This window comes from Kogia breviceps, chromosome 4 (assembly GCF_026419965.1).
Source record: "Kogia breviceps isolate mKogBre1 chromosome 4, mKogBre1 haplotype 1, whole genome shotgun sequence".
In the NCBI taxonomy this organism is placed as follows: domain Eukaryota; kingdom Metazoa; phylum Chordata; class Mammalia; order Artiodactyla; family Physeteridae; genus Kogia; species Kogia breviceps.
Genome location: NC_081313.1, coordinates 16,796,207 through 16,868,295, shown reverse-complemented (window position 1 = coordinate 16,868,295; position 72,089 = coordinate 16,796,207). Strand labels below are relative to the sequence as shown.

The following is a 72,089-nucleotide window of genomic DNA, read 5'->3' as shown; positions in this document are numbered from 1 at the left end:
ATGATTTTGCTTACATTCCCTCAGAAACGTGTATATTGTTTTCAGGAAACTATCTCACTGTATTTTCCACTTGATTTTTAGCTCTGTTTTATGTGTTCCTTATAAGATTATAAAACCTTTTCCCAACTACTTTCTCAACACTTCAGAGTTTCTTGAAGCCTGTTGCACTTCTGTGCATATAGAAGGTCATTAAGAAATGAAATAATGTATTAATGAAAAGTTGCCAACAGTGAATTTCTCCACAGCTAATCCTACATTTCATTAATGTTCTCTGAAATGCAAGAATTTCAAATTATAACACAGCCACCATTATGATTATTGCAAACCTCTTAAAATTATCATTCGCTGTTAAATACGTAATTTTATGGTGATATTAATAATGATATCTCATATGTCAAAATTTTTGATAGTAATAACTTTGGGTTCTGTTGAGCCCCTTATGTTAAAGGCCTAATGACAAATTAACTGAATCGAGCATGCTAATAGTTAAAGTCACTCAGTGGCTATCAATCTGGATCCTAATATGTTTAATTATGTTAATGTCAGTCAATTAGTCAAGCAGCTTAGCTTCATCTGTTTCCTGGCTCTGCTGATGATACAACTGTAAACGTTTATACGAGGAAGTGAGACGTCTGCCAACACCCATCAAAGGAAAATATGGAATTATCATTAGTTTCTAAGACAGAATTCCCATGTGCTTTGGGGAAATAGCAAACTTTGGTGTTAAGTAAGTCAATTAGTTAGTTGTTGTTTCTAAACTACATGTGAAAAGATGTTCCAAGGTGAATATTCTGTAATACACTGTCAGCCAACATTTAAGATGGGTTTCATTAGCTACATAACTCTAGTGTAAGGGATTGAATTTGTTTTGATTGAAAAAGCTGCCAAATGAGAATTGTTGGATCTCGTTCAGCAGAATGGAACATATCAGTAGCCGACAAAAATGGGTGTCTAGGTGGAATTTAAATTGTATGTGTCTAATGGAAAGACAAAGGGAAATGAAATCTTGGGCAACAGCACTTAGTGGACAGATGACCAATCGACGTGATAAGCATACTTCCTTGGCACGAGACTAATAAACGACTTGAACATTCATTCTCAGTAGCACATAGGAAGAAGTGGTCATGACTTTAGTTTACTTTTCTTTTTTTTTTTAAACTTGTCACTCTCACTCTCTTTCCCCTTCATCCCCTATCAAACATTGCCACTGTTAAGATTTAGATTCTAGTTCATACTGAATACTATTGCACATTTGACTCATTCATTCATTCCCCTTTTCACACAAGTATCTATTCAGTTCACCATTGTGTCATATTAATATTCAGTCAAAAAAGTATATATTGGACACATACATATGCCACAAGATATGTTAGACTCAGAGATTACCTTTCCAATGCTGTCTCTTTCATCTTTTATGTTGGTATTTTCTTAGTGTTTTTGGGTTTTTTTTGGGAATTTTTCACTCCCCACAATTAATATTATTACTTCACTGGCATGTAGTCACCTTTAAGAAGATGGTTTAGGAGGAAGTATCCATGAAGTATGAGCTAGTGCAGGAGGACAATGTTCAGTTAATCCCAAATTGCCAGTGAAAAACTTTACAGGATAGCCAAAGAATTTTAGTGAAGAGACACCTGAAAACACAATTTACATAACCAAAATATTTTATTCTTTTCACTTGTCACTTTCAAGTTACTTAATGTTTATTAATTCCTTGCTTTATTGAGCAGTGTATCATCATACTGGCTCAGCATGAATCCAGTGATGTCATGTGGTGGGGCCTAAGAGGTAGTACAATAAACTTGTGTTCATTATACATAGACACACACGCAAAGAGCTTGTGCTCATGCAGTCAGCTCACAGATATGTCATTTGCCACCAAAATCACCCTAGTCAACTATCATCAAAACAAAGGCCTGAAGTCCTGCTCTCTAAACGTCTTCTTACTGAAGACGGGGTGAGATTTTGACGTTAAAAAAAAAAAATCTTGATGACTGTGCTTGATATTGGTATGATAACAACGAAAGGGTATAAACTAGCAACCTGATGCAAGACACTAGTACTTTCTCTATGCTGAGTCATCATAACAAAGGTTCTGATACTCACTTGTCATATGATTCCAGGTGTACCATTCCCTCTGTCAGACTCAGTTTGCTAATGTAAGTCAGCCTGTCAAGAAATATTTATGGAAAGGAATACCTTGGTCAAACATTTTGGAAATGAAAAGGATGAGATATATAGGAAAGTAGCTAGAAAATACAGTGGGGTAAGGGAAGAAATTTAACATTGGAGAGGTTTGGACATGTATAAAGGAGAATAATGTTAACTGCAAAGTGAATATAATAGCCATTCTACCTACCTTATGGTATTGAAAGAAGTTTTACATTAACATTTGTGAAAGTGAATCCTGAAGGGTGAAGCAGTGTAATAAATGCTATGTAAATTTAATCATCATCAGCATGAATGCCTCCTATATATAATTGTATACTGACTTTAATTAGAGACTGGATAGATTTTTAAAAATTTCTTTCTTTGCTGCAGAAATTTTTTTTAGAAGATTTAATTGGTCAGGCCAATTTGCTGTACAATTTTTAGAAGAGATATATAACATCCAAATTAACTCTGCAAATTCTTCTAAATATCTTTTTTTTTTTTTTTTTCCTGTACACGGGCCTCTCACTGTTGTGGCCTCTCCCGTTGCGGAGCACAGGCTCCGGACGCGCAGGCTCAGCGGTCATGGCTCACGGGGCCAGCCGCTCCGCGGCATGTGGGATCCTCCCGGACCGGGGCACGAACCCATGTCCCCTGCGTCGACAGGCGATTCTTAACCACTGCGCCACCAGGGAAGCCCCTCTAGATATCTTAAAGGAAAAAAAAAAAAGAGGACATTTGTGTGCTGAGCTAATGGATGTTTGTAATGATATCTCTATGAGCATTAGGACAGAAAAGTTATAAGGAAGCATTTTATATATCTGTATATACATTCCTAGTATTTTTGAGACCTTTATTTGATCAGTGTGGACATTTCTGCCTTCTCATAAGATTTGAAACATGCATTTACATTGTAATATTAAAACAGTTACTTGAATATCTGTGCTTATGATGCATTGTTTATCATTCCTACAATTGATTTGATGCAAAACTTTGGCCACTGGTCAAAACTCCAAGCTACAGTTTTCCTCATGGGAAAATATAAATGGGTTTAGGAGAGAATTTTCATGGTGATTCTTAGAAGAGCATTTCTACAGAAAGTGGAACTCCCTTGCATCATAATTATGAAACTAACTGTTCCTCTTAAGATTTTATTTATTTTTTTGCCCTCTCCATTTTATTAGCATTTACAGAGAGAAGATTTATTTCTGAGCTTACTTCTTAATGACAATATGTGTAGTTTTTGCTGTCTGTGATATTCATTTATTTACTAACTCTATCAAACATTTGAGAAAATCTACATGGAATTATTGTGCCCAGTTAAAGAAAGAAAATAAAGAATCCAATAAAGTTTCAACAGCTCTGGGACTTTTTAGAAGGAGAAATCATTTTTGACTGAAGAGCAGATGCAGAAAAAATCTAGACCGAGACTCCTTAGAGGAGAAACATCTACGTTAGGTTGCTTTTTAAGCTTTTAGAACACCTTAGTTTGCAAGTTATATGAGGATGGAAGGAGAAAATACAAAGATGAATAGAAATATAACACCATGGGTTTTACTTTCAAATAACTTACAGTCATATGGAATATGTCACGTTAATACATGATTATAACATCAATTATCCATTTTTTAACATGCAAAATTAAAGAACAGTCAAATCCAATCATGAATATAGATACAAAAATATTTTTAAAATGTAAACAAATGTAAATCAACAACAAATTGCATGAAAATTATTTTAAGAAATTTAATACAAATCATCAAAAAATTAGAGATTAAAGTAGGCTGACAAAATAATTGATAATTTCTTTAATATATAAACATTCTTAACCATCAAGAGATGATAATTGGTATCCACTAATCAAAATAAACTCATCAACAAACAAAATAAAAAGTTTAAAACAAAACACCTTATAGAAATGAGCACATTTAATAGTGAAATGGTAAATGTATGCTCATTAAATCACAAATGAGACAAGAAGTCCACAATCATCAGTTCTATTCAATGTTGTATGAGAAATCCTCAGTGGATAGACTGCACGTATGAAGCTTAAGTGTGAGAAAATTAAAAAAAAAAACCTTATTTGCAAGTGGTGTGATTATATTAAATTTAATAAGAAATTTTAGCAAGCTTGGCAAATATGAATATAATTTTATTCACCACTCATAGGGCTGATACCATTTTTAAACTACATCAAATGTAAATGTGCGTGTGCCTCCTATAGTTTAGATAATGGACTATATTGTTAACTTTTTTTTTCCAGTGTTGTAGGTTAAAAAAAAAAAAAAAAGCCTTAGCTGGTAGCTTTTATTAACATTGCCTTTATTATGAGAAAAGCGAACTCTCTTATATGTAAGGACAGTTTGCATTTATTTCCTCGAAACAATCTGGCCATATATTTGTCCCGTTATGGATTGTTAGTATTGTCTCTACTTTTGGAAGCTTTATCTAATTCATGTTGATCCTTTGCTGTAATTTAATATAAAATGAAAGTATTCTTTTTCTTTTTGTCATTTATTACAACTTGATTATGGTATTTTCCTTGCATACTTCCTATAATACAACTACATAGTCTTATCTTTTCTTCTGGATTGTGAGTCATACCTGGAATTCACCACAGTCTGCCCCACCTCCCCTTTAAATTTAGATTGGATTCATTTAGAATTTATACTGACATAAGGATATTCGCTATATCTTCGTTCATGTGGCTATCCAATTATCCCATTACAACTTATTAAATAATTTTAGTGCTACTAATTTGAGATACCATTTTTAAATCTCATATTAAATTTCACCATGTACTTGTGTATATTTTTAGGTTTTCTATTTTGTTTCATTGGATTATCTGTCTATTCTAACGACATACTACACAGTTTTAACATCTTCAGTTACTAGCCATCACCTTTACATGCCTTTTTTTTTTTTTCTCAAGTTTCTTAGCTATTCTTGCTTGTCTAACCTTCTAGAGGAGAGGAAGTTTTTAGTCAACATGTATAGCTCCAATAAATAAATCCTGGTGGTGCTTTTATTAAAATTGCATTCAGTTTATAAATTAACTTAGGGAGAAATGCCACTGTTATAATTTTGAGTCTATCTGAGAACATGGTATAACCCAGCAGTTGTTCAAGACAAAACTTTTGTGCAGCAGCTAGAATTAGCTAAGTAAATATTATGGGAATTAGAATTTCCATCACTGTGAAGAAGAGAGTCAAACAATTAGAATCACTTCGTGGGAATGTGTGACATTTTTTTTTTTTAACATATTTATTAGAGTATAATTGCTTTACAATGTTGTGTTAGTTTCTGCTGTACAACAAGGCAAATCAGCTATATGTATACATATATCCCCATAACTCCTCCATCTTGAGCCTCCCTTCCATCCTCCCTATCCCACCTCTCTAGGTCATCACAAAGCATCGAGCTGATCTCCCTGTGCTATGCAGCAGCTTCCCACTAGCTACCTATTTTACCTTTGGTAGTGTATACTTGGCAGTGCTACTCTTTCACTTTGTCCCACCTTCCCCTTCCCTCTGTGTCCTCAAGTCTGTTCTCTATGTCTGTGTCTTTATTCTTACCCTGCTGCTAGGTTCATCAGTACCATTTTTTTTAGATTCCATTTATATGAGTTAGCATACAGTATTTGTTTTTCCTCTTTGTAACTTACTTGACTCTGTATGATAGACTCTAGGTCCATCCACCTCACTACAAATAACTCAATTTTGTTCCTTTCTATAGCTGAATAATATTCCATTGTATATATGTGCCACACCTTCTTTATCCATTCATCTGTTGATAAACACCTAGGTTGCTACCATGTCCTGGCTACTGTAAATGGGGTTACAATGAACATTGTGGTACATGACTATTTTTGAATTATGGTTTTCTCAGGGCATATGCCCAGTAGTGGGATTGCTGGATCATATGGTAGTTCTATTTTTAGTTTTTTAAGGAACCTCCAAACTGTTCTCCATAGTGGCTGTATCAGTTTACATTCCCACCAACAGTGCAAGAGCGTTCCCTTTTCTCCACAACCTCTCCAGCATTTACTGTTTGTAGATATTTTTCATGATGACCATTCTGACCATTGTGAGGTAATACCTCATTGTGGTTTTGATTTGCATTTCTCTAATGTTGAGCATGTGTTTTTTGGCAATCTGTATATCTACTTTGGAGAAATGTCTATTTAGGTCTTCCGCCCATTTTTTGATTGGGTTGTTTGTTTTTTTATTTTGAGCTACATGAGCTGCTTGTATATTTTGGAGATTAATCCTTCATCAGTTGCTTTGTTGGCAAATATTTTCTCCCATTCTGAGGGTTGTCTTTTGTCTTGTTTATGGTTTCCATTGCTGCACAAAAGCTTTTAAGTTTCATTAGGTCCCATTTGTTTATTTTTGTTTTTATTTCCATTTCTCTAGAAGGTGGGTCAAAAAGGATCTTGCTGTTATTTGTGTCATAAAGTGTTCTGCCTATGTTTTCCTCTAAGAGTTTTATAGTGTCTGGCCTTACATTTAGGTCTTTAATCCATTTCGAGTTTATTTTTGTGTATGGTTGTTAGGAAGTATTCTAATTTCATTCTTTAATATGTAGCTGTCCAGTTTTCCCAGCATCACTTATTGAAGAGGCTGTCTTTTCTCCATTGTATATCCTTGACTCCTTTGTCAAAGATAAGGTGGCCATATGTATGTGGGTTTATCTCTGGGCTTTCTATCCTGTTCCAGTGATCTGTTTCTGTTTTTGTGCCAGTACCATAATGTCTTGATTACTATAGCTTTGTAGTATAGCCTGAAGTCAGGGAGCCTGATTCCTCCAGCTCCATTTTTCTATCTCAAGATTGCTTTGGCAATGTGGGGTCTTCTGTGTTTCCATACAAATTGTGAAATTCTTTGCTCTAGTTCTGTGAAAAATGCCATTGGTAGTTTGATAGGGATTGCATTGAATCTGTAGATTGCTTTCGGTAATATAATCATTTTCACAGTGTTGATTCCTCCAATCAAAGAACATGGTATATCTCTGCATCTGATTGTATCATCTTTAATTTCTTGCATTAGTGTCCTATAGTTTTCTGCATACAGGTTTTTTGCCTACTTAGGTAGGTTTATTCCAAGGTATATTATTCTTTTTGTTGCAATGATAAATGGGAGTGTTTCCTAAATTTCTCTTTCAGATTTTTCATTTTTAGTGTATAGGAAGGCAAGAGATGTCTGTGCATTAACTTTGTATCCTGCTACTTTACCAAATTCATTGATTAGTTCTAGTAGTTTTCTGGTGGCATCTTTAGGATTTTCTATGTATAGTATCATGTCATCTTCAAACAGTGTCAGTTTTACTTCTTCATCTCTGATTTGGATTCTTTTATTTCTTTTTCTTCTCTGATTGCTGTGGCTAAAACTTCCAAAACTAAGTTGAATAACAGTAGTGAGAGTGGGCACCCTTGTCTTATTCCTGATCTTAGAGGAAATACTTCCAGTTTTTCACCATTGAGAATGATGTTGGCTGTAGATTTGTCATATATGGCCTTTATTAGGTTGAGGTAGGTTCCCCCTATGCCTACTTTCTGGAGAGTTTTTATCATAAATGGGTTTTGAATTTTGTTGAAAGCTTTTCCTGCATCTATTGAGACTATCATATTTATGGTTTTCATCTTTCAGTTTGTTAATATGGCATATCACATTGATTGATTTGCATATATTGAAGAATCCTTGCATTCCTGGGATAAACCCCACTTGATCATGGTGTATGATCCTTTAAATATGCTGTTGCATTCTGTTTGCTAGTATTTTCTTGAGGATTTTTGCATCTATGTACATCAGTGATATTGTCCTGTAGTTTTCTTTTTTTGTGACATCTTTGTCTGGTTTTGGAATCAGGGTGATGGTGGCCTCATAGAATGAGTTTGGGAGTGTTCCTTCCTCTGCAATTTTTTGGAAGAGTTTGAGAAGGATTGGTGTTAGCTCTTCTCTAAATGTTTGATAGAATTCACCTGTGAAGCCATCTGGTCCTCGACTTCTGTTTGTTGGAATTTTTAAAATCACAGTTTCAATTTTGGTGCTTGTTATAGGTCTGTTCATGTTTTGTATTTCTTCCTAGTTCAGTCCTGGAAGGTTGTACTTTTCTAAGAATTTGTCCTTTTCTTCCAGGTTGTCCATTTTATCAGCATATAGTTGCTCTTAGCTTTTGCTTGTCTGTAAAGTTTTTAATTTCTCCATCGAATCTGAATGAGATCCTTGCTGGGTAGAGTAATCTTGGTTGTAGGCTTTTCCCTTTCATCACTTTAAATATATCCTGCCACTCCCTTCTCGCCTGCAGAGTTTCTGCTGAAAGTTCAGCTGTTAACCTTATGGGGATTCCCTTGTATGTTATTTGTTGCTTTTCCTTGCTGCTTTTAATCTTTTTTCTTTGTATTTAAATTTTGTTAATTTGATTAATATATATGTCTTGGAGTGTTTCTCCTTGGGTTTAGCCTGTATGGGACTCTCTGCACTTCCTGGACTTGACTATTTCCTTTCCCATGCTGGGAAAGTTTTTGACTATAATCTCTTCAAATATTTTTTCAGACCCTTTCTTTTTTTCTTCTTCTCCTGGGACACCTATAGTTCAAATGTTGGTGCACTTAATGTTGCTGCAGAGGTCTCTGAGACTGTCCTCATTTCTTTTCATTCTTTTTTCTTTATTCTACTCTGCAGCTGTTATTTCCACCATTCTGTCTTCCAGCTCACTTATCTCTTCTTCTGCCTCAGTTATTCTGCTATTAATCCTTATAGATTATTTTTAATTTCAGTTATCATGTTGTACATTACTGTTTGTTTGCTCTTTAGTTCTTCAAGGTCCTTGTTAAACGTTTCATATATTTTCTCCATTCTATTTCTGAGATTTTGGATCATCTTTACTATCATTACTCTGAATTCTTCTTCAGGTAGTTTGCTAGTTTTCTCTTCATTTATTTGGTCTTGTGAGTTTTTATCTTGCTCCTTTGTGTGCAAGATACTTCTCTGTGTTCTCATTTTGTCTAATTTACAGTATTTGAGGTCTCCTTTCCCTAGACTGCAGGATCTTAGTTCCTCTTGCTTCTGTTCTCTGCCTCTAGTGGTGAGTTTGGTCCAATGGCTTTTGTAGGCTTCCTGAAGGGAGGGACTGGTGCTTGCATTCTGTTGGGTGGAGCTGAGTCTTTTCCCTCTGATGAGCAGACCAGTGCCAGGGGGTGTGTTTTGGGGTGTCTGTGATCTTAGTATGACTTTAAGCAGTCTGTGTGCTGATGGGTGGTTTTGTGTTCCTGTCTTGCTTGTTCTGCTTTTCTTAACAGTGCTCAACTTCCTTTAAAAACCTAGTGAGGCACCACCAACTTGGTGCCCATATGAACTGCTACCTCTTATCTATTAGGGCGGCAGAAAGAGCCAGCCAGAGTTTCTGCATCCGACCCTTAGATAAGGCAGGAAATTGCTTCACCTCAGCTGACTATTTTTACATAGTTATGTTTCTGTTATTCAGGCAGAGATTGTATAATGTGATAACTGAGATGATACTTATGAAAATTCATATACTGTGTTTTAGTTCATAAAAAAATTTCTTTAGGATGATCTTTGTGAATTTCCAAAGTAATATGATCTTACTAACAAAAGATCTGGAGCTTCTAGAATCTAACAATTTCCCCTAGGATCACAATAGATGAGTTTTATATAAAACTAGCTTTTTTATACAGTCATCCCTCAGTATACATGGAGGATTGGTTCCAGGACCTCCATGGACACCAAAATCCTCCTATGCTCAAATCCCTTGGATAAAATGGCTTAGTATTTTCATACCACCTATGTGCATCCTCCCATATAGTCTGAATCATCTCCAAGTTACGTATTTTTAAAATTTATTTTATTGAAGTATAGTTGATTTACAATGTTGTGTTAATTTCTGCTGCACAGCAAAGTGATTCAGTTATATATATATATATATATATATATATATATATATATACACACACACACACATTCTTTTTATGCTACGTAAAGAATTACAGTTTTGCTTTTTGAAACGTTCTGAATTTTTTTTTGTTGTTGTTATTTCTGATCAGTGGTTGGTTGAATGTGTGGATGTAGGAGTCTGAGACCATGGAGGGCCAGCTGTACCTACAAACCTCACCTTCCCAGAGGATCATGCCAATCAATTCATTTTTGAATTTTGAAGTCCCTCTTACCTAAAATATTATTTCCCAAAGTGGTATCATAGATCATTATTTCCTTGTGTGATTAATATGCCCTTCCATTAAAATAAAGTCAACTGTAGTGAAATATATTTGAGACATGCTGGATTAAACCAGTTTTATTACCACAGGACTTCTCCAAAGATATACTAATACAATTTAATAGCAAAACTTCCCCAGATAAAGTAAATATAATCATATTCCTAAAATTATATAAGGTTTAGATACCAAATTTAGAGAAAGACCCCATGTATCAAGCTAACGAGCATGTGTTGAATTTCTGAGCCTTGGATTCTAAAGTGGTAGAATGTTTTGGAACAGTTTTATTATCTTCACAGAGATGGAGATATATGTAAGTGGACTACATAACCATTTTTGCAGAGGAATTTTACAAAATATTGTGATACCCTGTATTTCTCTCCAATCTCCCCACTATTCACTAAACCTAAGGATACTCATCATAGTAACATTATTTCATTTAATGCTTTATTCTTTGATAAATCAAAAGCATTTAAACATTAAGACACACGGCAAGAGGAAGTTTCCTAGTACAGTAAGTCCCCTACATATGAATGAGTTCCATTCCAAGAGTGCATTCGTTAAGTCCAATTTGTTTATAAGCCCAACAAAGTTAGCCTAGGTACCCAGCTAACACAATTGGCTATATAGTACTGTGCTGTAATAGGTTTATAATACTTTTCACACAAATAATACATTAAAAACAAATAAAACATTTTAAATCTTATAGTACAGTACCTTGAAAAGTACCGTAGTACAGTACAATAGCTGGCATACAGGAGCTGGCATCGAGTGAACAGGCAAGAAGGGTTACTGACTGGAGGAGAGAAAGGAGGTGGGAGATGGTAGAGCTGAAGGATCGTCAGCAACAGGAGATGGAGGGCAAGCTGCAGTTTCGCTCACGCCTGACGTTGATGGCACAGCTTCTGGTTCCTTGCTGGATTCAATTCTGTCTACCCTCTTGAAAAAAGGATCCAGTGATGTCTGTACTGTACTCTATACAGAACTATACAGTAAAGTACACAAAAGCCTAACCACTTGTAGAGGATGCATGCATGTGACAATGTACACCAGACACGTGAACTGACTTACATGATTGGACATGTGAATGCACGTTAGCTTCTTTGAAAGTTCACAACTCGAAGGTTTGTACGTAGGGAACTTACTATAAATAATGAGGCTGTATACTATTGTCAAATGTGAGTAACAAAAATACCTACATGTCTAGGTATTGTCTAAAGACAGAAATAAAATGTTTAGGTTTACTAATAATTTAAAATTATTTGAGGATAGTTATGTAAATGAGTATGCTCAAATGCCTTTATAAAGAAATAACATTAATGTACTAGGTGAGTAATATGTTTTTCCTTTCCAAATAATGTTATATCTTTCTCAGAGACTGAAAGTACAGTAATAAAAACATGTCCTTTAAAAATAAAGATAAACCTAAGATATAGAATTATCTTTGCCTTTCTGCCAACACCAGTTATCTTGTTCAGTCTCTTTTTTTTTGCTATTTTCTTTTACTTTGGTGATATCTAAGCTTCCCACAATTTAAATTTTTTCCGATTTGCAGATCTGCATCTCCAAATCCAGATATTTTCTCATGAAAATCTTTGTCTAAAAATACATCTCCATTCCAAAGTGTTTTTAATAAATTTCAGATCCTCATATTAAATTGCTTTTTGTAAATATCCTTTAAGAGACTTAATATAACATTAATCCCTGCCAAAAAGATAGAGCTTCTGTATGCCAATTACACTTTAAGCACTGAGAATGTACACATGGTTCCTGATATTTTGATTGTCTTTTGTTGTGTAATCAACAACCACAAGATGTAAAGGCTTAACTCAGCAAAGGTATATTTGTTTATGATTTTCCTATCTGGTTGTAGCTGTTTAGATAGCTTATCTCTATTCTATGCATTGTCATCTATCTCAACACTGGGTTGGAGGAGCCATTCCCAAGATTTCTCTTTTTACTTGGCTGGCGAAACTCTTGCTGGCTCAGCTAAAGCTGTTGTCGTGGTTCACATTTTTCCTTATAAGAGACACTTCACAAAGCTGTCTGGGCTTCCTTACAGCAAGACAGAGGGACTACCAAAGGGAGGAATCAAAAGATAGCAATCTGTTTAGAGCTGGGTCTGTCTTCGTACTGTATCACTTCAGTCCTATTCTATTAGTTTAAGCAGTCTCAGGCCCAGCCAGATTCCAGGCAATGGGAAAACAAAAAACAAACAAACAAAAATCCAAAACAAAACTTAACTTTTGGTGGCAGAAGTAACAAAAATTTTGTGATATCTTTAATCCATCATTCCTGGTATGTGGAAGAGGTAGGGATCTGGCCAATAATTACAAGAAGATTCAAGTAAATAATTATAAATAGTGATAAACAGATCCTCACAGGTTTGCAGATTTCTGTAAATGAGGAACATTGGTATCTTTGTAAATATTTACTAGGGGGACCCTAACAGTTTTAGAGATATGGGAAGGCATCTCTGAGAAAGTATTTTTTAAAGTAAGAAATGAAAATTTGTATTGCATTAGATATTGATCGCTGTGTAAGAATATTACCACAAACTTAGCAGCTTACGGCAATATACATTTAGTAGCTCATGGCTTTCATAGGTCCAGAGTTTGGGCATGGCTTTCCTAGGTCCTTTTTGTTAGGGTCTCACAAGGTAACCATGCAGTTGTCGGTCAGGATTGGGTTCTCATCTGGTAGATTTGCATCCCCACTCATGGGCTGTTGGCAGGATTCAATTTCTTGTGGTTGTAGGACTGAGGGCTCCAGTTCCTTGCTGTCTGTCAGTTACAAGTTTGTCTTCAGCTTCTACAGGCCACCTGCAGTTCTTAGCCAGGCAGGGTTCCACAGCATAGCTATTTGCATTCTCAGACCAGGAAGGCAAGTGGGCCCTAAGCTCTTATGTAACTTAACCACATAATTATGGACACATGATCACATATATCCCACCACCTTTTTTGTATCCTGTAGCTTAAAGTCAAGTCAGAGTTCTCACACACACTCAGCATGAGAGTTCCCACAAGGGAATGAGTACCACATACAGGGATCATGAGGGTCGCTTTAAGAGTATGTCCACAGCAAGTAGGATTTAGGTGAGAATCCCAGTGCCTCAATAAGCTCTTTAATTTGGTGACCCTATTTGTGCCAAACTAAATTAAAATCATATTTTTTGGACTCCTTTATCACCTTTTCACTCTCCTTGTGTAGTCAGTTGTGATGTCCTGATGATTATTTCTCTAAATCATAGGTTGCAATTCAAAGGCCAACAGGGGACATATGTCAGGCAGGGGACATACGTGAGTGCAGTGACCTACATGTTAGGTCTCTAGGAACGGTGGGGACATGTCAATGGAAGAGTGTATTCCCAGTGTGGAGAGAGAGTACAGCCTATCTGCAGATTCGCTGACTGCCTCCTTTCAGAAGTAGGGGCTTGGTGTTCCAGATAACCTGTTGTTTTTATTTTTTTATTTTTTTTATTTTTTATTTTTTGCGGTGTGCGGGCCTCTCACTGTTGTGGCCTCTCCCGTTGCAGAGCACAGGCTCCGGACGCACAGGCTCAGCGGCCATGGCTCACGGGCTTAGTTGCTCCGCGGCATGTGGGATCTTCCCGGACCAGGGCACGAACCCGTGTCTCCTGCATCGGCAGGCGGATTCTCAACCACTGCGCCACCAGGGAAGCCCAACCTGTTGTTTTTAAAGAGAAGCTGAACTTGTTTCGTTTCATGGGAAATTTTGAAATGTTACTGCAACACTGTACAGAAAATGCATCTCTAAGTCAGATCTGTGTTACAGTTTACCGGTTTTTGACCTCAAATCAAAAATATCTCGCAGACTTATGCCTTTGTCTACCTTTATATGGTGTCTTAGTAAAAAATATATATGAAAGAAAATTATTAATTTTAAATAAGTTGTGAATAGAACATATAAGATGGTGGGTGCTACACCAAATGGATGAAAATGTGTTAGTAGTTCTGTATGTGAAAATTTGAAATTATTAAATATTTGTAATTCAGTATGCCATTATACTATCTTAGAAAAATAATGCCACAGAATGAATGAGATTACTTTCTCACCTTTACTGAAATATGTATCATCTTCGTCTGATGTATAGAAAATGTTAAATTGGACAATATAGTGATCTCTAACTCTCTCATGAATATTCTTCATATAAATCTCTCTAGTATTTCTTCAGTCTATCCCAAAGGGCACTTTCAAAAACAAGTCTAATCATGTCACTTTTCTGTTTAGAATCTTCATATTATATTCTCTATGTTTCTCTTATTCTACTTTTCTTTACCTACGTGTACCTTTTCCTTAGGCAGTCTGATAGTCCTCCCATATTCTGGATTTATATTTTTACTGGTATCTTTGCTTAAAATCCCCTTTCCTGTCCATTTTCCCTAAGTCTCTGTCTTTCTAATTTAATTTACCTGTTCATCTTTTTCATTAAAGTTTCTTGCTTTCCTTAAAATCATTTTGATCTCTACTTCTGGTAGAACTTCCTTTCACTGTAAAATATTAGTCTCATAATAATTACATCAATCTTTCTTGTATTATGTTGTGTATTATCTGATATCATTTCTATATTTCTAGATCATAAGCTGCTTGTGAGAGAAAAAAATTGATTTCAATGTAGCATTTTGCAAAACTCTTATTCTAGTAAATACTCAAAATGTTTGTATAATTTTATTTATTTATCACAAAGTTTTTTGTTAACTGTTATTCAGTATTATTTTATATGCACACACACGACTTTATGAAATGTGACTTAAACATTATAGTATCTCTATGGTTTCATATGACAGGCCTTTAGCTGTCAAAAAAAATCACAGAAATGAACAAGAAATAAAAAGCTGAAATTATTTTGTGGAAATTCCAGGAAATAAATTTAATCTGGTTTTTGCTTCATGTTATCTGAGTGAACCAGTATATTGACTAAGTACATCTCCTGTATATAAAATGAAATAATCGTATTACACATCCAGTAGTATTGCTGTAAGGATTTAAAGTTTATTACATAGTTGGAGCTCAATAAATGTTAGCCTTTATTATTTTGAAGGTCAATGAATAATGGAGTAAACATTGAAATAAACATGTAAGAGCCTCAGTCACTTAGTTCTGGGCTTGGTTTTCACTTATATATAATTTCAAAGTTTTAAATATTTCATTGTGCCATTCGTGGGGAATATGTGCAAAAAACTATATGAAGAGAAGGTTATTACATGTTTAGAATCCTGAAGTTCCTTGGAGTTCCTTGTGGCTTGTCTATGAGATTACAGATATTATTAAACTGTACTTTCTCATAACTCAAATTTGAATTAATATGAAAGTAATAGTTGAGAAAGCTGATAAAAACCTCTCTCTTTGCAGCACTGTATTAACTTTAGGTCTCTAATTGGCTTTCTTCATGTGTGTGTGAACTCCTTTTTCTTTTTTGTCCAAGATCAGGCTAGCATTGACCTTTTCTCTCATAAAAGGAGAATTTATTCTCATTAAGTTTAATTGTATAGTTAATGTTTTCTTTGAGGTGTCTATTAAGCTCCTCTCTGACATTTCTAAGATCACTTAAGGTTCTGAACTTGTCAAGGAAAAATGTCAACCCATCAAAATGCCCAGTTGCAGTTTATAGATATACTAGACCTGACTGTTTCTCCTATTTCTTTTAGGTAGTTGTGAAACCTGTTTCACAGATCTGCTTTGGTCATTTCCCAAGACTGTTTGTTCTAAGGACCTCCTCACCTTATCATATCCCTTGTCTGTCCCCAGGTCAAACTCAGGACCATATGTATCATTGAAATTCAAACACATCACAGTTATTTGTTTTTTAAGCCAGTACCTGAATGAATACATTTACGAAGCAGGTTCATCTACACTTAAAAAAAAAAAAAGCTGTCCATAGGAGGCAAACATTGCTACCGGTACCCCAGCTGGTTATTCCTTACCACTTCATTAATCTGCCCATTAGCACTAACTGCTTGAAGAAACAGGGACAATGAGTGCAGCGATATCATCCTTGACAGCACAGGGTTTCTTTAGGCATTTACTAAGGGATGAATAAGTAAAACTCTGAGGTGGTTTTGAGTGGCCGCTAATACACCTTGACCTCTGCCAGTGTGTTACACTTTCCCTTACTCGTGTTTTTACAGTTTGAGTGTGTCATGCACATTCATCTAAAGCATCCATCTTCCTGATTTAGAAAAAAGTAGTCCACGGACAATGAAACTAGTCATCCTTGGAATAGTGCTAAGAAGGATGGCGTGAAATATAGAAAGCAAAACTTCATTGTTTAAACATTCTGTTTTTGCCAGATAAGAGGTCTACTCTAAAACTACATTTAGTAATATTTGGGATAGCCCGACAAGTTCATTTCTGAACAAGAGTGTCAACAAGGCTTTTCCTTTTGGGGATATACCTTCTGTTTTCTTTTTTTCCAATAAGTTTGTATGACTTTCTAACGGCAAACTATTATTTCTTATTTAACATTATGATTTAATCCAGTCTTTTTGTTATTAAAAATAATAAGACATGATATCTGTACGTTTAGAGATGCATTTTTTTTTAAAGAAGTTCAACTTCATAATGGACTAACAAGAAATATTCAACTTGTGTTTGTACTCTTTTGTAAATAGGCACAAGTGCTTCTAGCTTCTTATTTAATCTCTAAGGAGTTATATATATGCATATAAATTGTTAAATTTTAAGGTTGTGGTAACACTTCAGGATAAGTTATAGAAATAACAGATTGTTTAGTGATATAGATCAAAAGCTTCAGAGCGCTGTTTGTACAGCATCACAGTTTTCCATTGATCTATCAGGCAATATAAATACATGTGAATATTTGCTTTCAACAGTCTCTCGATTATTTACATTTAAGAATTATACTTGGGGCTTCCCTGGTGGCACAGTGGTTGAGAGTCTGCCTGCCAATGCAGGGGACACGGGTTCGAGCCCTGGTCTGGGAGGATCCTACATGCCGCGGAGCAACTGGTCCCGTGAGCCACAACTACTGAGCTTGCGTGTCTGGATCCTGTGCTCCGCAACAAGAGAGGCCACGATAGTGAGAGGCCCGCGCACCGCGATGAAGGGTGGCCCCCGCTTGCCACAACTGGAGAAAGCCCTCGCACAGAAACGAAGACCCAACTCAGTCATAAATAAATAAAATTAAAAAAAAAAAAAAAAAAGGATTATACTTGTCTGTAATGCTGGACAGTATTTTGAGATCGTATTTAATTCTATATTTAAGATATAAAGAAACATATTAGGGGAATGACTCAAGGTCACTTAGCTAGGTATTGGCAGAGTTGACATTCCAGTTTCCTCTGTAATGTCATACTCACATTTGAGAAAGAATGACTAAAACTGCCCAAAGCCTTTAGAATTTCTATGTCCTTGCAGTTGAGTTATTACTCCAGGGCCAATTTGAATTTAGTGATATTAGATTTGGACTGTAGAATCATTCTTCTTAAGTTAAAACAAAAAGATTAAAAATATAAACTATATCTTAGCCTAGATCTAACTGATTAAATATCAAATATTCCTTTGTAATATCAGCATTGATATTTAAATTGTACTCAGTGAAACTCCATAATGATAACTTGGGTTTATGTTTCAGGCACTTGTCTTATGAATGCCATTGGAATTATGTGTCCACATGTCATCTTTAACCTCACCCATGCCCATATTTTGACACTGCACAGCAGCGGGCTCTCCCAACTCATGGCAGTTGTTGCTGTGTAGTCAATTTTCCTAACTGTGCTAAAATATTTGCCTAATGATGCTTTAAATCCATTTACATTGTGCCTTCTGAAGGGGCAGCACATGTTCAAAACATATGTAAACCTCTCAGTTCCTTTGAGAATGAATCACAGGTTTCCTCTACAGACCAGCTGCCGGCCATTATATTTTTTCCCAGGTGTTCAAGGTAATTTAGAGGCGAGATGAGTTGCCCAATTCCCCAGGTGCCCCTAGCCCATTCACTCCAATAATTACTCTTGGAGTCCAGGAGTGTTGGTATATTGACATTTAGAATTTGTTTCCTGGAAACACGGCATTTGTTAGGAGAACGAGCAAGTAGAAGAGCTGGGCCCTTGTTAGCCACCCATTTGCACGTGAGCATCAAAAATCTATTTCTATTTTCTGAAAACTCATATCATAATCTACTTAATGGAGGCTACCACATTTCTAAGATTCCAAAGCAGTTCAATAGGAATAATGATACCTGAACTGTACTTTAAAAAACAGTTATTTAAATGTATTTTTAAAATATCGTCTGAAATTTAATTGTTTAAGAGTGAATATAACACTGTATAAAAATATTTATAGGCATTTTCTAGTCTTTGATATTAAGATGTTTATTTTCTGCATAACAAAGTCACAGGAATTATTTTTTAAATTTTTTATAAAAAGTATATGATGACATATGGGCATAAGGCAGGTATAAGTCTCAAAACATACATATCAATTTATATCTATAACCGTGTGTGACAACTTGAAAATCTACAATATCCTCACAGGAATGACAGGTGAAATAATTTATGATATTATTTTTGGTGAGCACAAAGGGAATAGGCATGCTCTTATATTATTAGAATTAGGCATGGCTCATATTAAGTATAAATTTATATACTCTGAGATGGCAATTTGTTAAAGTACAGAAAATTTAAATTATTCATTTGCTACATGCGTAAGATACCTCATGCATTCATTTACCAAACTGTCTTCACATTTGGTGGCCATTGACATCTACAAGCCCACTATAAAACCTGTTGATCAGGCAAAGCTAATTTCTTAGATTTACACTGTAAGAAAGAATGTCAGACAGTGTGAGAGTCTGAGTACTGCTTCAAATGAGGCATTAAGGCAGTAAAGTTTTTTTTTTAATTAATTAATTTTTTAGTTAATTAATTTTTTTTTGGCTGCATTGGGTCTTCGTTGCTGCTCGGGGTCTTTCTCTGGCTGCGGTGAGCGGGGGCTACTCCTTTTTTCGGTGTGCGGACTTCTCATTGCGGTGGCTTCTCTTGTTGCGGAGCATGGGCTCTAGGCGCGTGGGCTTCAGTAGTTGTGGTGCACGAGCTTAGTTGCTCCGCGGCATGTGGGATCTTCCCGGACGGGGGCACGAACCCGCGTCCCCTGCATCGGCAGGTGGACTCTCAATCACTGCTGCCACCAGGGAAGCCCTAGGAGCTATTATTTCTTGAAGCAAGCAGAATAAGGGGATTATGAGGAGTTTGAAATGCAGTTCTAAACCAGGAACCTACAATATGCAATTAAACCCAGAAACTCATGCTCAGTACAAAAGCCCGCAGAGCCAGACATTTAAAAACATGTATAAGTCCCACTAAGCTATAGACATTTTATATATAACAATGAGAAACAGAGAATTTAATTTAAAACTATGTTCAATGACCATTGTTTTTATCATTTTACTTTGAAAGTGTCCAGTTATATGAATTATTTATTAATTAACTTGAGTTAATATTGGTCTAAAGTCTTAATTGACTAAAGATCTAAATATTCAATTTCAGTATAGCATTTATAATATTCACAATATTAAACATTTCAAAAAGTTATCCATTATTTTAAATTTAGTCAGCTAAACCTAATTTGATGTTTTTGTAATAATCTCTGGAAATAATGTTAACACCATAGAACTGGAATAGTTTAAAAATATAAATTACGAGAAGTTAAACTGAAGTCTTCTATTAACTAACTAAAATATTGTGATAATATTACATTAGCATGGTGATAAAATTAGTGAAATATCATAGAGTTAATTTAAAACTAATATCACCCATATCTTCCCAGAGTCATCTATTTGTCAAAGATAAAACATGAAAAGTTTTAAAATAAGTAAACATTTCTATTCATATATGAGAAATTATGATCAGGTAATCTCAAAATTTTCCCAGGAGTAGGGGAAATTGGAATGGGATGAATGACAATAGATGTGAGATGGATTTCAGACAGATAGGAAATTATCACTATAATTTAATTATCTTTCTTATATAAGAAAGAGCTTAGATGCAGAAAAACACATTTCAACACGCATATATGTGAGAGGGAGAGAGTCGTGATAGTTGGTACAAAATATAATTTATTCTCTTGACAATTCCATCAAGTCATATGAGTATAAAGCAAGTGTTCTTTAATCCACAAAATATGGAAATAAGATTTTCCCACATTTAAAAGAATGATCTCTCAGGTAATATAGAGTATTTCCTCATGAGGGTTTTTTCTTTCATTTTTAAAGCATTATTTCTTAAAACATCCACCTTCATTGGGTGGTGGTTAATAAAAAACAATATGGGTTTTTCTCATTTTGTACTCTTATTCTAAATTTGCTCAGTACTAGTTGATTCCCCATCAAGAAAAATGAGAGAAAGTGAAAGCTCTCACGTTGGCTTGCTTATAAGGGTCAAAATATCCTGAGCCCTCTCTTACTTATTCCCTCTTGGCTCTCTCCAACTCAGCCTCATGAGTTTTATTTATGCCATGAATTCAGTGAGTACCTGTTTTTGTTTTGCTTTTCCTTCAGATTTCTCAATGGCTTACTGTCTTCCTTCTTAAAGTCTTTGCTCAATCAGCACCTTCTCTGTGAGGCTACCCAGAACAGTCTCTCATCCCCACCCATCCATCACTACCTGCAATTAGTCCTTTTGTGCCTTTTCTCCTTTATTTCACTCTGGGGAACTTGTCATTTCTAACATACCATAAAATGTACTTATTTGTTAATGTTCATTGTCTTTATCTGCTCTCCCAGCCCCCAAACACAAGAATGAAAGCTACCTAAAGTCAATGATCTCAATTGTATTCCCTGTAAAACAGGGTCCTCTGCATAGCAGGTGCTAATTAACCTTTATTAAGTTAATGAATTGAAGAGCACACTTAATTTTCCCCATACCACACAAGTATAAAGGGTGAGGAGCGTGCTTATAATTCATCCCCGTCACTGTAAGCTTTTGCTCTGAAATAATAATTCCCACAATTTTTCTTTACTTGTATATTTGAGAACATTTACTATTTATAACAATTTTCATCAATCATTTATTTTAAATAATTAAATATTCTGGATTCTAGAGTTCTTTATTATTTGGTTAGCAGAATTTAGTCCACTAGTTTTTCTCCTAAAAAAAATTACTGTATTTTATCTACTTATTTTTTCATGTTTTAGAAAGACAGTATGGTCAGATATAAAATTTTGGAGTCATGCCCTTTATAAGAAAACATTGTGGGGAGTTCCCTGGTGGTCTAGTGGTTGGGATTCAGTGCTTTCATTGCCATGGCCCAGGTGGGAACTGAAATCCCACAAGCCGCAGGGTACAGCCAAAAAACAAACAAACGAAACCAGTTGTGGTTATGTCAATTATACCTCAATAAAAAATAAATAAATAAAAAGAAAAGAACATGAATAGTGCAGCACTGTCTTTTAGCTTAGCTCTCTTTGTTTTTCATTGTAAAAATCTGAAGACAAAGTGTTTCTCCTTTTCTTTTTTTGATATCTGATCTTACTTATTTGTTACATGTATAATATCTCATTTTTCACTGGACTCCATTTCTCCTATTTTTTAAAAAATTAATTTGCTTTTCTTTCCCAGAAGCTATGCATTGCTTCTTTAAGATAACTAATATCATAAGGAAAATTCTTGGTGTTAATGTTTCTACATTAATTTGTCTTTGTATAAGGTGTGCTCTTACAGTCTTCAGATTCATATCTATTTTAGAATAATTATCTTTCATGTTTTCACTTCATGTTTTTCTGTCTCATTTTTTTCTCTCATCTCATCATGATTATGCACATTTGGATCTTCTTTTGGCATGTTTCTCATTTTCTCTAATATTGAGTTTACTTCTCTGTCCTTTCCAATTTATATATTTATATTTTGCAACTTACTCAATTTCTACTCCATGCTCACTAAATTTTGGGGTGCATTGCTGATTATACTAGACTATTGTTTCTAATATGCCTTATTTTTATTGTATTTTCCCATAATTTTATTTTATTTTCTAAGTTCTGCAAGCTCAATTTTTAAATTGCATCTGTCTCATAATCTTTCTTTTAGACACTTCAGTATATTTCTTCTGCAATCTCCTTTATTAAATGGAAATTATATCACTCGTGCTTTGTGACCACTCTGGTGCACTATTAGTGTAAATATTTTCTTTGTTTCCTGGATAATTTTTTCTGCATTATTACTTCTTCCTGTTTCTGTGGGTAGGCGTTATGAGCAGAAGATCCTCCCAGTTAAACATTGTACAATCAAAGAGAAATGGGGGGCTTCGCTGGTGGCGCAGTGGTTGAGAATCTGCCTGCCGATGCAGGGGACGCGGGTTCGTGCCCCGGTCCGGGAAGATCCCACGTGCCGCGGAGCGGCTGGGCCCGTGAGCCGTGGCCGCTGAGCCTGCGCGTCCGGAGCCTGTGCTCCGCAACGGGAAAGGCCACAACAGTGAGAGGCCTGCATACCGAAAAAAAAAAAAAAAAAAAAAAAAGAGAAATGGGGAAAGTGAGCAGCTAGTCATGATCCACAGTTGGATTGAATAGTGTGACTTCATCAATATTATCCTTTTATTTTTGTGGCAGACGTTAGGATAATCCTGACCCAGGTATTCCTTTAAGCAATCTTTTTGGTTTTCACTCCTTCCTCCTACTCCTTTGGACCATCAACATTTGTTGCCTCAGAAAATGTTTGAAACAGTCAGAAGGAGTTTAAAATTTACCCAGTATAACTGAATATCAAGTAATCTCCTGAGTATAAGAGAGAAGAGGAGGAGAGTGGGAGAGAACCCTGATCTGAATATTTACCCAAAAGAGATTTCTGAACTGGAAAAGACTGAGTTACTAGAGTTTTTGAATGGCCAGATAGGCACACGATGGAGAAAACATGGTGAATCTGGTGGTCAAGTTATGTTAAGTTCTAGAGAAGTGAAGAAGATTACAGTTGTATATTCATGAGGCGTTTGACCTGTAATGTTTACAACTTTGCCCTGTTTTCACATTTTCTCTTATTTATCTGCACTCAGCAGTTGGGTGGCACCTAACAAAAACTAAATGACATGTGGAAATGCGTTCCCCTTCCCTGCCCCTCACTGCGTCCCTGTGGGCTCCTTTGGGCAGGATTCAGGGCTATGGATTTATTGACATAGCCAGTCATCCTGCTTCCCCTTCTGCTTCTTGCATTGGTCATTCCTTGGTGATGATTTGGTTTTCTGTAGGAACATTCTCCTTCTCCAGACCCACCCAGCCTCCTGGACTTCATTACTCTAACCAAAGAGGTCATGGAAAGGCCGTCTAGAGCTGAAACTGTAGTTTAAATGCGGGGAGATCTAAGAGTTTAGGATTCCTCCCCAGGTTTGACAAAGACTAGATCGTATTTGACTGGCATGCTTCAATGGTGTGCTTTGGTATTACAACCAGTTTCCTTTTTCTTTGAAATTGATCTGTAGTTTTCAATGTGATTATATTTTCTCAGACAATTTTGAGAAAAAAGAATAAGGGGGAAAAATGTATACTGACATCTTGAAACTGAATTCTTGTAAAAGTATATAAGGTCTCCTTCCCAATTCTTTCATCTTACCTCTTAGGACTACCCTTTTTTTTTTTTTTTTTTTTTTTTTTTTTTTTTTTTTTTTTTTTTTGCGGTATGTGGGCCTCTCACTGTTGTGGCCTCTCCCGTTGCGGAGCACAGGCTCCGGACGCACAGGCTCAGCGGCCATGGCTCACGGGCTTAGTTGCTCCGCGGCACGTGGGATCTTCCCGGACCAGGGCACGAACCCGTGTCTCCTGCATCGGCAGGCGGATTCTCAACCACTGCGCCACCAGGGAAGCCCAGGACTACCCTTTTTAATTTTAAATTTGATTGACACTGAGTACTCTCTGTGATAATTGCCACTTTTGCCACTTCTTATTCCTCTTCCACTTTCACCCTCTTCCATCATACTTCTAATACCTGTACTCAGTTTGCAGTATTTCATATTTTGTGTCATGATAGTGTTTTGTTTGTTTTCATCTTATGATCTATTTCATTCACTTCAAGTTGGAAATTATTTAGAATAATTTATTTAGCTCTGAGGAAACTATTGTATTTGGGAAAAATAGTAGTATCTATAGCTCGTCTCCAGTCAGGTGTAATACGAGAGACTGAAAATGCAGACAGCTAATGGCTGGGCCAGATATGACAATAGAACTCTGACCTACAATGTCTGCAGCACCAGCCAACAAGCCAACCCACAATCTTCGCAGCAGTTCACCCAGAAGAGTCAGATCCTGATCAGTGACTGCCAGATTCCCAATTTTTACCTTTGCTTATAACTCAGGACCAACCAGAAAGGGTCAAATCTGCTTCCAGACATATCATGTAAGTTACCTCACTTCCATTTACCCTGCCTCCAGCTTCTCCCTCCCAACCCCTTCCATTCAGAGCATATCAAAGCCTTTTCCTATCCTCACTGTAAAGTTCTCAAACCCTCCTGCCAGCCAAAAGCAGGTGATGGTTGCTGACTCTCTTTCTATTGCAAGCTCTGAATAAAGAGCCTTTGCTTGTTCTCATGGGGGTAGTCTTTGTTTATTTCCACAAATAGAAAACAGGGAGAATGAAAAACAAAACAAACCTATGTTTTGCACAGTTTCTTGACACCGAAGAACGTGACACAAATAGTTGTTTAATTCTTTATTAACTACTTAAGTATGTTTCAACTTTCTTTGATCATATGCTGATTTATCTTCTTAGAGGCTGTCAGTATACATCTATCCTTTTCAAATTTTAGTCTTCTAAATAAATTGTACTCAGCAATGAGCACAAAAAGACTCATTGAGGCATGTCTGAGCTACCAAAATATTACTGCAAAACCGTTTAACAATATTTCTAAGAAAAATGAGAAATTAAGGTATTTAATGTATTTTATAATTTAATTTAACATTATTTTACATATTCTAATATTATTCATGTGTGATTATTTGTACAACTACAAGCACTTGAAGCATCTTACATAAATACAACTTATAAATTTTTTCTGTGGTTGTACCGTTTACTTATTTACATAGAACTTTGCCAAGAGCAACCTTTCTTGTCAAATTTAAAGACAAAGTTATTCCCACATAAACCTAAAAATGAAAATTTACAAATGATATTGTACATGTATAACATTTACGATGTCGTGAAGCAAAAAACTATATTTTTTCTTGTACACAGTTGATTTCTGTTTTTCTTGTAACCTTTCCACAATTTTTCTAGGAGAAATTCAAGAAATACAAAATATGTGGTAAAGTGTGTTAATTTACAATAGTTAGACAATTAAAATTGCTACTACTTTTGAATGCTAAAGTTGTCTGTATTCAGTCAATTTTCAATTATCTTTCCTAAGAAAGGTCAGGGTGACACTGCAAACCAAAGCAACCTGTAATCAGATAATCACTTATAATGCACTTTTGGAGAGTATATTATTGTGTAATATATATCACTACATTTTATTACAGTTTTATTTAGGCACATATTAAGGCTACTGTTTACTATGACTGATGAGACTAAGTCCCCAAAGGGGGGTGCTGTATGTCTCTCAGAATATACAAATGATCTGTTTATCAAAAATATTTGCTAAATATGCTCAGGTTTTTCTGCGAAGCAGGAAGAAATCCAACCTGCAATAATATGAAAATAAGACACTATTGTATTATATTAAAGAATAAAATAAAATGAAATAAATACATGATTAACTAGGCAGAAATTAAGTTAGGAAGAATAAGGAGATTAGACATTATGATAACTGGAGTCCAAAATTTAAGTAAAAACCCATCTTTAGTTCTTACAAAGATGAATCCCCTTACCTAAAATTTTCCTGTGTGAAAGTTAGAAGTACTAAACTTATCACGTGCATATTTCAGTTTCCTGGTGCTCAGGAAATCGATACATGAAAAATGGTGAAAATTTTAAATAATACTCAGTTTACCAAAACCTTTTTAGACTAAAAATAAAGCACAGAGTATACCTAAGTATTATAAGAAAAAATTAGACAGGTTTTATACTGTTAATTCTCTGTAGAACCCAAGCCAGCAGGAAGTATTGAAAAAATTTAAAATACTGTATATACCTTCGGTCTACATTAAACCTCCATATATACTTAAATTTACAAAGAGTTGTGCCATGTAAATAAAATAAATATTACTTTGAAGTCCTTTGATAATTTCATGAAAGGATCTACTTGCTTTCCATTAAATAGCTTAAAACGTTAAGGGTACCTCATAACCTTAGCATTTTGTGGTCCCCAAAGGAGTCTTATTTTGAGAAGAGCTGAAATGTATTGAGTGCTCAGTACGTACAAGGTGTTGAGCTGTGCCTTTTTCATGCTCTCGTTCCTCACTTACAGGAATTCTATGAAGTTAGAAATGTTAAATGATTTTATGAATATGGAAAAGCCCAGCATAGACAGTAAAGCAGTTTGCCCAGAATCAGGCAGCTACTGAATTGCAGGTTTAGAATTTGACCTCAAACTCCAGACTGTTAATCACTAAGTAACTTGCAGTCTGCATCTATGCTCTTACTTACCTTCCTCTTGAACTAATATTTAGACTTCTATACAGCTTGTTCATGATAGCCTTACTCCATCTACTTGGACTTTAAGGTATTTTGTTATCATATCTCCATTTTCTCTTTTTCTTCATTACTTGATTATTTACCTAAAGTGTTCTCAACACTTTACACTAAAGCTGAATAGTGAAACTGAAATAAATCTGTACCTGGAGTTGGAGAACTAAACCATGGCATTTTCTGGGTCTCTCATTCTGGAAATTCACATATGTAATCTCTTTGGCTATGACCTATAAGAAAAAGGAAATAGTTGCAATTCATTACCATTGAGGTCTATGAACATGCTATGATTTCTACAAGTGATATACCATAATGATTGCCATTAATTTATGGTCTTTTGATCATAAAAAATAGCCTGGGAGGATGTTTGCATATTATGAGTCCAAATTATTATCTATCAAAAATATCGACCTATCAGTCTTTAACAGGAAGTTATTGTTGCATCACTACTTATTTAAAGTTCTCTCAGATAAGTTTGAGCATACAGAAAAAGACTTTTGCAGTTTGCATATGGAAACAACATTCTAGTATTCTCCTTAGATATTTTAGAGACATTGAATCTATTTGTGGAGACGATGACATGAATGTTACAATACAAAGAAGACCCATTAAAGCATTAAAGAAAGCCTAAATAAAAGTTAAAATTTTTTATTTCCACAATAACCATGATTTGTTTTGTCTCAAATGCTTTGTTTTTAGCTGTAGAGTTTCGTATTATTTCAAAAACAAATTACCATGACATTTCCACCCAGAGCTTTAGAACTTCAATTAACTTTCAGAAAAAATGTGATTTTTTTCGGGGGGAATCTAAGGCATAACTACAAGTAAAAATATAAGAATCATAGAAGGACGTGGGAAAGTAGTTTTTATCTTGAACTAGGATATAATTAGTATTATGGATGCCTTACAAGCTATGTGTGAATTACATAAGCCAACAAACAGGTCATAGAATATCCGCAATCCAAAACTTTGAGCTCTTACAAAAGACTATTTTTACAAAGAAAGAATTCTTAATGATGCAATTACCTATTTAAAACATTTAAGTAGAAATTCTTTATTTATACTTGGAAGTTTTGCTACTTTACTGTTAAAACATTCAATACCCAGTACTAGCCATATGATCATGGCCAATATACTAAAATCTGCTATCTCATCATCTTTAAAAAATACATATTATGTTATCTTTTAGAGTCATTTGTTTATTTTCCAGAGTAGGTGTAGAATACTATTAGCTAAACTTGGGAGATATGGAGTCAGTATTTAGTGACGCAGATTTTCCTTTCAAGAGGTAATGTTGAGATATAAATGTATGGAAAACAGTTTGCCACTGAAATTAACTTATGAAAGTTAAAACTACTTTTAGTTTGTTACATTACTTTGGCATACAGATGCCACTTAATAAATATTTCTGTGAGAAGTCATGTTTTCAGACAACGTCGTCCTCTCTCAGTGATGTCTTAGATTTACATAAATGTGATTTTTATTTAGAAACTATTAACAGCTAATTTTATTATTTCCCTTTCAAGTAATGATTTTAATTTAACAAAGTACATTCAAACATACACGCATGCATGCACAGCATATCGACTGCCTATATCCCGTCAACAGCAAACATTTAAATTCTAAATCCAGCGTACATGTTGTTTGTTTTGAGTATTTTAGGGAAGAAATAGTTTTGATAGATGGCAAGCCATCAGAAAGGTATCTCATAATGTTTGTGATACCATCCTTTTCTCTAAATTTTGTAAGCTCCCATGATGAAGTAAGATTCAAGGGATCCAAATTCCCTGCACGTGACACCATGCTTAACATAGTGAAAGACTGGTTCACCTTGTCAGAAGAAATGTCTTAAAAGGATACATGAAAATGCTTCAAGTGCTTCATCTCGAGCGAAAGCATTTGTAACAGGATTGTACTATTGTACATGTGTATGTATAGACCTAGTTAAAACACTATTACAAACTCCAATATTTTAAGCAGTACATAGGTATTTAAATACAGATAAAAGTATTGTCAATGTCTATCAAACGTTTAGAATCCCATTAATACATTTTATAGCTCTAGGATATGTCTTTTGAAATTACACTAACATGTTGAAATTTGAAAGGGATAAAAATATCTTTTCAAGGAAACAAAATATATGACATTTTTAGAAGTGCAAGGTATAAAAGAGAAATGGCATCCGTGGAAATGATAGGCAAGACAGCCAGTCAGCCCGTGAGAGATATGCCATCGCTAAATGCAACTTCAGACTCACTGAACAGCTTGAGTAGATGGCTACAGCATCTCATGTGCAGGCTTGACATTAGAATCTTGAATTGAGGTTGAAGAAATCTATGAAAATTAAACAAGTTTTATTTATCTTTATGCTATCAAAATCTGAAATATTGTCATGTGACTTAAAATATTGCGCAATATTTAATAAAATAGTGCATATATGGATACAATTCATAATTCCATGCTCATAACTGTCTAATATATAATTGAGACAAATCATGCAAACATTGTGAAGTTTCCTTAGGATATATATTTCCACACTTTGAAATAAAATAAGCCTTTTGATATCCTGTGGCTACATAATGATGTTAGATATAATGAACTTCCAAATGCTAAAATCTAATATTTTATGAACATGGAGAGAGTATAACTAAGTATATATCTATATGTATATCTCTATAGTTATTTCTGTATCTGTCTATCTATATATAGAGAGTTATATACTTTGTTTTCTAAAATAATTACATTTCTTATCACCCATAAAACAAATGTTACTGATCTAGCCCTATGATGCCAATATTTCTCCCCAAGAAATTGTAAATAAATTCTGAAACCTATTAATATGGTTGAAAAATATTTATGTGCATCAGGAATCCACAGTGTAGGAACAGAAAACTCAGTGTTTTTCATTTATTTTAAGAACGGATGAGCAAACAGGAAATTCGGTGCATCCACATCCCTGGAGGGTTAGAGGAGAACACTCAGGCCTGCTATGGGAATGCAGTATACTTGGTTTCTGGGCCCTGCTACCACAGTGAGGATCCAGAGGTTTCGAAGACAGCAGTGGTTGCAGCCAGTGGTGCCTCTGCAGCAGCTGCCTGCCGCTCAGAACTCCTGCACAGTCAGAATGTGGGTTCGAGCCCCGCAGAGTCCTGTCAGTTGCAGCCTGGGCCTTGGCTGCAGCCACTCCAAGAAGAGCACCCTCTGCCTCCTTGGCATCCCTGCAGGTTTCGTGTCAGTGAAGCTCGTGAAGAAAAACCACATTTTGCCTAGAATCCAAGTAACAGAATCTAGCAATGCAGTTCTTAGCTTTCTAGTCTCTGAGATACTAAAGTTAACTAGAAGGGATTGAAAAGGTTGCCAAAAGCCAGTAGACGACATCTAGTACAATCCGTCTCTTTACTATTAAAATCAATACACACCCCTTTGATATATATTTAAATGTGAAAACAGAAACAGGAAAAACAACACTCTCCCATCTAATGCAATGAAGTTTCGTGCATGTTAATAACATACTAATCCCTTGTCAAAAAAAAAAAAAAGATATCAAATCCATCAGTTGCTTTTTTAACTCTAGATAACATTCATTCTCATTCTAATTTGATCACCATACCACTTTAATAAACCTGAACATTAAATCATAAAGATGTTCATTCTCACAAAAGGCAAACAAGATGGAGTAAAATTTATGTAATATAAATGTAAACATGTAGATGTAATATATAATATTGTTTATATTTAATATATATATAAGCAAAGCATATACTGTTGTATAGTCTTTGTTTCAGCCATTGTTTACAAGACCAGAGTTAGTCTTTATAACTTATTTATTCACCTTTCCATACCATATTCCTTTTGCTCTTAGATATCAGTAAACTTTTCCAGGATATTTGGCTTGATGAAATGACCCAGAACTTCAATCTTGAAGATCAGGGTCCTATTAGTCTTGTCTGTTTTAGGTTTATCTAGTTTTCCATTCATACTTACAATAAGACCTGAGTCAATCCCATAGGTTCCAGGAACATTCTTCTCTGTACTCACTATGGTACGGCAATGTACTTTCCCCTTGATAATCAGGAACACTCAGCCAAAACAGCAAACCCCTTGGTCTGTAGGTTCAGTGTCAAGAAGATTCTGAATGGCCCAGTGGTGCCTATTGCATCACTTCTTTTGCTTAAAACTCCTTCATGTGTGTAGCCAGTAAAACTTATAGTAGTATTTTACTACTTACTAGAAAACATTATAGAGCAGTATTTTTTTCATATACTTTCTCTGTGTGCCATGAAATTACTACTTCATTTCTTATATTAACAATAGCATCTCTTCCCTACAACATATCCGATTTTTGTTTCCACAACTTATCCTCAATCTCTCAAAACATAAAGAGATGTATTTAAACAGAAAGCAAAGTAAATTTTTCCATCAGTAAGCCTGAAAAGCTGGATCGATTCAGTATCATATCACATTACTTCTATAGATAGACATAGATAGAAGAATTGAAAGAGAGGGCTTATGAATTAAAAAAAAAACCAAAACGTGAGAGGTTGAATTGATTTGAAATAGAAAGTAATCAATTGGGTGAACTTTATTTTGTTTATAAAAACATATATACATAAGAATAAGTACATTTAAATGCACACACTATATACACACATGCACACCATTTACACATTTATTTTTCACCATCATTTAAAAGATTTTGGACTTTCATATAATGTATTTTTTAAAACACTAAATCATATTCAAGTCACATTACTTTGCATTACATTATGAGAAGTAATAAGAAATCATTGATCAGCTTTGTATTTACCACTAAGGTAAATTTAAAATGCATTGTAATAAAGATATTATAAATATATATTATAGATAGATGCTTGTTTCTTGAAATTTAACATACTAAGCAACACTTAAAATAGAAATTCTAATCTATAATGTTTGAATACCCACTCTACAAATTGTCACTATTCATGGAAATAGTAAGCAATTTCAGGTAATATGTGCATGGTGTTAGTATTTGTATATGTGAGTTTGAAAAGAAAATTTAGTAAATAAGATTACAATAAAATATGAAAATATAAGCATTAGGAACTAACAAAACATGAAAGATCAAATTCATGAAGATGATTAATTTTTTTAGTTTATAAATCTCACTTTGACCAACGTAGAAGAAATTTGACTAGTATGATAAATTTTGTCCTTCAAAAATATTAGCCGGGCTTCCCTGGTGGCGCAGTGGTTGAGAGTCCGCCTGCCGATGCGGGGGACACGGGTTCGTGCCCCGGTCCGGGAAGATCCCACATGCCGCGGAGCGGCTGGGTCCGTGAGCCATGGCCGCTGAGCCTGCGCGTCCGGAGCCTGTTTTCCCCAACGGGAGAGACCACAGCAGTGGAAGGTCCGCATACCGCAAAAAAAAAAAAAAAAAAAATTAGCCATGTATACCCAAAGTCATGTGCATTGATTTTTGGTGTGATACAGTTGATGCAATAATTTAGAGAATATTAAAAGGAAGAAACAAGTAAGTGCATTATCAAGAAACATTTTTAAACTGATATAGTCATTCTCTCAAAACTCACAGAACCAGATTTTGAAACTACTATTGTTATGCATGTACTAACAGTGTGTTTATATGTGAGTTAGGAGAATTCAAAGAAAATAAAACCTTGATTATCATTATGGAAATAATATCATATGGTACCCATCTTTTAAAATGTTCTGTAGTTTTAAAGATTTTCTGATAATAAACAATGAGTTTCTTCATGTTTACATTTTTAAAATTTATTTTTAAAATAGAAAGTATTTCTATTCCATTACAGTAATTTTGTCATCAAGATGTCAGACAGTTCTTGGCATTTCCTAGTAAGTTATGTGGAGTAATTGGATCAGAGATATAACAAAGACTGGATCTATTTGAAAAATCCATAATTACTTTATGTTGGGATTTCTGAAATTAGAAATCGTGTTTTACAGCACAAAAAATATAAATATTTACCTCTTATCAATTAGAATGCTTTCAGTTATTATTTGATTTTGTTAATTTCATATTGAAACTGAATTTTAAGAATAGAATATAGTCTATAAGTAGATATTTTATTAACAAAAAGTGAAAGCGGTCCAGTGGTTACGAGTCACACTTTCACTGCTGGGAACTAGTTCCCGCAAGCCACATGGTGCGGTCAAAAAAAAAAAACAAAAGAATCACTTCTTTCAATTAGTAAGGTTGATAATGGAAGTGTCCTTTTGTAGAGGAAGGTGGACTCTCTAAGTCCTCAAACTGATAAAACCAAGGAACAGCATATTTTAATTAAATAACAAAATAATAAAAATATTTGTTATTAATTTAAATGTATTTCAATATACATCCTTAATGTTTAATGAGTATTTACTGTGTCAACACTCTTTGGCACCCAGTCTCTTTGATCTCGACCCTATGCCTACGTGATGGTTTAAGCAATCTACTGACCTTTATTTTTGGCTCCATGCAATGTCACTTCTATGTTCCCGTCCTTATTGGGGTTTAAATTGTGCCCAGTGTCATATTCAGGAAAGATCACTGGCCTTCTGTCCTTTTTGTTAGAAATGAGTTAATTGTTTGAATGACCAGCAATCATTACACACGTCATCTTGAATGGAAAGCCCACAGAATAAAAAGTTTTATTAACTCAAGCCACCAGTCAACCTTAAAACACTGGTATAATAGTAGTGACAGAATGAGAAGAGAGTCAGGAAAGAGAAAATGAGAGAGATAGAAATTAACCGGGGTTGGGGGTGGTGGTGGGGTCACAAAGTGCCTGAGGCTTGAAATAAAGGAGAGAATGAAGTAGACCAGATACTGCTACCAAGTGGGTAGAAACACTCATTTCCTTCCACCTGTCCCTTTTAGCTTCCCGTGCATTGTTTGCCATGTGTCAGAATCACACCTTAGCAACAGTCTCTCATTTGAAATCTGTCCATCATCTGATCCTTTCAAAGGTTTATCTTACTGTTTTTTCCCAGTAGGGGAATTCTGTTCCTTAAGGTTTCTAAATGCACCCTCCCTCCCTCTATAAAGCAATCCACTGGACACTAGCAGAAAAACTACTATAACATCCTTAAACTACTGTAAGTACAATAAAATGAAATATACAGCAGAAGCAAACACAGGGAAAGTTAAACAATCAGTTTGTTAGCTAATATATCTGAAAATCTCTGCGAATAGAGTGATATGAATTTCAAAAACAGAGTGATTAAGAAATAGAAAACTTAAACAAAATGGTAATCTTGAAATATAAATTTAAATTGCTAAAGCATTTCTCTGCAGACAGATGCCTGGTAATAGTTTTACATTAAAGTTATTTAATTAAAAAGATCTCAATAGAAGCTTTTAATGTGAGAAAAAGAGAACTTTACAATTTATGTAATATTATTATTCTAATACCATAGGAAACTTTAAAATGGCAGCACAGAATATTTTAAATGTGTAATATGGTTACAGAAATCCTTATTACAATGACAGAAAGTCAAGTGTTTCTTAAAAGAATATAAAAAGTACATTTAATAGCTATAATAATTGGAATCCATTCTGTGGAAATGAAGAACTCCAAGCCAATTTGTTTAAGCAAAACTGGATCATATAATCCAGAAATACAGTTCTAAACTAAGCTCCGAATATTGCTGAAATCAATTGTTCAAAAACGTCTTAAAAATATGACTAGTCTACTTTATATTCTGTTTTCCTTTATGTTGGTGTTTTCAGGCAGTTTTTCCATGTGGTGACAATGATGGCGAACATCAGTCTAAAAATCACCTTCCGTTAAATAAATAAGTCCAGTGAACATAGGTCAGCTCAGTAAAATTTATAGAGTGGGAACTAATTGACCTGACATGGTAACATGCTGAACTCTCAGCTAATCACTGTGATCAGTAGAATGTGCACATTTTTAAGGCCAGTCACTAGTAACATCCTTACTGATAGGAACAGAATTTGAGATCTCAAGTCTGTTTAAATGACACGGACTAAAAGTGGGTCAAGAATTTCTCCTGAAAGGAAATTTAGAATTCTGTTAACAGAAAGTAGCTGAGATTACTTATTAGTTGACACTTCTCATGGTGTTCTTCTAAAGTATTCTCCTGAGAGACATGTGTTTTGCAGGCAGCTGGAATCATTATGACGACTTGCATGGCTCCAGACACATCTAAATTTTCTCTTAGTGGTCTACGGGATGTTCACTACTTCAACCATCCTAATGGTTATATAAGCCTCTAATACTCTGTATTGAATATATTTCTGTCTGAAATACCCATTACATGTTCTTTTTTCCCTGTCTGAACCTTGAATAATGTGATAGGCAAAAGCGAAGGATATTCACTAGAACAGGGGAAAACTAGAGGCACTCTTAGGAAAAATAAAGGTTTATTCTCATTGTGCTTATATATATTATTATTATATAAATTTACATTATTAGCTACCTAGACTATTCAAATTAGAAAATTGAAAACCTTTTAGAACTTAGAATCACGACAAATAAACAACACACATACCCTCCAAAATCAATAACTTTCCTATGTAAAGCAGTTGAAATTATAATACAAAAAAAGCTACCAAAATATGTGTTCATGAATATATCTTACACCAATTGGATCATATCACTTCTCTGCCTAAAGCCTGTTATCAGTGACTTTCCTTACTCCTGTTATAAGCACTGAAACCCTTATCCTGAGCGATGAAGGCTGGAATCATCTAGTCTCTGTTTCCCCTCCAGAGTCATCTCAGTCGGTGATTGTCTGGTGCAGGGGTCCCCAACCCCTAGACTGCAGACCGGTACTGGGCCGCCCAGCAGGAGGTGAGCAGCGGGCAGTGAGTGAAGCTTCACCTGCCGCTCCCATTGCTCCCATGACTGCCTCAACCAGCCCCCCCAGCCCCTCATTCATGGATGAATCGTCTTCCATGAAACTGGTCCCTGGTGCCAGAAAGGTTGGGGACTGCTGGTGTAATGCTTGTCCTCCTCCTAGACATCAACTCTCTGTGGTCCGGGAGTGTGTCAGTTCTGTGCTTGTTTCTATCCATCCACTCCCCTGGCGAAGGCCTGGCACATCTTAGGAACTCGGCACAGGTTTGGTGCATCTTTGATGACACAGGCATGGGTTCTTACACAGTGAAAATCTAAAATCGAATACAGGAACTTTTTTTTTGTATGCAATATAAAACATTGCAAACATCTTCAGTCTTAACTGAATTATTTTACACAGTAGAATATAATCCGAATCTTCATGGATTTTGTTTTAATTTTGCAAAAATGATAAAATGACACAGAAGTTCTCCTGTAAATATATATATGTATTATATATTATATAAAGATATATGTATATGAATATTCATAGGAAAATATGATGATGACTTCTCATGCTAGCTATTCAAATGTACTGAGAAGTTATGCCACTTAAGCTAATGTGGTCCTGCTGTAAGAACAAATAGAGCAAAATAAATGGGAATAAAAATCCCAAAAAAATACACTTTAGTATAACTGACTGAGTCTTCATCAGATTTAATTTTGTTGCAAACAAAAGAATCCATAGTGTTCAGTGAAAAAGAAGAATTTATTGGAATGACAAAAGGGTACCTCTCAGCAAACACTGCATCTCCTTCTCAATAAATTACAAATGTCCTGAACACCCACCAGGAGCCATAGCAGCTGCTTTCCCTCATTTACTTTCTTTCCTTGAGGCATAAATCTGTCACCACTCCTTTTAGGGATTTATTTTATTCTTTTATTCCTCTCTCTGTAGGTCAACCTCTTCATGTAGAAAATGATTTCTCCAGTCCTATGGTTTCAATGACCAATATTAAATGAATTGACTAAGTCTCCAAAAGCCAGTTAGTTCCTAAGTTCCAGGAATAAGAACTGATTGACCAGCAAAGGCCAGGTGCAGGGTACCATGTATACTTCCATCTCAGAAAGACAAAGAAAACTAAATCTCTAAGAAATAAGTTAGCAAGAATGAGGTATCCTCTTAGAAAAAGTGATTGGAATTCCTAGTGGAGATAAAATTGCCAACAGTAACTAAAATTTATTAACGATTGGATCTGGAAGAGTTACTTAAACCTACTTAGATCCAAAATATTAGCTCTTGGTCTAATATTTCAAAGGTAAACACGTTCCAGTTGGAACAAAGAAATAAATGTAGAAGTCATAAGAATACTAGAAGGAAATATAATTATTTCAATCTTGTTTTAGCATTAAGAAGATTCTTCTAAGCACAAAAATAAGATACCAAAAAGATCTGGCTAAATAAAAATTAAATTCTCCATTTCACAAATTGGCATGGGTGACAATGAAAACACAATGATGCTTTCACAAACTTGGAGGCAAACTCTTTCACAAACTCTTGTGGCAAGCCAAAGGATAATATTCTTAGTATTAAACAGCATTTACAAATCATCAAAGTTTGAGGCAGATAAAACAAAAAAAGGAACAGCACATTACAAAAGCAGGAAAGAACATAAATGACATATAATCTTATGCACGATGTTTCCTCTCACTTGATCTGAAACAAGTAAGTTTATCTGATATTGAGGTGCTATTATCAAAATTATCAAGTACAAACACAATTCCAACAAAAATAAGTAATAATACCTAGCTGTGGGATAAATTAGAGAAAATAAAAATCATGAACTGTTCTTGAAACTGGCAACTGATACATTTTAGGTGACACTTTAGGAATTTATTTAGAAAGCCAGAGAGACACGCATTGACTGATAAAATGAATTTTAATTGTATAAATTTATTCTAAGAACATGATAAGAAATTCATGTGAAGTGAACAAAGTTATCCTCAAGTACAAGAAAAATCAGTCACAGCATTATTTATAATAGTAAAATAGGAAAAAAAAGTCAAAAAGAGGGAATTAGTGAAGCTATGGCACATTCAGTTAATGGAATGACATAAGAAAATACCTATGTTAACTATAAAAGTGCCGTCATGGTATCTTAAGTATTATCATAATATTATAAATTATACAAAATCAAACAAATTTTGAAATACATACATTGAAATGTCAACAGTTTGCCTTATTCAGCATGGGTTACTTTTTTCTTTTTAGTATTTTCTTTGTTTTCTAATCAGTAACTTCAATACAGTTGTATTAAATATAATAAGACATTAAGAACATAAAGATCCTTTAACACTGGATAGCCTTATATTTGAATCTCATCTTTACAACTCATTATATATAGAAGCTTAAGAGAATTAATATTTTAATGCTTATTTTCTTTACTATAAGCTTGTAGTATTGATGCCTACTCATAACTCTTGTATGAATTATTGTGTGGCTTAAATGGGTTTATATAAGCTGATTACCATGTCTTATAAAATAACAAATGTTTAACACATGATATTACCTTTTTAAAAATAGTACATAGATTACTTAAAATAAAAATTCATTTCTAAAGAATGGCACAGATAATAAAAAGTGAATAGCAGGATGTAAAAACTTGGTTAGGTATACTGCCAGTACATATATGTGTGTATCAAAAAATCCCACCTCATGTAATAAAATGGTGCAAATAATATTGCACGTCGATAAGCTCTAATAATAGTTAAGTAACTCAGTCATCACAATTCAGTCAAGCATAACACACTGGTCAAAGGTGAGGTTTAAACTTTTCTAATTGCCAAGGACAAACACTCACCTTTTATTAGTTTTTGGTGATTCTTAGTCTAATATGGTGTAGTGTATAACTGCCAGACATAATCATTTCCAAATTGAATCCACAGTCATATTCACTTATATCTCTCCTTTTTTAATTAATAAAATTTATTTTTAGAGCACTTCGGAGATCACAGCAAAATTGAGTGGAAAGTATAGAGTTCTCATTACTGCCTGTTCCTGCAAATGCACAGCATCCCACCCTCAGAAGCCCTACCCAGAGTCAGACGTGTGTTACAATCGATGAACCTGAACAGGCGTATCATTATCATCCAAAGTCCATAGTTTACATTAGTCTCTTTTCCTTTCAAATAAGAAACTTTACGACAAAACTCAAAGACAGAATCTCATTAGTATGAACTGTACATGTAATATAAAGAATTAAAAAAAAATTATGTCTGAACACTAATCATCTGACTTCTACAACTCATCCCCTTAAAGTTTATCATTAAAGATGGTTATGCTGATTTTTGTCTTTATTACTGAGGTATCATATAACATATGTCTAGATTTCTTTTTTAAGGTAAAAAAATCTTAAGATATATAAGCTAGAGGACATCAGGAAAATTATAAAGATATTAGATTAAAGATGACTTGCTCACATTATAGTTGCAGAGGCCAGAATAATGTCTGATACAGACTCCAATTCAATTTAATGAATTTTTATTGAGTATCTACTATGTGCCTAGAACTAGTCTAGGGGCTTGAGAAGGTACAGCAATGAACAAAACAAAAAACCCTCCCTGCTTTCAATGAAATTACATTCTAGAAAGTAAGAGAGTTCATAAATGTTATGTAATATGGGGAAAAGTATTAAGTGCTGAGGAGAAAAATAAAGCAAGGCAGGTGGGAGTCCTTGCAGAGAGATGCAATCCTACACAGTTTGGTCAGAAGAGGCCTCACCGTGAATGTGATGCTTGAGTGACGGCTTAAAGGAGATGAGGGATTAAATTTTAGAAATATCTTGGAAACAAAGTAATAAAGTTAGAGAAAACAGTATTATAGACCTATGATAGTAGATAGAGTTAGCAAGTTTGAGAGAAAGAAAATTAAATCTGAGAGGTAACGAAGCTATTAATTCTTTGCAATGATTATAAATAAAGACTTTGTTTTTTACCCTGAGTGACATGGAAAACAATTGAGAGTTGAGAACAGAAAAGTAACTTAATGGATGGGTATATTAAAATAATTACTGTGACTTATGGTGAATACCCTTGAAATGTGGCATGGATGGAAACAGGGAGACCAGCTAAGAAGCTACTGCCATAATTCAAGTTCAGTAGGATAGTGGCTTGGACCATGGTGGTATGACGGCAATGGAAAGGAATGAGGAGTGATTGGATCAAATACACAGAGGGTACTATTTGTGAAGCTGTGTTTACAGGAAGAGAGAGCTATCGACTTGCCAATATACATTAAGTTCCGCGAACCAGCCTTACATTTTTTCAGTAGAAAACGATGATGACCTCACTAAAAAATATTTTCAGTGGAGTGGAAAAGGAGAATGGCCACTTAGAGTGGTTTTAAGAGAGATGGGGAAAGCAGAATTAGAAAGAGTATAAAAAACTCTTAGAATAATTTTAGCTGCAATGGGGAAAATAGAAATGTAAGGGAGCCAAAAGGAGGGGTGCGTCAAGAGAGATTATATTTTTAGGGTAGAATAAATAACAGCAGGATAGGAGTGATCTAGTAGAGAGAGGAAATTGATGGCATGAGAGAGAGAGAGAGAGTACAGGAATACCAGATGGATGTTCCTGAGTAGGCAGGTGACCGGTTCCCTAGTTAGAATCGTGTAGCACGTGAGCGTACTGAGTCCAGGAGGCGAGGGGAACTGTCATCTAGCTCCGGCTTATCGTCAGCACTTGTATCTCAACAAAGGGCTAAGTCCACTCAGAGGAGGAGGAGCCCTTTTCTTTGCAAAGAGACCTCATACAGAAATCAAGACACTGGAGAGAGGCCTTTGCCAACATTACGAAAGTGGAGGTGTTGGCCTTGGACACACTAATCGGAGTGAAAGCAGAGTATGCAGGTACAAATGCTGTCAGGAACATAGGTGTGAGGACAGGTGATTGGACCTCAGCAACTTAGGAAGCAAGTCCATCAACTTCATTTGAGTATGAGGGAGGAGATCATGCATGTTTGAGGAGAGCAGGAAAGATATAGTGTAGAATAGTCATTTGAAAGAGGAGGAGAGAAAAGAATAGAAAATTGAATTTCCTTAAGGTTTAAGGAGAATGTAAAACGAGATCAGGCAGCATAGCATAGTTATGTGTTTTTCTCCAGTTATGTCAGTGCTCAGATTCAGGACTGGATTAGTAAAGAATTATTTAATTAGAGTCAGGGTACAGCCAAGTTGCATGACAAAATGGAAAAAGAATAGTGTAGTCGACGGTATATGCAGGGGAGTCATGAAAACAACGGACTGTGGAATTGAAGCTTGGTTTTTATGGAAGAGAAAAATATAAGTTCGATGAGGGAAAGTGAAAATAATGTGGGATCAATAAATGTACATCCCGGTGGCATAATGGCTTATTGGAGTGGGGTTGCTTGAGGCAGTGAATGAATACAAGCAGGAAGCCAGGAAGTCGGGCTGACAGAGTAGGATGCGTGAAATGGAGATTATGAAGGAGTTGCTATTATAGGTAATGCCAAGGACTAGGTCATGACTACGGAACTGAGTGGCCCGGGGAGTATGCAAGACAAGTTCCCAATAGTTCAGGAAGCTGAGGAACCACAGCATGGGTAGATTTTCTGTTCACTCTGAGGATTAAAATCATCAAGAATTCTGACAGCCAGAGTAACGGTGAAGTGGGAACTAGAGACATCAAGAATCAGTGGGAGCCCAGGGTATCGGTAGATGATGCAATGATGAGAGGTCCTAAGAGATCATACCTGATAACACGGAATTCAAATCTCCGTGTAAGACTGAGAATAGACTGGAAAGAACAAGGAAGAGCAAGTATTGATACAAACCCCATTTCCCTTACGGGCTCAGCGCTAAGAGACATATAGAGGAAGCAAAAAGAAAACATAACCCAAATCCTCTACCTCTTTGGAGCCCTGCAGGGGAATTTAGTAGCATCCTCAAGGGAGATCCAGGCATCCACTAGAGCAAAACTGTAAAGGGCACTTTCAGTGAAAAGGTTGAAGAAAGAAAGATTTTTGTGGTGATGAGAAGTATATCTAATAGGAGCAACCTCTGGAGAATTGGGAAGGGCAGTGGCAAAGATAAGAGTCTTCTTATTTTTTTTTTTTTGCGGTACGCGGGCCTCTCCCGTTGCGAAGTACAGGCTCCGGACGCACAGGCTCAGCGGCCATGGCTCACGGGCCCAGCCGCTCCGCGGCACGTGGGATCTTCCCGGACCGGGGCACGAACCCGCTTTCCCTGCATCGGCAGGCGGACTCCCAACCGCTGCGCCACCAGGGAAGCCCGAGTCTTCTAATTTTTACTTCAGTTAAATATTTTATTTTTGGTAGCATCTTTTTAGTTTCAGCTTAAAAAATATCTTATGTGTTTTAAATGTCAATACACACAAAAATGAATAGAACAAATGAGTTTTCCCAGAAAAATACAGCAGAACAGCAGTGCTTGTGATCTGTGATAATTGTGGATTGTTCACAATGTACAATTCAGATTGGGTGTCATGTAAGGTAATGATCCTTCAGTCCTTTTTATCACTCTACATTCCTATTACTATCTTTTCCTTTTTGTTTGGTGGTAAAAATCATTATTGTTTGCTGCCTGCTGCCATATGGTTGCCGCTATCACCGCTATATACTGTGCTGTGGAGAGAACAGAAAAGGGTAGTGCTGATCTGCCTTTATCCAAGGAAAATATAGGTAGCTTTTGAAAATAATAATGTCTTCTTTAGGTTGACCGATTTCTAACAGTTGTGAATTCTTTGTCCAGCATTCCAATACAAGTGTCATACATAATGATAATGTATTTTACATTTACCCCTTTGATTTTATCATCCTGACTTGTATCGTTTACCAGTTGTAGTTAGTTTTCCTATGGGCCCTACTTATCACAACCATTTAACCAACAGTTTTGCTATGAGGGCATCGTAAGTTCAACAGTCTCTGTATTGTGTTACTCATCCACCTCTGACATATTTAATCAGTCTAAGTTTAAAGAACCATTATCTTATAAAATCATGGTTCGACAGAGGTTCTAAATTACGTTTATGAAGGTTGTGAGAAAATCCTTTACAAGGGAGAAAACTTGACCAGTCATTTCTGGGTAATAGAGAAAAAGCTTTTTAGAGAAAGTAGAGACATTTAAAATATGTAGATGTGTGCCAAATGGAAATTATCTAAAAGAGTGGAAAATAGCAAAACATGAAATGGAGATGCCAAAAAGTACAAGACAATTAGCATCTTTCTTTGTTTTTATTTATTTATATATTTTAATTGAAATAATTGTGACATATAACATTTTCCAAATTTAAGGTATATAACATGTTACTTTGATGCATTTATATATTATAATTAATATTATAATTATAGCAATACTTAGCACCCTATCATGTTATATAATTATCCTTTCTGTTTAGTGGTTGGAATAATTAAATTTTAGTTTCTTAGCAAGTTTGGCGATTATAGTACAATATTGTTGTCTATGTTCGCTGTACTGTGCATTAGAGAGGGCTTATTTATTACTTGCTGCAAATTTGTATCCTTAAACAATATCCATCCCATTTCCCCAAGCCCCATGCCCTGGTGATCACCATCTTACTCTGTTTTTATGAGTTTGGCTTTGCTAGATTCCACATATAAGTGATATCATACAGTACTTGCCTTTGTCTTACCTCACTTATTGTAATGTGTTCAATTTCCATACACATTATAGTAAATGTGTATATAAAAGCCTTGATTTTTTAAAATTACTGTTACATTTTTTAAGTAGAGGCAGCCATTTATGCCATTCCTGACATTTAAGAATCATAGGAGCTTATAGATGTTATATAAAACATGTATGTTGAATAAAAGATGGGCCTTGGAATTGGAGATGGAAAATATTGGTAACCACTGCTACCTTATGCACAGTAGCCAGATTGATTTACATAATCCTTGACTCAAATAATCTTTAGGTAAACTGATCCTATTTTCCATTATTTTTGTTGAACAACACTCAATTTTGTATATTTTTGAATCCATAAATCATTTCCAGGCTATCTGTAATTTTGACATTATACATTTCACATTATCCCTGTCTTTTTCTTGCAGCAAGGCAACGTTACCTTTATTCCTCAACCATGATTTCAGAATATTTATTATGATATTTATGGATTATTTTATGAGAGTTAGGAAAGTAAAACACATTCCTCTTTCTCAAGTTACCATTAAGATTTTAAGTTTGCTAAAATAATAAGCCTGGTTCATTATCTGTCTATGAGGACAAACAGGATGAAAGAGCAGAACAAAGATGCACATTCTCCTGAAGAACTTAAGCTCCATGCCTCACATGGGATGTAATCAAGGAAAAGAATTCTATTAAGCTTAGAGTCACTGATGATGCATTGCTCTTTGTAATGAAAGGACAACTTGTAACAATCAGACTGCCTGTGCATAGCTGGGACTAGAGAAATAGTAAAATGTGGCTGTTACTCATAATCTCTGCTAAAGAGCTTGATACAAAGACAGTTTTAGTGATTGGAGGAACAATGAAATTCTGAAATATAATGTAATTACTAATCCTTAGCCTGTCTGTGTTTATTTAAAAGTATATAAAAGAGTTGTTGGATATAAACATTATCTGAGAAATAATGTTATGATATCTAAGACATAATTTATATAGCAACAGAGAACTCAGATTCTAATAGCACTGCAAGTGTGCAACATTTTATTGATTTTCTGAAAAGAACTTCCCAATTTCATATAACAATAGAAAGCATATAATGTACCTTGTATTTCTGTAATATGTCATGGCCTAATAAATCAGTTCACTTTCAGTAATTGCTTGGAAATGATCTCCCTATTCTTTTTTTTTTTTTTTTTTTTTTTTTTTTTTTTTTTTGTGGTACGCGGGCCTCTCACTGTTGCGGCCTCTCCCGTTGCGGAGCACAGGCTCTGGACGCGCAGGCTCAGCGGCCATGGCTCACGGGCCCAGCCGCTCCGCGGCATGTGGGATCTTCCCGGACCGGGGCACGAACCTGTGTCCCGAACCTGTGTCCCCTGCATCGGCAGGCGGATTCTCAACCACTGCGCCACCAGGGAAGCCCGATCTCCCTATTCTTGACGTTCATTAGTCACTGAAAATAAAAATGGCAGAGAAACCAATAGTGTCTAATTTGAAGATTTTTAAATGTTTATAGATTTCTAAGCATGATTAGAAAATGGGAAAGCTGCCTTCCCTTCAGGATGATTAATCCAGACATGTATTAGAAACCAGAAAATCAGACTTCTCAAGGGCAGTGATTTAATGTCCCTGCAAATGTGACTGAAACCACTGCTTTCTTATATCTTTATTAGCAGGTGTGGAAACACAATTACAGATTTAAAATTAAAAGTGCATAATAAAATAGTAAATCTCCTGGTCTGCACAGTTTGTCACTTTAATTCACAATTGATTTGTTAAATTATCGCTTCAAGGGCTTCCCTGGTGGTGCAGTGGTTGAGAGTCCGCCTGACGATGCAGGGGACACGGGTTCGTGTCCCGGTCCGGGAGGATCCCACGTGCCGCAGAGCGGCTGGGCTCGTGAGCCATGGCCGCTGGGCCTGCGCGTCCGGAGCCTGTGCTTCGCGACGGGGGAGGCCACAGCAGTGAGAGGCCCGCGTACCGCCAAAAAAAAAAAAAAATATATATATATATTGCTTCAAGCTTTAATTACTCAAGTACATTGTATTCTTCACTTTATATTATATGAGACTTGTAAAGACTATTTGAATTTACGTTAATGCAATATTGGAACTAAAATATAATTCAAGACATGAAAACCTAATACAGTATAATAGTTTCTCAGAGAAAAGCAATTATGATCTGAATATCAACATTATGTTTACTCAGATTGCTTAAACGTAACAGTAGCCATAATTTGGTATGTTAGAACAGTATTAAAATGTTTATCGAAATAAATTTATTGAAAGAGCCCTTGTAATATTTCATTTAGTCATAAGAGTCTATAAAAGTATTTCACACTAATCAGTCACACTAATCAGTATTATGATTTTTAAAATTTTCTCTATATTGAATATAGGTGTCAATATAAAATTTTAATAATATAACTTGAAATGTCATTTACTCTTAAAATTTCAAGTCAATTTCTTTCTTTAACAACAGAGTTCTGTGCTTATACACCATTCTGGAATACAGCATTTTTGCATTATTACCCATATTTACAGTCTTCTGTAAAAGAAAGACAAGGGAACATAAGGCAATTTTTGTTGTTGATGGAGGTGATTGTTTGTAAATGTCATTCTTGATGTTGATTATGCAGTTGTTATGATCCACAGCTGTTACTGCTTCCGTCTGAATTCTTCTGTAGTTTCCAGAATGCACAGGTCATCCCTTCTTCATTTGATCTTCAGTCTTCCCTTAATTGATTCCTCCCTTTATACCTATAAGCATCACCACTGGGTTTAACTAATTCCTGTGAAAGATAGTAATTAAATTAAACTCTGTTTGAGTTTTTGGTTTGCGTATTTGTTTGTTTTGCTATACAATGTTTTCTGCTGTTGAATCTCATGATCTAGAAAGTAGCCATTGCTTTATCTATCGTGTTCACAAAAGCAGGAGACAAAATCAGGATGCAGTCTGCTCATGAACAGGTTTTTTGGGGCAAAAACCAATACTGCAGAAAACATTTAGACGTGTTAAACCAAGGAGTTGTTAACCCTCCTTTGTTTTAAACAGTGTACCTACCCTTGTAGTTTTGCTCTGGAGCATGTGACTCCATGGGAAGATGATCATGTGGAAATGAAAATGACGTCATCCTTAAGTTTCAAATCGAGTTTTGGGCAGAAACAATGTAGTCATAGTCTTAAAAACAATTTACATAGGGCTTCCCTGGTGGCGCAGTGGTTGAGAGTCCGCCTGCCAATGCAGGGGACACGGGTTCGTGCCCCGGTCTGGGAAGATCCCACGTGCCGCGGAGCGGCTGGGCCCGTGAGCCATGGCCGCTGAGCCTGTGCTTCCAGAGCCTGCGCTCTGCAACGGGAGAGGCCACAACAGTGTGAGGCCCGCATACCGAAAAAAAAAAAAAAAAAAACAATTTACATAGAACCAGAATACTTAGTTCACATCTTGGTTACATCCTTTTACTTGTACAAGTCACTTTCTCTCCTGTGTCTCAGTTTCCTCATCAATGCAACATGGATTTGTTGGAGGAGGTAGTTGAGAGGATGTGACCACCAGCTGACTGGCGAGTTGGACCTGGGCAATCACAAGCTACTCACCCATTCCCCTGTCCTTGGATTGTATGCTCTGCCCCCTGGTCCTACCGCAGGATCTGTTCCAAGGACAAAGCCTTGAGAGAGTAAGGTGTTGTTGAGACCATCTTGATAGCTACTGAGCCCAGGTAAGGTCTCTACATAAGCTTTAAGGTTCTGGTGGACAGGGGCAGAGATGTACTCGTCTTGCAGCCGCTCAAGACAAGCCTCTTATGTAAGTTCCCTTGCTTAGTAAACATGCCATATACAAACCTGGAGTGGTCTGCCTCTTTCTTAGGTCTCTCCTTGCCTTCTGCATATGGAGGTTAGCTTCAGTTTTCACCTGGGAAAATCTCGAGGTTGCAAACCAACAGGTTTATCATAGTGTATACTGCAGAGCATTATTCTGATGATTGATTAATGCAAACAAAACCCTTGAACGGTGACAGGTAACATTCACAAAACTATGACCATTATTTTGATTGCTATTATTATATCCACTCCTGGGACATACTCTAAAAGCCAGGTAATTGATTTGCAAATGCTGAATTCTGTTGCTAGAGAAATGGAATTACAAAAACCAGAATTCAGATCTCAAAAGTAAAATTTAGAGGAATGAGCATAGAAGTATACATAGAATAGAGAATACACACTATGGTTAATAGCCTAGCACAATCCTCTCTCTCTTTTCCCTACCTAATGACGTTTTCAATCATGGATTCTAAAATATCAAATATAGGTCTTCCTATTTAAAATGAAACCTGACTATAATCAAAATATATTCTTTTTCATATAATCAAAGAGTATAATCCGCCTACAAAGTCACGTGCAACCAAAGTGTTGGCTGTCAGTATGCACACGTGCCAAGTTCACGTGGTGCCTTGACCTCTTCTTCACATACTATGTTTTATAGCACATGACAGTCAATGTATTCAAGATTAATATTTTAGAGAATAACACGCTGGTTCATTTTAAAGGACCAGCGACCTGGGTGATGAGGGAAGACTGAGGTTGTCTCCTTCTCCCTTCTGAGGCACAAGTGAAGTAGAGAATACACCCGAAAGATATTTAACTAAAGTCTCAAAATATTTAACTGCTAGAAGGTGACCCCAAACCCCTGATGATGAGAATTCTCAGTTAAAGCTCAATTTAATAACGTCTTAGAACTAGTGCCAAAGTAACTCTCTTATTCTTATATTTTGCCCATCAATGACCTCTAAATGGAATATAGCAGGTCTCCGTTTCAGAACCCTCATGTCAGCCTCCTCGGTCACCAAACTGTTTACACCAAGAGTTTCCTGCCTGTGGAAATCATGCCCAGAACCTATCCATACATGGATGCTCAGTGCTTAAAGGCAGGAAGCTTAGGACAGGGCAAGGATGTTCCCCATGTGAAATACAGGAAAAGAAGATGAGGCCATGTCGTGGTGGAGCGATGGAGAACTCTCTGCACTCGTGCCGTGTAGCCCGGTGAATTCCAGGCTCTCACCTGTCCGATTTGTTGCTCTTCCTTCTTCTGGAGAGCAGAGTGCGTCCTCCTCTAGAGGAAAAGAGAGGAGACATGTAGATTCTTGTGTGTAATATGATATTAAAGATACTTACTATTTTCAAGGAACTATATTTCCTGTTGTGGAAGGTAACAATGAAAATGAAAACAAAGGTATACCCGCTAAAAACCTTTAGTACAGGAAACTCTCTTGTGAGTGTGAAAGGCCCGTCTTGAGCAAACCTACCTCACGGATCAGCTGAGTTCCCTTTTCTTCCAGAAGCATTTTTCCATCACCTTCAAGTGCAAGACACTCTGCCTGGCCTTGGAAAACATATACATGAATGTGACAAGGTCCCTGTTATCATGTGTTTATTTGTTTTGTTTGAGTATCATTGCAGACATGTGCTCAAATGTATAAACTTACTTTTAGTGAGTTGAATTTTCTGAAATAAATCAACAGTAGGAACAATGTAGAGTCCCTCAGAAGTTTTACATACACACACACATACATATTCATGTGAATATAGACATCTGTTTTTTTTGTTTTTGTTTTTGTTTTGCGGTTCACGGGCCTCTCACTGCTGTGGCCTCTCCCGTTGCGGAGCACAGGCTCCGGACGCGCAGGCTCAGCAGCCATGGCTCACGGGCCCAGCCGCTCCGCGGCACGTGGGATCTTCCCGGACCGGGGCACGAACCCATGTCCCCTGCATCGGCAGGCGGACTCTCAACCATTGCGCCACCAGGGAAGCCCTAGATATCATTTTGAAAGTAAAATCACCACATTTCACTTTTTAAATCTTATGCAAAATTGAGAACAATATTTATATTGATATTGATATTTTGGGGGGGAATGTGTTATAATGTTAATTAACAATTTTGAGAACAATTAGTATTTACATTTTTCCTCTCCCAAATATTGCAGAGGAATTTCTTGTAAAAATCAAAATTAAATATTTCCAAAAATATATTCTCTGTGAAATAGAAATTTAGGTGAATGTAGAAGAATAGTCATACCATTTATTCAGAGTTCAAACATTCACATTCAGCTTCTGAAATGAATTTATACATAAATAATACAATTCATAAAATAAGAGAAGCCACCATTTATTAAGCACTTATTAAATACATACTTACATTTTTTCATTTCTTATAAAAAACTTTAAAACTACTATAGGGTATGTTAGCATATAAAACACATAACTTTTTCCTTATAACTTCAAAACAATTTTTAGGTAATTTTCTCAGTTAACTGGGATGGAAAGATAGGCATTTCTTTTCTTTCTTTCTTCCTTTCCCTATTATATCCAATCAGAAGCTGTATGTTCCTTTTGCAATGTTTCCTCTGTAAACGCCCTTCCCATTTCCTATGTCACTGTGCTAGGCAAAGCCTACGTTTCCTAAAAATTGTTAACCAGCCTGTTGGTTTCCAGTCTTTTGTCCACCGTTGTCTTGCATTTACACTGCCTCTGAATTAATCATCTTAAGGCATTGCTTATAGTAAACTGATGAATTACTGGCTTGCTGTCACATTTCTTAGACTTGGAGACCCCTCAAACTCTTACAAAAAGGCAAGAACAGCATTTCAAAGCATCACAAACCATAAACCCAGTGATGCTTAAATGAGTCCACATCCAGCCCATACTCCATCATTTGAAACAGAATGACATAGTGGTTAGAAGCACAGCTCTGTATCCACACAAGCTGGCTTCAGGTATAACCTTTGTCATTAACTACCTGTGTAGCACTGGGTGAGTTACTTAATTTCTTTGTGTTCATTTTCTCACCTGTAAAATGGGATTACTATCAGTACCAGCCTTTTGGGATTTGGGGAGCATTGAATGAGTGGAAACATGTAAAGGTCTGAGAACCGTACCTGGCGCGTAGAAAGCACTCAGTGAATACCATTTGCAATTTGTCTCCTTTGCAAGTTAAAATGTTTGGATATCAGCAGTTTTTTAGGGCTCAACATGAAAATTGTCTATCCTCTTTTTAACATGGCACATTGCCGTTTTTCTACCCTGAAAGTCAGAATTGTAAAGTGTTCTTTTACAAAATAAGAACATGTAACACTATTCCAATAGCTTGACTTTTTGATCTGTTTTGTTTTGAGATCCAGCTTTTAAATCAGATGTCATTGTTTCATTTTTCAAGTCTGAAATCTGCTTGTACTTAAAAGTAGACTTGTTCTCACTCTCTTACAACAGTAATATTATTTTAAGTGCTTTAAACATTACAAATGTACTGGTGTGCATAATGACAGAACATGTACACATCATTCTGTAGAACTCTTCTAAACGTCAAGACGTATCAATTTTGCCAGTGTCAACCTGGCATTCATGAAAACTCAGTTGTCTCATGAAGGATCCTCCTCTAATTCATAATAAAAGCTACAGCAGTTCCCTTTACTGCCTTCTCTACTGGAGAAAATCTTAGCAGCTGCATTCTTCATTAGACATTCAGTTTGGTATTGCAGAGGCACTATCTGCAAATACATGTATTAAAATGGTAAAATAATATGGTATTTATGCCATTTTGTATGTGTTGAAAGTGTTTCCTTAAATATTGATACATATCTGTCTAGTCTCTTAAATAATTCAAGGAATGATAGGTATAAAATTCATTATTAAACCTCCACATATACCATTTTTCCGCTTGAGAGAGTTATTGAATTTTAGATTTTTCTGCCAATTTTATTTCTCTGAGATTTTACATTTGTGCTAATATGAACTGTGATAACCTATAACAAAAGATCATAAGCATGCTATACGAGCCTACCCCATTTTAGCAGAAGAGTGTTTGTCACAATCAACCATGAAGAGCATTTATTCTTGTAAGTTTTAATTTGGTTCTTATATTTGAGATGATCTCTGTTGTTTGGTTGCTTGCTTGCTCTCTGGCCTATGATGTCCTAATGTGATTGGGACTTCTGCCCTAAACAGCAGTCACCCAAAGCCCTCATTATACCTTAAATTCAGCTCCTCTGAGGGTGACTATCTTTATAGATGGTCCACAGTCACCCCAACATGAATTTTATGTGTATCTCAGTATTTTACATCAGGCCATTCCTTACATTGCTCCAAATTTTTTAGGCAAAGTAGTCCAGACTTGTCCGAGTATCAGAATCAGGTATCAGAAAGAGGAAAACCTAATCATATTTACATGGATGAAGTAGTAAGTAGAGCAAAATGATAGCAGCTGAATGGTTGCTTTTCCTTGGTGATTTCTAGTTTGTACATTTTCTATTTGTCTTTCCAGATCTGCTCTCTACCCCACCTCTCTCCTCTCTGCCCTTGGAGCCTGTTCTATATGGATGACATCAGTAGGAACGTTTGAATTTGTTTCAGGTTGGGTTTGGCCAAAAGGGAGTCACCAAACGTCAAAAGGAGGGAGCAGAGTGAGATTGATATGTTTATTACCTGGGTTCTTTCCCATTAAGGTCAACACAGGCTAGCTGTGTCCCGTGACAAAAGGTTACTGCGACCATCTCTATATCCACATCTCTTTTCTGGGTTCCGGTAACTATTCCCCTTTGTTCTTCGGAGTTCAGGTGGTAAAAGCTTGTTTATTACTAGCTGCAGGATACTACACTACCCCTTCCCACGCTTTTGTAAATAGTCCTTTTACTAAACTTTTCTCAAGTTATCCTAATTTGACTCTGTGCCATCTGATTCTTGCTAAGTCAGGGCTCTTACTAACATGCCTGTAATAAGTGAACAAGTCACTTTTCGTAGTCTATTGCCAAGACTTGTTGCATAGTTTGGTAGAACTATTATTATACTAATTAACCATATATAGGGACTATCATTAGATTTTCATACTTGGAGATTTATTTATTTTTGAGATTATATGTCAGGCCCTAATAAATGCTAACGCTTTTTACTTATTGGACAAATATTCTGAACATTGGGTGCTTGGCATCCTTTTCCATGACATTTTGAGCTATAATAGAGATGCTCTTTTGCAAATATCACAGTACTACTAGGTTGCTTGAAACATCTAAAACAATCTAAAATCCTTCCATATTTTTCAAATTGCAGTCTCATACCTCTCTGAAACTTATCATTTAGGAGGACTTTGGAAAGCAGATAAGCCTGGAAAGAGGAGAAAATTATGTCACCTTTATTTGAAGAAAACATATAGCAGAATGATACATATATCTATGTATTGCTTGGCAAAAATTATATGTCCATATCTTCCCAAAACAATCAAAGTGTTTTGGCTATTGAATGGGAACCTGACGGTCTTTTGCCGGTATTTAAAGAGAGTAACTTTCTATTACAATTGTAGATTGATGTGTCTAAGGTGTGACGTTACTATAGAATCTTTGCAGACATTTAAAATGATCAGGACTGTGTTTTCTTTATCTTGCATCTGAAAGTCTTGTGCAGTTCATGGAGCACAGTAGGGTTCAATGTGCAGTAACTAACTGAAAATACTCATCTAAATGATGCTCACTGACAGTCTGGCAATTTTGATGACGGTATGTCTTTGTATCAAAGTTTAACCAATATAATGTATTTAATTATATAAGATATATAATATGAAAAATGCCTTAGGGACAAGTATCCATTTAAGTTTTCAAAAGATATACTTACGTTGGTTAAAGTTCAATGGAAATATTAAAGCTCAGCTCCAAAGTTGGCCATTTGGTAACTCAAATTTCTATCACAGCAATAGAAGAGAGGCGGACTCAGGGTTTGTATGGCCTGCAGCTTGTATAATTCGGTGGTGGTGTTGGGGTGTTGTTTTATTGTAGAATGCCAGTAAAAAAATCAGAAGCCTAGTTACATTTGAATTTCAGATAACAACTTTTTTCATCATAAGTGTATCCCAATATTGTGTAAATTATACTTACACTCAAAATGTATCTGCTATTGATGTGAAATTCAAATGCAACTGAGTATCTTGTATTTTTCCTTTGCTAAATCTGGCAACCCTAGCTGCATATTAAATAAAAAGAATGTAAAATTTAAAATTCAAATGCATGACTTGGTAATAAATTAAGACAACCAAGGGAACCTGAAGCTTAAGTTTTATTAGCTTTTCAGTAAATCCACCTTTGCATTAGAATATAATTTGCACTAGCAACAGGTAGGTAAACTGATTTAATCTAGTTTCCTGCAATAAATATGGCTTACAACTTTTTTCATGTGTGAACATAGCTAAATACATAAATCAAACTTATTTCAATTGCAGAAATCTATTTATATGTTTGTTACTACCTATTGTGTGCCACATATTGAAGCTAATAGTGATCCGAACAGGCACGATTCTCCTCATTCTTCATTATTCTTGTGGGTCACTAAGAAGTAAACAGGTGGGACGTGTAGGGAATATATAGGAGAAGCAGGTAGCTCGTACTTGGAAGACCTAGGTAAAGCTTTCTGGATCATGTAACTAACCTAAAGTCTGAAACATAGAGAGAAGTTTACCAAGGGTAGGATGTGGTAGGAAAAGGACTCCAGTGAGAAGATACAGTATTAAAATGACCAGGAGGCAAAAGAGGGCATGACTATTCAATGACATAGAAGTAAGGTAAAGGGTAAAATTTAAGAGAAAAAAAGTGATGAGGCTGGAGAGAGAAAGATTCTCTAAATTTCCCCTCCAGCTTTTAGGAATGTGACAATGAAAAGAAAGAATAATTAATTTGAGTACCAAAATATCAAAATGTTAAAAAAAATATAATGGACAAATATAAATATCTAATAAAAATTTGAGAAAATATCTGCAACTCTCATTATAAGGCTGATGAGGAAAAACATTTCTAGGATGGCAATCCTTCTTTAGTAAAACAACAACAGCAACAGCAACAACAAAACCAAAACCAAAACCAAGCAAATAAAAACCCTAAAGGAGGTTATTTCATGCTGAAATCAAAGTATCCTAGACAGTAATTCAAATCCAAATGAAGAAATGCAGAGCACCAGCAAAGCCAACTATATGTAAATATAAAATGAAGTATAATATAAATGTATTTTTATTTCTGACTCTTCTTAACCTGAGTAACTTAAACAACTGCATAATAAATATAAAACTCATGATGGGCTTTCAATTTACAGAGATGCCATTTGTATGACAATAATAGCATAAAAGAGGAGACAGAGAAGCGTGTTATATCAGAGTTGTTTTATCTCCTATTGAAATTAAGTTGGTATTAATTTCAATCCAAATTTTGTTGTTTTAATTTAAGATGTCTACAAGACTTACACTTTAGATTCAAAGACACAAATAGTTTGAAAGTTAAAAGATGGAAAATGCTATACAAGCAGGAACCAAAAGAGCGTTGGAGTGGCTATACTAATATTAGATAAAATAGACAAAATTAGGCAAATAGATTAATATTAGACAAAATAGTATTTAAGACCAATGTTGTTACTAGAAACAAAGGGGCATTTTACAATGATAATATTATAAATCTGAAAGGAAGACATAGCAATTGTTCATCTAACAACAAAGCCTCAAAATACATAAAGCAAAAATGAAAATAATTGAAATGGAAATGGATGATTCAATTATAATAGTTACGATTCCTCTGCCAGTAATTGATGGAACACCTAGGGAGAGGATCAAAAAGAAAATAGACTTGAACAGTGCTATATACTTACTAAACCAAGTAGAATGACACCTGTAGAATGCCAAAGCCAAGCGCTAATAGAATGCATGTTCTTCTCAAGCATACATGGAACATTGTCCAGGAAAGACCATATGTTAGAACATAAAATAAGCAATAAATTTAAAAAAAATGAAATCATACATCAGCAAAGTATGTTCTCTAACAAAAATGGAGCTAAATAAGAAATCAGTTACTGGGAAATTCACAAATTAGATACCCTTCAATAACCAATGACCAAAGAAGAAATCACAAGGTAATGAAATACATCAAGATGAATAAAGAAGAAACACAGTTTATGAGATACAGTTAGAAAGGTTTTTAGAGAGAAATTTACAGATATTAATACCTGTAGGAAGAAGAAGAAAAATCTCAAGTAAATATGCCATCCCAATATGCCATCTGAAGTAACTATAACATGAAGAAATGTTCAAAATTCAGAATCTCAGGACCCATTCTGGATTTACATAATCTGCATTTGAACAAGATCCCCAGGTGATTCGTGTGCAAATTAGAGCTTGAGGAACCTTGGTAGATTGTGGGGAAACAGGCATTATTCTATAATGCAAGTGGTAGGGCAAATTTTAAAAGGCAATTTCAGAATATTCACAGAATTAACTAATTCTCATGCAATTTGATGCAGATTTTATGGTTCTAAGAATATACCTTCTAGTAATATTATCCATATATCAAACAATATGTTCCAAAACAACACTATGGAATTTAAAAAAATATATTAAATAAAATAAAAGTGCCCTAATCTAGGACACGGGTTGAACAAATTATGGTACATCCAAACAATGGAGAATTATGTATTATTTTTGGAAAAATGGATGGCTATTATACAGTAAAAAACAAAAGATAAAAAGTATCAGCAAGGGAGTAAAGGGAGCCCTTGTACACTGTTGGTGGTAATACAGATTGGCGCCAGCCACTATGGAAGATGGTATGGAGATTTCTAAAATATTAAAAACAGAATCATATGATCAGATCATACAATCCAGCAATCTAACTTCTGAGTATATATCCAAAGAATTAAAATCAGGATCTCAAAGAGATATCTGCATTCCCATGTTCATTGTAGCATTACCACATACTCAAGACATAAAAGCAACCTAAATCTCCATTGGAGGATGAGTGCATCAAGAAAATGAGGTATTAATATGCAGTGAAATATTATTCAACCTTTAAAAAGAAGAAAATTCTGCCATTTGTGACAGCATAGGTGTACCTGGAGGACATTACTAACACAGGGAAGAACAAATACTATATGATCCCACATATATGAAGACTCTAAAATAATCAAACTTACAGAAACAGAGAGTAGAATGGTGGTTACCAGTGGTCAAAGGTTACAAAGTTTCAGTTATGAAAGATGAGTAATTCCTAGAGATGTGCTATATAATGCCTATATAGTTAATGATAATGTATACTTAAAATTTTGCTAGAAGAAACTTTTCAAGGTGATGGATATGTTTATGGCATTGATTTTGGTGATGGTTTCAGGGGTGTATAATTATCTCTAAACTCATTAAATTATTGATTGTTAAATAGATACAGCTTTTTGTATGTCACCCATACCTCAATGGTCTTAAAAATTGGAAATTTGGAACCATCTCAAATGTCCTTTTTAAAATAAAAAGTGGCAAATTACGTTATAGCATAGATGGGGGTTTCTCAGTTTTACACAAAAGCATTACCTAGAGAGCTTTTAAATTATAATATCCCAGTTACATCCAAGATTAATTAAATTGGAATCTTTGAGGATGGGGCCCAGGCATCGATATATATATTTTTAAATCTACTCTAATGATTGTAACATACAGCCAAGTTTGAGAATCATTGAGATAGATATAGGTGTTTGTTTTTGTATGCACCGATTCTCCTTGGAAGAACAGGGATTCCTAACAATGCTTTCAAGGAGCTGCTACCCACTATCCCCACCCCCGCTCAGCAGAAATGTTTTGGATTTTGTACTATGTGACTGTACTTTGTACACACATAGTATGTGTATATGATGTCCATCTCTTTTTCTTTTCCTTTTTGTGATGAGTGGGTGTATATCTCAGGGGAAAATAGGATTAAGTTTATTCTAGGAGTTCTGGGCAGAAAAATCAGAAATTCCCTCTTAGCAAATATTTTTATGCATATAGTATAGAATGTTAAGCAAAATGTTATTGGCAAGTACATGTGACTTACTAGGTGGTTTTTATGCTTTTTAGAAAGTGATTGTGTTTTCTTCAGATGCCTTACAACAAATGTCTATTATGTCCACAAAAAGAAAACTGAATACATTTTAAAAGATTTCTTCTTAGCAGCATTATTAAGAAGCATCTTGTTTCAAAATGTCTTTTCTTCCTCATCCTGGAGAATAATTATCAGGCAGAGTAAGGTCGTGTTGAATGGTAAAGTCTTCCTAATGCAGATATGAAACACTGTGACTGAAGGTGGTTTCAGGTCTCCATAGTGCTATCAAATGGGAATATTTGTTTTTTAGATTTTGTATTGCAAAACGTAAACTATTATCTAAAACCACCACATGGTGAGTCTAAGTGGTTCTGTTTGCATTGAGAATAATAAGAGTTTGGGTTTCTATGAATAGCTTGGACTTGTCTTTATGCAGGAGGTTTGATTGGGCAACACCAGCAGCGTCCCCAGACCGGCTCTCTGCACTGGGCTTTCAGATGAGCTTAGGAGAAGGCTCTCAGCCCTGTCCTGCAGCTGTGTCGTAGAGGGAGTGACCTGGGCTGTCCTCCTCCTGCTGCAGGCTTGCCTGTCTTGGAAGCCAGAGAGACCTGCTTGATAAAGACAGTCCCTTCTACAAAGACTGGCAAGGCCTGCAGCTGTGTGGGATAATCTGTGCAGTGTTCCTGTGCACCCCTGAAATCTTGTTCGTCCTGAGTGGCAAATGCAAATTCAAACACAGTCAGAAGCAGTGCCCCTTAACTGAGAGAGCCGGTCCACTCCTCACTCTAGGCTCTGCCAGTACCTGCTGAGCCCAGGACCGGCTTCATGGAGCTCCTGCACCAGGTCCCATGCGGTCCCCTCCCCTTCGGGGGCCTTACCCATCATAATGGCCTTTCTTTCCAAGGGTGGGTGGGGTGGGTAGGCCCTTAGGCTCCCTTCTGATCAGGAGGCTTTCCGAAGCTTATTTCTAAATTAAACTCCTCTCCCCCTAACCTAATAAAAATCCATTAATATTTAAATATGGTTAAAATTCACTTCCCCTGACACAGAATTTCTCAAAAAAAAAAAAAAAGTTTGATGGATGTTTACAGTCAGTCCACAGTGTTCGTTCAAAACAAAAACAAACCAGTTTAGATGTTTACACAGAGCCCAGGAATTATATTAATTCAATTATAAGTTTGAGATCCTGTTGATCCACTATTCCTCACCTAACAAAATCCATTATTATTTAAATCCGGTTAGAATTCACTTCCCCTGACTCAGAATTTCTCAGTTAAAATTCATTTCAGAACAGGGGTTTACTAAAGATATACATATTGCCATAGTTAATCCTGTATTTTAAAAATATATAATTTGGAAAGATTATTTGCTTTCAATTGATGGTCGGATAGTAGGAAAACGTAGGTTTAAATCTTAAGACTTGCCTCTCAGTTTAGCCACAAACTGTTATATGGCCTTAGTAAGATATTTTACCCAGTGGAGCCTAAAATGAGAATCATAATATCTTCCTTTTAGGGTTTTAAGAAATACTGAGAGGATTAAATTGAAACCAGAACCGTACCTCCCTAGCCAATCCTTTCCCTGCTTTGCTAAAAATAAATAGGGCAATTCTTTTACAATAAAATAAATAACTTTGTATAGAATAACAAATCAGTATGATTTTCTTTTAAACCATTACAAATATGGGGAGGTTAATTCCATTAAATATACTTACTTGGATTAATGTTAGAATATAGTGAGGTGTGTAAAATTGGACACATTAATTTCTTCACACATTTAAAAATATATGGAAAGTCCATTTATTAAAAGTTCAGAATCATGCAAATATTTATGTTTTCTACATACATACATACTTTTCCATTTAAATGCCATCTTTTATGCTAAAATTTGACCAGGTTTTGGTAAAGGAGGCTACTGAGCTTCCGAGTTCAAATCAATGGCTTTATTTATAGCTATTGGTGAAATTCGATTTGTCTTTTTAACCAAATATAAGAAAGTTGCTGGCTTAAGAAATATAATCCAAAAAGTAATTCATCAAAACCAAGGTTACCAGGCATATAATCACATAAGGTTAAATTGTAAACCTTTTAAAAGGTAAGTCATATAGATGAACAGTATCTTTACCTGTATGATCACAGAAATTTGTGTGGGGCGTGAAACAGATGAGAAAAGAAAGTATCTGTTTAGAAAAGAGAATTCACTTTTAATTATGTATTTGGATGGTCTAAGAAAATATAAATGTTCCTATCTAAAAAGACATTATAATGATAGTATTTATTTATTTTTTTTATTTTATTTTTTTGTGGTACGCGGGCCTCTCACTGCCGTGGCCTCTCCCGTTGCGGAGCACAGGCTCCGGACGCGCAGGCTCAGCGGCCATGGCTCACGGGCCCAGCCGCTCCGCGGCACGTGGGATCTTCCCGGACCGGGGCACGAACCTGCGTCCCCTGCATCGGCAGGTGGACTCTCAACCACTGCGCCACCAGGGAAGCCCATAATGATAGTATTTAAATTGTTAATTTTGTATGTGTGTATATGGATGTGGAAAATTGCATACATTTGAAATCTATCAGAAATCTAAAATAGAAATTGTTTTATCAAATAGTTTCTTTTGAAGAAGCTCCACTACTTCTGAAATCCCGATTCCTGCTTAAGGCACATTCCCCCAGACTCAAGTGAGGATACCAGGCATCTTCTCGGTCTCTACCTCCCTCCTCTCATTCTACCAAGCATTGAGTCTTGCTGATTGTTCTTTAAATATTGTTAAAATCAATCTCAGTGTTGTCCTGTGCAGTGATTCTCTAATTTAGACCCTTATCGCCATCTTTTCCTTCTACTGCAATAGCTCCTTAATTTGTCTCCCTGTCTTTGTCTTGCTCTCCTTAAATCCATCATTCTACTGAAGTCAAAAGTGATTGCTCCAAAATGTAAATCTGACCATGCCCCTTCCTCATTATAAACTTCAGTGATTTCTCAACTAAGTTCAAACTCCCTAACAGGGCATAGGTGGCCATATGTAATCCCCACCTGTTGCTCAAAAGGCAAAGGCCAATGGCTTTCGTCAATTATTCGGCTATAGTAATCAATATTTATTGAGCTCACTATGTGCCAGTCATCGTTTCTGATGAAATAGAGGAGTATACGAATTTTTTTTTCTGCTTACAGTTTTCTTCAAGCTCTAAGTTTTCGCTAGTATTAGGAGAGTCAGTTCACAATGGGCCGTCACTGTGTCTGCATGTCCTTTGTGGGTAGAACAAGAATGCATTACTCTGACTACTCTTTACCGGGGTCATTTATCAGGGCATGCTTGCAGGAAGCAAATATGAAGGATGATGGAAATGCTTCCCCTTGACAAAATATAGTCTTGCTTCTGTTTGCTCTAGTAGCAGCGAATTCCCTAAGCTCAAGTTCCTCTTCAGTAACACAACCCAGTGGATGTACTGTTGTCATGAACTGAATGTGTGTGTCTTCTCGAAGTTCCTATGTTGAAGTCCTAATCTCCAATGTGATGGTATTTGGAGGTGGAACCTTTGGGAGGTAATTAATTAGGTTACATGAGGTCATGAGAATAGAACCCCGTGATCGAATTGGTGCCTTTTAAGAAGAGGAAGAGACACCAGAAATTTTTCTCTCTGCACCGAGTAAAGGCATATGAATACACACTGAGAGGGCAGCTATCTACAAGCCAGGAAGAGAGCTGTCACCAAGAGCCAAGTCTGCAGGCACCTTGATTGTGGACTTCTCAGCCTGCAGAACTGTGAGAAAATAAATGTCTTGTTTAAGCCACCCAGTCTATGGCATTTTGTTATAGCAGCTCAAACTGCTGAAGGCAACAGTCCTCTATCATAGGCCCTGCATTACTCCCATGGGCACAAGGGAAAAAGAGCACATATGTACTGGAATCTCTGGCTACAGCTTTCGCTGCCTGCAGTGAAGTACATTGTCTTTGATCCAGGAGTCTCACGTTTTCTGCCAACATGTGTAAAACACTAGTAGGTAGATGATTAGCTAGTAAGAAACATGAAGTCCCAAGCCCTGCACAGTTCTTGAGAGTTATTTCCTCTTTATTCTTGTGTTCTTCCTATGCTTGGAATAAAACAGTATACCTCAAGCTTATTTCTGAAACTTATTTGACACTACATAAGTAATTTTTGATATCTGTTTCTGAACCATATTCTATAAAACAGTCTTTAAAAATATGAATATTATAGGACTTCCCTGGTGGCGCAGTGGTTGGGAGTCCGCCTGCCGATGCAGGGGACTCGGGTTCGTGCCCCGGTCCGGGAAGATCCCACATGCCGCGGAGCGGCTGGGCCCGTGAGCCATGGCCGCTGAGCCTGCGCGTCTGGAGCCTGTGCTCTGCAACGGAAGAGGCCACAACAGTGAGAGGCCCGTGTACACAAAAACAAAACAAAACAACAACAACAACAACAAAATATTATAGATTACCTGTAGGATAATTACTTCTATAATCCTTATTTTATATAAATTTTCCCCCAAATGAAATGTAATGTGAATGCAACCCAGTTCTATCTTTATGAGAATGACAATAAGTAAATAAAAAGTAGACTGCTAATTTAAAACAGTTAAACCTATTGATAAGGAAGCAGCCTGAAATAAGCTTGTTATTGTCAACCAGCCTTCCCCGACTGAAGACAAATCAAAAACAGAAACTCTAATAAAAAGTAAAATTGCACATGGCCTACGTACATATGGCAGCTGCAGTTTTAGAAGCCAAAGGACACATTCATTTTATACAGGATACAGGCCCAGTTAACCGCCTGACACATTTTATCTTATTTGCCACATTTGAAAAGTATTAATTTTTTTCTCCCTTAGATAACAACTGTTATTGGATGCTTCCATGTATCAGGCTGTTTTCTAAGCATTTTATAAATATTTTCTCATTAAATCATTACAATTGCTATGAAAGGAGGATCTATTATTACCTCTACCTTTTTTTTTTTTTTTTGCGGCACGCGGGCCTCTCACCGTTGTGGCCTCTCCCGTTGCGGAGCACAGGCTCCGGACGCGCAGGCCCAGCGGCCACGGCTCACGGGCCCAGCCGCTCCGCGGCATGTGGGATCTTCCCGGACCGGGACACGAACCCGTGTCCCCTGCATCGGCAGGCGGATTCTCAACCACTGCGCCACCAGGGAAGCCCTATAGATCTTTTAAAGTAAAATATTTCAAACATAAAGCTTAAAGTAGACTTGAAAAAACCCTCCAACACTCATGTTTACTTGCAAAATAACATGTGAATGAATAGAAGGAAAACATTTCTAAATGGTATTGTACAATACTTTTTGTTCTTTTAGTCATGTTTTTTCAGGGAAATTAAACTTGATAAAAACGGAATAAAATAAAAGGATCTGAAATACCAACAGTGTTGGTGGGGAGAGTTGTGTGGATAACTTTGTTGAATGAAGAAAGAAGAAGTAAAAGCGGACATTGATGAACAATGAGTACTGGACCCTACTCTTTGATCAGTGAGCCAATTCCAGTGAAGAGACCCAACAAAAGAAAATGAAGTCGGAACTACTTACAGGGCCATAATCTGCAGTACACCCATCCACCTGTCCCACTCTTCAGAGGCCTATCAGTTCCCTTCACAAGTTTTCCTAGTTATTTTCTCAGGTCAGTGAAGTGGATTTATTATCAGCTTCCTAGGGCTGCTGCAAGATCTCTTCTCATTTCGTCAACTCACCCTGAACAATTGTAACCATGTCCCTTGTGTCTTCTACCATCTCTGTGTATAGACTCCAAGGAAATATCACCTTTCTGGAAAGTACAATAGGATCATTATATTGTTCACTTCTGCTTATTATGATGTTTTGTGAGTAGCAGTTACAGGAGTATTAAAACTAAGGAAATAAGATGACCTCTAGGCATGCTATAATACTGCTGTCCTTGGGTGGTCCAGCCCTGGGGATTTGTCAGTTTGACTTTGTCTTTATTTCTACAACTTACACAATTGAATTTTTTTTTTTTTTTTTTTGCGGTACGTGGGATTCTCACTGTTGTGGCCTCTCCCTGTTGTGGGGCGCAGGCTCCGGACGCGCAGGCTCAGCGGCCACGGCTCACGGGCCCAGCCGCTCCGCGGCACGTGGGATCGTCCCAGACCGGGGCACGAACCCGTGTCCCCTGCAGCGGCAGGCGGATTCTCAACCACTGCGCCACCAGGGAAGCCCAATGCATCTTTTAAAGTATATCTGTATATTAAATTGAAAGAGAGTCAGTTCAAGATCGAGGCAAGTCCTAAGGAATGAGTGAGGTTGGGGTGCGGTGAAAAGAATCACCATTAAGCTATTTATACATAAGACGGAGACAAAACAAACAGGGCATCGAAACAAACATGCAAGGAACGAAGGGATGGAGGAGGAAGGAAGAAATTTAAAAGGAAGGAAAAAAGTGTAAATTAATAGAAAGAAAATGAAAGAAGAAAAAGAATTAGAAGGAAAAGCATTTCAGGATAACAAAGTTAAGTCTAGAAGGAACTTCCAAATATCAACCTATTGGCCTATTTTCAACTAGGAGATTAAGCCATCGCTATAAAACAAGTTGTAGAACTTTTAAAAATCTTCAGTTACAGGCAGGGAATTTCTTCTGTTTTCTTAAGGTGATATATAAAAGGCTGCATTGTAGGCAAATGTTAATTTACCTCCTTCTTGTTAATTTACTGCTGATCACACTTAAACCATCATAAAATATTGGTGACCTTGTTCATAGAAGGGCAAATAACGGTTATTGCACAATTCACCCAGACGTTTTAATCCTTCTTTCATGTGCCTTTTTAAATTTTGGAAAAGTCAAAGACAGTTATTTTGTCTGATGTATTAATCAATATGAAAAGCATTGCTAGGAACTAAAGTGCTCTGGATTAGTGCATTTTGTACATAGTGGGAGACTGCTATTGATTTGGAATATTTGGGGGAAAATTAGCATTTTTAATAAACATTTTTCTCAAAGGCTGCATGGGATTCTCCAACTTCTTTTAAAGTACAAAGCCTAAATGAACCTTTTCTTGGTGACTACGGACAAAAACACCCTCCTTGACCAAACTCTATCTTCAGGTTCCCCTGAACCCACTTTTCTACTAAGCCTCATTCTTGCCCCACCTCACCTGTTGCTCTTAGTAATTTTCTATCTACCCTCTTACTCTGTTTGTTGGCTGTCAATCCCCAGTTGTCCTTGTTGTATTTGTAGGTTAGTTCAATCTCTCTCCCTATTTCAGTAGTCTTGAGCTCCATTAAAATAGTCTTTAATAAAGTCTTCCGTGACATTTTTAACAAATGGACAGATAATTTTCCTTCTACACTACAAGTCATTATGGAGACCAAATATTATTTAGTGTCCATTTGTATCTGTCACATATATTGTTTCTCTGCAGAGCTAGTTCTAGGAAACTGGCTCTGCATGTTCCTTACAGCCTCCTTCCTTTTAATTTTCTTTTTCTAATCTGTAGTTTAAGAAACCAGATAATCAAAGTTTTTAAGTAAAGAAATAAACTCTAAACGATGTTTAACGTTTAGTCCTTGTAACAGTGATTTCTGTAATCCAGAAGTCATTTTCTCCATTATTTTTAATTTGAGACTGTTTAAAAGTCAGGAACAGCAGAAAGCACTAATGTGAATGAAGAAAATGTTACTATATTAAAAGCAGCGTATAAAAGCACGAGGATTACACCGATTTGATTTACCTTGGAGAGAAACCTTAGAGGTTCAACGAAGCTTAATATTTGTGGCTGTGTCTGCAAATGACAATAATTGAATAATACATCTTTTATGCTAGCTTTTTGCTGATGTATTTGTTAACAAACAAATGAAAAGTTCAGGTTTTACTTGACTGCCAGACTGGCTGCATCTCTACTTTGGGATTTTTTTTTTTTTTTTCGTATCAAATAAAGCAATGGCTAAAAAAGGCTGAAATGGCCATATCTGATTCAGATGAGCCAACCATAGGCTTAACTGTTGATGGTGAGGAAGAAAATTCCAGTGGATTCCATGTTACCTCACTGCCAATCTTAGATGATTTTTGAATCTCACCACTTATTTCAGATATAATAACTTAGAGGGAATCTTCTTGGAAGGTATAAATGTGTGCAGAAGAAATGAGGTGATATTTCACCCAACTCTAATGTTTCTTAAACACTCTGATCAGAGAATAAACTTCTATTTATTGATTGATTTATTCACATACATTTATACATGCCTGGTAAGTGCAAGGCACTCTGCAGGAATGAATAAGGTAAATTATAGTACCTCAGTCAACTAGAAAAAAAGATTGAAATGAACACCAGCTCAATTTACTTAGTGAGGTTCCCAGTCTTAGTTAATGAAGAGTTGATGGATGTGTTTTATTTGAAAATAATCCTATTTTATTCTTAAGGAATGAAGGCCTTCTCAAATGTATATCTCCAATTTGAAAATATGAACTTAATAAAAAATAAAAATAGGACACTGCTTCATTTATGCTTAATTAGATTAATACTCTTACAGGAATTGAGTTTGATAGTTGCTATGCAGTTCTACTCCACCAGCTTTATTTATTCATCTGCACTCATGCCTGTCAGCACAGTACTTGAAATGAGTTTATTGATACTTGTAAATGTCTACCAACTTTCTTTAAGTTGAAGGACCTTATGAGTGGAGGAAGATTTTCATATCTACTGTTTCAGATGTGGTCCCTTAAAGAGACATTTAATGCTATTTGAATCCTTTTCTTAAGGCTGTTTTTATCTTGTTTTTTTCTCTCAAAGGATCTTACCCTTGTATCCAAAAGATTCATCCTATCTTAAAGCTCTGATCATGTATGCCTTTTCCTTTTTATTGAAATTAATTATGTGATTGCTCCCATGTGCAGATTTTGTTTAAATCTCTAATTCAAACTGAATCTTGAAAATTTCTTTCCCTCATGTTACACAATTTGGAAGCCCTTGTAACAACAAAACAAAGTGCTGTACACAAACGTTGTGGCAACACAGATCAGTATTTTCTTGGTCTTTTTAATTAAATGAAGAAAATATTTAAATCTACTACATGTAGGATCCTTGCAAAACATAGTATTATTTAATGTTTAACAAGATGTATTTAAGTTCCAAAACTTTTAACCTACTTTTCTTTATCTCTTGACCATCACAGATAGGGATATTAGTCTTTTTGAGATTTGTGTCTCATTTCTATTCAAGAAGATAAAAGCAAAACTTCTAAAATTATTATGAAGGGTTTCAAAAATCCTTGAAGCATTTTGTGTTAGATGTGTGTTTAAGCAATTCATTTAAGGTTCCCTATTGAATAGTCCACACCAGAAAAGCCATGCCACTCACTTACTTAAACAAACATTACATGATTTTCTGACAAAGATTCTTCACACCTTTCAAAATTTGGTTTCTGAACAAATAGGTGGTTTTTATTAAGCAGCTAAAGTAATTCATGAGATTCTTAAAATACATTTGAGATTATAACAGGAATTGTTCCCTATACTAACATATTCAGTGTTATTACCCACATCACCAACAGACATGGTCAAATGTAATACTGGATAGGAACTCCTCAAGTGTCCATTATACAATTAGAGGTTCTTTCCTTCATTTATAAGGCCTAGCAATAAAGCAAGAATACTAGATTATTAGAATTAGAAAGGGTTTTATATAAATTATAATCCACATCTCTCCTGTTGCAGATAAGAAGATTGATGATTAGAGAGATTAATTGGAGAAAGAAACAAGATTAGAATTGAATTCTCCCCATTCCCCAATATATTTTTCATTCTGTAGAAAGTTAGTCTCATTTAGTACTTAGGTTGGGAGTTAGAAATCCCATCCTTCTCGCAATTCAACATATATTTCAAGCATTTACATTTATGGGAGAGAGAGAGGGATACAGAATGAAAGAGAGAGAGAGAGAGACAGAGAAAGACTATCTGATTCTAATCTTTTATGAGAACGCTTCAGGACCTCAAGATCAAAAATACAATTTCCTGATTAAAATGTATCTACCAACTAGAGACAGAGAAATGAATACACAATTACCTAAAACATGAGGGAAACAGACAGATAGTATAAAAGCACAGAATGATATGGAGGAGGTAATATTTAAGAATTAAGCTGAAAGATGAGACCCATAATTTTAGACGGATTATTCTGAATTTCTGCTGGTAGTGGTTTCTAAAGAGCAGGGTAACGTGTGCCTATGCAAATATTGACAGCAACCACCGTCCCAAGGAAAACAATCCATAGACATTTGTCATTCATTCTCAGTTAAATACCCTTGGAATCTTAAATAAATGAATAAATAAACAAACAATAAGCAAACATCCTTGAAGTGGTCCTAGGACATGTTACAGTGAGGTCAAGTAGAGGCTTTATACAATCTGCGGCCAAGGAGTATGTCATGACTAAACATCACTGATGGTTTAAATTGTCGTTGTATCCTGTTAAATGTAATTTGGGGAAACCAAAAATATCGTTCTACCATTTATGATGGTTGTTCCTCTTAAAGCAGGGACCTAAAATATTTTTAACTGGCCCTTTTCCCCTTAGTTCCTTAGACACTCTTATTTGCAAAAAATATATATATACATTGGATTAACACTCATTTTGAAGGTAACTTAAAAATAGAACCCCTGGGCTTCCCTGGTGGCGCAGTGGTTGAGAATCCGCCTGCCGATGCAGGAGACACGGGTTCGTGCCCTGGTCCGGGAAGATCCCACATGCCGCGGAGCAACTAAGCCCGTGAGCCATGGCCGCTGAGCCTGCGCGTCCAGAGCCTGTGCTCCGCAATGGGAGAGGCCACAACAGTGAGAGGCCCGCATACTGCAAAAAAAAAAAAAAAAAACAAACAAAAAAAAAAACAAAAAACAAAAATAGAACCCCTAAGTTACCTTTTGGCAGTGTCTGAATATTTGATCCGTTGAATCTGAATATTTGTCCACACTCATCTGCCAGTTCATCAATTGCTGGCACTTTTATTTGGCATCATCATTATTTCTCCTGTGACTTGCATTGTCAGAAGTGCAGCAAGCCGTTGGTTGGAGGCTTCTTTCCGGCAGCAGTCAATAACGGCTAGACCAATTACACCTAGGTCGGCAGCAAGTGCATTTTGCTTAGTTTAGTTGTGCTTGTTTTGTTTTTCTCTTATTCAGCAGTTTATGAGAAATGACATTTTCAGAGGAGGTGACAGTTATTTTTATGACATAACTTGCCTTTCAGCATAATGGAACCTCCCAGGACCGTCTGCCATCAGACTATGCCATTTAATGTGGCACTGGTTACAAGAGTAACTTACGTCCACAAATAATTCTCTATTTGAGCTGCAGATTTCCAGTATCTGCCATCTAAGAGAATATAATTTCTATGATTCTTGTATTAGGTAAGGTATTAGAGAGCGATTTCCTGTTAATACCATCTGCTTGCACTTAGTATCAACATATGTCAATATATACACCTTGGGCTTCCCTGGTGGCACAGGGGTTGAGAGTCTGCCTGCCGATGCGGGGGACGCGGGTTCGTGCCCCGGTCCGGGAAGATCCCACGTGCCGCGGAGCGGCTGGGCCCGTGAGCCATGGCCGCTGAGCCTGCGCGTCCGGAGCCTGTGCTCCGCAACGGGAGAGGCCACAACAGTGAGAATCCCGCGTACCGGGAAAAAAAAAAAAAAAAAAAAAAAAAAAAATATATATATATATATATATATATACACACACCTCATTTGATTTTATGTTTAAAAGTTTTAATTCTGTAGTACAAAATTATTGGTGCTAAATAGCCAAGCTAGTTTATGGCTAGGTTCCTCTCCTGTGTCTCCATGATATTGGTTTCTAGGATGCCATAACAATGTTTTGCAGTGATGAACCAACCATGTTACCTGCATATACTCTTTCACTCAGCAAGTACCATGGAGCCCTATGATGCAGTCACTGTTCTAGGTATTGGCAGCATAGCAATTAACAAGATAGATACAGTTTCTGCATTCATGGAGCTAATATTCAGCTCCCCTAAGATTTTGCATCAACTGTTTCTATTCCTCTGGATGTGAAAACCTTATTTATTGCACCTAAGACATTTATTTTAATCATTTTTATTGATGTTATGCATTTAGAAAGCCCCAGAAAAACATCACTTGATTGAATAGTACTGATGATAATTTAAGTTTGGAAATCTAAATACTTGCAATTCTGGATTTGCAATTGATCTAAATAATCCTTTTATCTTTAGTTTTCTGATTTGCAATTTATGATTTCCTGAAATCAAAATAGTAATGATAAAAATAGTCCTTGATATTTTAAAACTGAAAAAAGAGAATTCAGTACTCATAGAGAATTAGCTGGACTCTATTATACAGCTTATGAGTTTAGAATCAATAACCATCAATTTGGAATCAATGTGTAACAGTTTAGCTTTTTTTTTTCATATGAAATCTATATTGTGTTCTTTCATATCAAGATGAGATGATTTATTTTGATTGCTTTCTCTGTTTATAACTAATGCCATCTTTGGAACTAAATACACATGCACACAAATATAGATGCAAACACTTATGATCCCTATGCTATTTTACACATACAAGAAAGCAAAGAAGGCACACAGCATGCAGACACACAATGATAGTGACACTTTAATTTAGATACTAGTTCTGATGCTTCTTAAGTCAATATGAATGTGAAATTAATTAGTTGTGGCTTTGTCGCTATTTCAATGTTAATTTCATCAACTATTTTCCACACAAATTACTGTACCTACTTTTAAAGTTATCGAAAGTTTCTTTTGGCTTTGTGAATTGAGAAAATGGTACATTCTGGTCTATAAATTTACACAGAGAAACAAATTTGTAAAAAAAAAAAAAAAGCAAAGAAAGTCTAGCCTTGCCAGACCCCTATTTTTGTCTTTTAGGGGATCTCAATTGTTAAGACTCAGAGGCTTGGCATGGGTGATATTTTTTGATATGCCCTGTCTAACTTTCTAGTCTGCTTCCCTCTCCATTTCCTGCAAAATGACACTCTGGAGGTGCCTCAGATGTACCAAACTCTTTCAGGACTCTGTGTCCTTGCACATTTGTGTTCTTTGCCTAGACTCTCTTTCTCAGGCCTTAATTTCATTTTAGCTGCTATCCTCTGCATGACTTCCTAAAACCCTGTGACTCTGAAGTTATGTTTTCTCTGCACACGCATGGAAGGATGTTTAGCCATGCCTAGACTCTCTTTCTCAGGCCTTAATTTCATTTTAGCTGCTATCCTCTGCATGACTTCCTAAAACCCTGTGACTCTGAAGTTATGTTTTCTCTGCACACGCATGGAAGGATGTTAAGCCAGGCTGATGTCTACTCAATGTTTTAACTAAACAAGACCTCATGAAATCTGTAAACAGAAATACCTGATTTTTCAGAACACAGTATGCTTGCTTCTCCCAGATTTTGGAGGCCAATACATTGGAAAACATGAGAGTATTATTGAAAATTAGTAGTTCTCAGCCATAGGTTTAGATAGGTTGGGCTAGCCTGTGGTTGACTCCAGCCTGAAGATTCATTCCTCAGTTCTGCCAAGCCAGAGAAAGATTCTGTAGAATGTCTGCCTGGTAATGATTCTCATTAGATCCGTCTTTGCTTTCCTTTTTATGTTTCATCATAGGAAGGAGATATCACATCCATTTTAGGCAGAACCTCTGAAATGTATCTTGTCCCTCACAGGTAAACATTCTAACTAAGTCTCTTAAGACATGATCGCGGATGTGCTGATCACTCAACCCATACCACTTACCTTTTACCATATAGTCCCTGTCTTAGCAGTTGTACATTCTACATACTCCAGATGGACTCTCTATCAGATCAGATTCTAACAATTTATTCCACTATCTTTCCCCAAAGTTGAAACTCTCAAGCTCAGATCATGTCACATTAATCTTACACCCCCTAGGATCTAATGCTGTGTCTGATTCAGTACTGAATTCTGACCGAATTCTCTAAACACATTTTTTGAATGAATATCCTACAGTCCTTTTTAATGAATGAATAATTGAATTTGAGAATATGAATATGGATGACTGATTTCTTTTCATATTATGTATTTAGAAATTCTCATTTTTTCTAATAGAACATAATTAATGAGGAATATGAAACAGAGAAACAAAATCTTATATGTATTTTAGCAATATAAGAGCACTACTGAGTAGATACAACACCTTTGAAAATTTTGACACTATTTACTCTATTCCTTTTTCAATAGACAGTGCCCTAATTTTGGAAATATTTCAGAAGGCGTATGCTAATTTTCAAGTATAATTTCCCATGTTATTTTTAATTATATGCAAGGCTGGGGATAACTTGTTGAATCTTGAACATTGCAAATATTCAGAGTAGAGTAAGTTAAGAGTAAGATATGTAGATGGATTAGTTTTGGAATCACATTATTTTAAAAGTGTACATTTTACCTCAGATGATATTTTAGCAATACCATCTTAACAGTGTCACAATTGTTGATGCAAAGTTAAATCAAACATAAAATGGAGTTGGATCTATTACACTATTTTCAGATTGTTGGCTTCAATTGATTAAGAATATAAAATCAATTTAATGACTTTACACTAATATACTTTTAATAAACTAGAAATGACAAGAAGTAAGCTTAAAATAACAGTGCATTGCACATTACATTATGAAATTTTGTTCTGAGTGTGTGTGTGTGTGTGTGTGTGTGCGCTGTACATCTCAATTTTACTGTGGTTTCTGAGCAAACGAGTCTGAAGACTCTTGATTCAGAGGGGCTCTAAAATCCTTTCAAAACAGGAGTCCAGAATTTATGAAG

The 72,089-nt window shown here is 36.0% G+C and overlaps 1 protein-coding gene across 1 annotated transcript; it reads left to right on the top strand.

Annotated features, from left to right (window-relative positions):
* The first annotated feature begins 48,429 nt into the window (after window positions 1–48,429).
* On the top strand, window positions 48,430–58,105 carry LOC131754955 (FXYD domain-containing ion transport regulator 4-like). Its single transcript, XM_059061050.1, is given in 4 exon segments — window positions 48,430–48,538; window positions 57,794–57,868; window positions 57,871–57,896; window positions 57,899–58,105. Coding segments are annotated over 4 exon segments (417 nt in total).
* The last annotated feature ends 13,984 nt before the right edge of the window (window positions 58,106–72,089 follow it).